General features: G+C 47.4%; 4 protein-coding genes and 1 long non-coding RNA gene across 12 annotated transcripts; 4 read left to right on the top strand and 1 right to left on the bottom strand.

Moving 5' to 3' along the window:
* Positions 1-6,131: 6,131 nt before the first annotated feature.
* On the bottom strand, positions 6,132-15,313 carry LOC131274196 (uncharacterized). The gene is made up of 2 exons (XR_009181389.1): positions 15,077-15,313; positions 6,132-6,687 (listed from the first exon to the last, which is right to left on the bottom strand). It is a non-coding gene; the product is annotated as an uncharacterized lncRNA (long non-coding RNA).
* Positions 15,314-16,901: 1,588 nt separating this feature from the next.
* Positions 16,902-27,634, top strand: HAUS5 (HAUS augmin like complex subunit 5). Of its 7 annotated transcripts, none has more exons than XR_009181390.2 (20): positions 16,902-17,061; positions 17,697-17,759; positions 17,844-17,876; positions 18,009-18,033; positions 18,519-18,624; positions 18,705-18,864; positions 20,378-20,447; positions 20,542-20,624; positions 21,084-21,141; positions 21,274-21,398; positions 21,613-21,670; positions 21,754-21,884; positions 22,053-22,215; positions 22,411-22,491; positions 22,653-22,798; positions 23,026-23,167; positions 23,239-23,371; positions 25,303-25,435; positions 25,592-25,775; positions 26,869-27,549. XR_009181390.2 is itself a non-coding variant. In XM_071209226.1 (20 exons), the coding sequence occupies exons 1-20, from the start codon at positions 16,964-16,966 to the stop codon at positions 27,506-27,508; spliced, it is 2,031 nt and encodes a 676-aa protein (XP_071065327.1). In that variant the 5' UTR covers positions 16,902-16,963; the 3' UTR covers positions 27,509-27,634. The 7 variants fall into 7 exon arrangements, 4 of the variants coding, with proteins under 4 accessions (XP_071065327.1, XP_071065328.1, XP_004483352.1 ...); XR_009181391.2 differs by having other exon boundaries at positions 23,056-23,167; XR_002795110.3 differs by having other exon boundaries at positions 27,400-27,534.
* A 5,167-nt stretch (positions 27,635-32,801) lies between these two features.
* RBM42 (RNA binding motif protein 42) lies at positions 32,802-41,276 on the top strand. 2 transcript variants are annotated; one of them, XM_004483300.5, is made up of 10 exons: positions 32,802-33,162; positions 33,391-33,535; positions 34,706-34,787; positions 34,884-34,958; positions 36,947-37,012; positions 37,090-37,265; positions 37,805-38,146; positions 38,480-38,597; positions 40,743-40,937; positions 41,033-41,276. In XM_004483300.5, exons 1-10 carry the CDS (start codon positions 33,035-33,037, stop codon positions 41,143-41,145), a joined length of 1,440 nt encoding a protein of 479 aa, XP_004483357.1. In that variant the 5' UTR covers positions 32,802-33,034; the 3' UTR covers positions 41,146-41,276. The 2 variants fall into 2 exon arrangements, with proteins under 2 accessions (XP_004483357.1, XP_004483358.1); XM_004483301.5 differs by lacking the exon at positions 36,947-37,012 and having other exon boundaries at positions 37,111-37,265.
* Positions 41,277-44,273: 2,997 nt separating this feature from the next.
* Positions 44,274-47,238, top strand: ETV2 (ETS variant transcription factor 2). The gene is made up of 7 exons (XM_058279254.2): positions 44,274-44,591; positions 44,843-44,932; positions 45,036-45,113; positions 45,379-45,438; positions 45,704-46,171; positions 46,627-46,739; positions 47,017-47,238. Exons 2-7 carry the CDS (start codon positions 44,869-44,871, stop codon positions 47,173-47,175), a joined length of 942 nt encoding a protein of 313 aa, XP_058135237.1. The 5' UTR covers positions 44,274-44,591; positions 44,843-44,868; the 3' UTR covers positions 47,176-47,238.
* A 2,568-nt stretch (positions 47,239-49,806) lies between these two features.
* Positions 49,807-60,101, top strand: COX6B1 (cytochrome c oxidase subunit 6B1). The gene is made up of 4 exons (XM_058279255.2): positions 49,807-49,942; positions 51,540-51,656; positions 52,952-53,052; positions 59,912-60,101. The coding sequence occupies exons 2-4, from the start codon at positions 51,551-51,553 to the stop codon at positions 59,963-59,965; spliced, it is 261 nt and encodes an 86-aa protein (XP_058135238.1). The 5' UTR covers positions 49,807-49,942; positions 51,540-51,550; the 3' UTR covers positions 59,966-60,101.
* Positions 60,102-60,948: the final 847 nt, after the last annotated feature.

Raw genomic sequence — 60,948 nt, forward strand, 5'->3', positions numbered from 1 at the left:
GTGAGTCATTGTTTCCTATTTCTTTGTATGCCTTGTAAGCTGTTGTTGCACACTATACATTTTAATATTTTATATGTTAACTCTGGAATACCAGTCCTTAACTTGTATCCAGATAATATGATAGAGATTTCCTTGAATGCCAGGAGCCAACACAAAAATGCCTTTCTTAGTCTTTAGACTTTCCTTTTTTTTTTTTAAGATTTATTTTATTTATTTCTCTCCCCTTCCTGGGGAACACACTGGCTCAGTGTTGGTTGGTACTCTCCTTAAGAGCTTAGCTCTTTTAACAATGAATCTAAAGAAAAGCCTGAGGAAAAGCACTGGGTCCTCATTGGACTTTTCTGAGCATGTACCTTAGCTTGAGCATGCACTTATGGCCTTGGGAATTCCCCCATTTACACAATATAAATGCCTGCTTTCTCCCAGTACTGGGTGCTCCATTGTATGTCTAAAGCCAGTAATCCTTTGCCCCAGGCTGCTACAATTTGATTATTTCTTATACTTATTTAGCTGCCTATTAACTGCTTCAGTATACAATGAAAGTTCTGGGATGGCAAGCCAGAGCCAAAGGATCTGGTTCATTCCTTCAAGCTGCCAACAGATAGACTGGTATAGACATACATGCACCTCAGTATGCACATAGGGGTTACTCTGCTCCCTCTGGAACCAGGACCAGGGACCTGCAATGAGAACACAAACTGTCTCCACGATGAGCTAAAGAGGGAATGGGGGAATGTCCAGCAACAGCACCATAAAGTTTTTTTTTCTTTCTTTTTATTTTTTTTGTTTTGTTTTGTTTTTCTTCTCTCTTTACCACAAAGTTTTCCTACCATCTTTATTTTTTTTTATTGACTTTGTAATAATATTACATTAAAAATATATATGTGAGGTCCCATTCAACCCCACCCCCCCACCCCCCCTCTCCCCCCCCAACTACACTCGTTCCCATCATCATGACACATCCCTTGGATTTGGTAAGTACATCTTTGGGCACCTCTGCACCTCATAGACAATGGTCCACATCATGGCCCATACTCTCCTCCATTCCATCCAGTGGGCCCTGTGAGGATCCACGATGTCCGGTGATCACCCCCGAGGCGCCATCCAGGGCAGCTCCACGTCCCAAATACGCCCCCACCTCTCATCTCTTCCTGCCCTTCCCCATACCCATCGTCCACCATGTCCACTTTTCCCAATCCAATGCCACCTCTTCTATGTGGACATTGGATTGGTTGTGTCCATTGCACCTCTATGTCAAGAGGAGGCTCAGATTCCACATGGATGCTGGCTGCCATCCTCCCATTTTCAGTTGTAATCACTCTAGGCTCCATGGTGTGCTGGTTGTCCTTCTTCAACTCCATCTTAGCTGAGTGTGGTAAGTCCAATAAATCAGATTGTAGGTGCTGGAGTCTGTTGAGGCTCAGGACCTGGCTATCACATTATCAGTCCAGAGATTCAAATCCCCTAACTATATCTTAAACCCCAACGTTAACTGCACCTCCAGCAGATTAGTATGATAGTCTTATGAAGGGAGATCCCATCTGAGTCCAGATTCATCACACATAAACACCATTTCCAGAGAGGGGCCATCTGCCCTGGTAGTAAACCCCATCGGCCATGACCATAACTCTCATGGGTCTCTTTAGCCTTCATAGGAACCAATATCTGGGGGTTGTATCTGCTTTATCTGTCTCTCTGACTCTGCTCAGTTGTGCATGAGGGCAATCCTTCTGCCAGCCTCCAGACTCTTTTTTAGAAACTCGTAGCCATATAAACTCATTTCTCCTTTCCATTTCCCCCTTACTTTAGGTCAAACAGCATTTTAAAGTCATGTTATTTTATGTAGACATGGATATTCTGCTGATCCGCATTGAACCTTCCATATAAGGTCCTTTTCCAGTTGCATCATCAGTTGGTATTTGATAGTGGTCCCTCGTTGCCAGGGAGACTCATCCCCGGGTGTCATGTCCCACGCTGGAGGGAAGGCATTGCATTTACATGCTGAGTTTGGCTTCGAGACTGGCCACATTTGAGTAACATGAAGGCTGACAGGAGGAAATTCCCAGGCACAATGTTGCTCTAGGCCTTGTTCTTATTTTAGGTTTATCAGCTCACAAGCATAGTCATTAGCATCAGGGGCTCACTGTTGAACCCTCACTCCCTCCCGGTCCCCGCCGCTGTACCTGGGAGACTATCGCTGCTCCCCTAGGGACCAGGACAGAGCACCACTGGCCAGGAACCCAGTACCCCCCCCCTGCTGGGTTTTTAATTGTTGCCACTATGAGTATATCCAATCATTACCATGCACATGTACATGCATACATGTGTTCTGTACAGCTCCCTGTCAGCCATATATCACCTGTCATGGTATCCCATACCAGTATCCCTCCATTGCCATTGTTGAAACACTCTGTGATCCAGAACTCCCCGAAATTTGAAGCCCAATATAATGTCATGGTCCCTTACTAGGGAATGGCATATATCGATGGGTTTAAAGGATAGATAAAGAACTTGGATAAAGTTAGATAAAGAACTTAGATAAAGAATGTTGACTTGAAAAAATTCCACATCCTATCCTTTTTTTTTTCTTTCCCCCCCCCCCCCCCCCATTATTCAGCGTTTCTTCGTAGGAGTCCTAGACCACAGCAATGCATATATATAATATACAGCACACCCATACATCCACCACAACACCTTTTTCCTTCCACAGCGATACTCTTACACCCTATTCACATCATATTTACTTAAGGTGATGTACAGAGTCTGAGATATTAGCTTTCTAACATGGTAATATCTGTGCTTACATTATGGTGCATACTTTAGGATACACAGTTCTTTACATTTTTAGTTCTCCTATGTTTTACATTATGGTTTACATTATCAGTCTGTCGTCTCCTATATGTTATGGTGTAATATTACATGTTTTATATCCATCCTTGTGTACTCTCAAGAAACTCCTCCCTTGCCCCCCATTTACTTTGGTTCCACATATTTAACGTCCATTTTCCCTTCCACCTTGGTGCCCACAGTGACAGTCAACCTCCGTTTCCTGAGGAGCCACTTCCAGAGATAGATGGAATAGTGTTTAGGGCCTAACTTGCTCATCTGCCCCAATGCCCTGGGAGCCACCCTTTCTCTCGAGGGATAGAGTTCCCTCTATTTTCCTACCATCTTTAAGTTGTCTTTTTCTTCATCATCATTTTCTCAGTCATTGTTACCCTTTGTTTTCTGGAGCTGTGATAGAGATGGTACTGCCAGTTTTTGCTAGTTATTTAAAGATTCTGTGGGGGGACAGGACCCTGGAGTTCTCACTCCACCATCTTGGTGATGTCACTCCCCTTTGAACCCTTTTAAAAACTCAGTTGTTCATATATGTTTAGGTCACGTATTTCTGGGCTTTCTATTCTTTTCCTCTGATCTATTTGTCTATCTTGATACTAATATCTTACTGTCTTAATCATTGTACCTTTATAACAAGTCTTGATGTCAGACTGTGTTCTCCAACTTCATTCTTCATTTTCAAAGTTTTTTTCTGGCTATTCTAAGGCCTTTTGATTTCCACATAAACTTAAGAATAAACTTATCAGGTTACACACACACACACACATACACACATGAATAAATAACCTGAAGGGATTTGATTTGAAGTACATTGATACTATAGATCAATTTAGGGAGAACTGGGAAGCAGACTTGGCCCAGTGGATAGGGAGTCCGTCTACCACATGGGAGGTCCGCGGTTCAAACCCCGGGCCTCCTTGACCCGTGTGCAGCTGGTCCAGGCACAGTGCTGATGCGCGCAAGGAGTGCTGTGCCACGCAAGGGTGCCCCCCTCTGTAGGAGAGCCCCACGCACAAGGAGAACGCCCCGTAAGGAGAGCCACCCAGCGCGAAAAGTTCAGCCTGCCCAAGAATGGTGCCACATACATGGAGAGCTGACGCAGCAAGATGATGCAACAAAAAGAGACACAGATTCCCAAGCCACTGACAACAACAGAAGTGGACAGAAGAACACACAGCAAATGGACACAGAGAACAGACAACGGGGGTGGGGGGGAGGAAGGGGAGAGAAATAAATAATAAATAACTTTAAAAATCTAAAAAATATTTAGGGAGAACTGACACTTCTACAACATTTTGTCTTTCAATCTATGCACATATCTATCTTCATTTATTTAGGTCTTCTTTAATTTCTCTCAGCAATTTTTTCCATGTATAGACCTTGCATATTGTTTGTCAGACTTATTCTCAAGTATTTAATATTTTGACACTATTGTAAATAGTATTTATTAATTTCAGTTTCAAAATTTTTCCACTAGTAGTAAGTAGAAATACAATGGACAGTTGAATGTTGATCTCATACCCTACAACTTACTTAATTCACATATTATTTCTAGTTGTTTTGCAGAGTCCGAGAGGTTTTCTACATATACAATCATTTCATCAGTTTTACCTCTTCTTTCCAACATAAGATGACTCATTTCTTTTTCCTGCCTTATTGCACTGACTAGGACCTACAATACAATGTTAAATAGAAGTGGTGAGAGGGGACATCCCTGTCTTGTTCCTGATCTTAGGGTAAAGCAGTCAATCCTTCACCACTAAATATGATGGTAGCTATAGAGTTTTCACATATGCCTTTTATGAAGCTGAGGGCATTCCCTCCCATTTCTAGTTTACTGAGTTTTTATAAAATGGATATTGGCATTGTCACATGCTTTTCTACATCTATAGAGATAATCATATTGGTTTTTCTTTTACAGTTTGTTAATATGGTGAGTTATGTTGCTTGATATTAAAATGTTAGACTATTCTGCGATAAATCCTACTTAGTTGTGAATGATGTATTCTCCTTTTTATATATTATTGGGTACCTTTTGCTAAAATTATTTTGAGGCATATTGCATCTATGCTTATAAGGTACATTGACCTGTAATTTTTTTTTCTTACATTGTCTTTCTTTGGTTTTGGTATCATCCTTTGGCCTCAAAGAATGAGTTGTGAAGAATCCAGTTTCCTGGAGTTTGTATAGAATTGGTGTTATTTCTTCTTTAAATGATTGCTCAAATTCCCCAGTGAAGCTAGGTGAGCATGGAGTTTTCTTTTTAAGGTTTTTAACTTCTTTCTTTTTAATATTTAATTTCTTTAGTAAATATAGGCTACAACAAAAATGAACCTTGAAAATGTTGTGCTAAGTGAAACAAACCAGTCACATTATCATATCTTGTCATATTACAAGACCACATGTAATATGATTCCAATTATGTGAAATATCCAGAACAGGAAAATTTAAATAGAGAGAAAGTGGTTGCCTTGGGGTGGAGATATTTGGGGAAAATGGGGAGTGACTGCTAATTGATACAGGATTTCTTTTTGGGTGATGAAAATGTTGTAAAATTGTGGTGATGATTGCACAACTCCATGAATATATCAAAAAGTCATTGAATTGTACACTTTAAATGAATTAATTGTATTATATGTGAATTATACATAAATAGGGCTGTTAAACATAGATATGGATTATCCGGGTTTTAGATTTCTTCCTTCAATAATGAAAGGTTATTGATTTATTATTTCAACACACCATTTTCAATCATGTATAGACCATCCAGACAGAAGATCAATTAAAAAGTAGAGGACATCTGGTAGCCATTAATAAGAACCTGGAGCTATAAAAGACACCAAACTGCTGCTGCCCTTCAGCGCTCTCTGGTCCAGAGGACTCTACCCCACCCCACCCCAACCTGCCACTGAGCAACAGCACCTAGACACATAAGCCCCTCTATGATTTCCCTCTCCCTTAGGAGTTTCCTTGCTCCGCTCCCCTTTTGCACATTGCCTCACGCCATTGCCTATGGAAAGTCCTCTGTTTAGAGGGACTTCCCTACTCATACAAACCAGACCAAGCACCTCCAAATAAAGTTCATGGTGTGCTATTGCTGTTTCTTGGCCAAATCTTTCTCTTCATCAATCCCCAAATCCTCTAAACTCACTTTGGGAAGTGCTTCTCTCTCTCTCTCTCTCATCTAGTCCCAGATCTAGTCCCAGACTTTTCCTTGTCGGGAGGGTTGTTTGTCTGTTTGTTTGTTTGTTTTTTAGAAGGTACAGGGATTGAAACCAGGTCCTCATACATACAAAGCAGTGAGTTTTTTATTATGTATTCCTCTTTACTTTCATAGATTTAGATTTTCTATTTCTTCTGAGTCAGCTTTGGTAGTTTGTGTGCTTCTAGGACTTTGTCCATTTCATCTAGGTTACCTATTTTGTTGGCATACAATTGTTCATAGTATTCTCTTATAATCTTTATTTCTGTAAGGTCCATTGTATTGTCCCCACTTTCATATCTGATCTCAGTAATGTGAATCTTCTTTTTTTTTTTTAGTCAGTCTATCTAAAGGTTTTTCAGTCTTTTCAAAGAACACCAATTTTTTACTTCATCAATTCTTTTTTCTATTCTCTATTTCATTTTTCTCTGCTTTAACCTTACTGTTTCCATTCTTCTTCTAGCTCTGTGTTTAGTTAGCTCTTCTTCTGCTAGTTCCTTAAGGTGGAAATTTAGATGATTGATTTGAGATATTTCTTCTTTAGAAATGTAGGTATAAAAAAAAAAGGAGGGGAGCTGATGTAGTTCAATGGTTGAGTTGCTGTTTCCCATGTACACGGTCCTGGGTTCAAGCCCCAGGACCACCTGAAAAAAAAAAAGGAAATGTAGATGTTTACAGCTATAAATTTCCTTCTAAGCACTGCTTTCATTGCATCCCATGAGTTTTGGTATTTTGTGTTTTGTTTTCACTAGTCTTAAAGTGTTTTCTAATTTCCTTTGTGATTTCCTTTTTGGTCCACTGGTTGGGTTTTTGGTTGTGTTTTTTTGGGGGGGGTTGTTTGTTCATTTGTTTGGATTGAACCTGGGACCTTGTACATGGGAAGCAGGTACTCAACCACTGAGCTACATCTACTCCCCATTGGTTGTTCAAGAATGTGTTGTTTTTCCATGTTTGTATATTTCCAAATTTCCCTCTGTTATTGATTTCTAATTTCATTCCACTGTATTTGAAGAAGATATTTTGTATGATTCCGGTCTTTTAAAATTTATTGAAATGTTTTGGGGATCTAACATTTAGTCTAATCCGGAACCATGTGCACTTGAGAAAAATGTGTATTGTGCTGTTGTTGGGTGGAGTGTTCTGTATGTGAGTAGTAAAGAATTTAACTTTGCTCAGAAAGATATCTGGTCTCCGGCCTCAGCTTCTGGGGGTTAATTTCTAAGCCTTTCGAAAGTACAGTATGATTTAGACTGGGTGTTAGCCATACCCAGACAGTCTTAGGGTGGGGACTGGCCAACCAGAAAGAATAAACTATGACTTAGGATCATGGGGCTAGGGTCATGCCTAGAGAGGCTAAAGACTGGAGACAGAGATCAGTCACTTACACAATCAATCATGCCTACATAATGAATCCCAATTAAAACTCTGAATACCAATGCTTGGGTGAGCTTCCCTGGTTGGCAGTACTCCATGGATATTGTCACACATTGATTCTTTGAAAGTAAGCACCCATATTCCACTGGGGGAGAACAATAGAAGCTCTACTTTTGGTACTTCCCTGGACTGAACTGTATGAACTTCTTCCCTTGGCTAATTTTTTTTTTTTTGAGATTTATTTATTTAATTTCTCTCCCCTTTTCCCCACCCCCCAGTTGTCTATGTCTATTTGCTGCATGTTCTTCTTTGTTTGCTTCTGTTGTTGTCAGCGGCACAGAAATCTGTGTTTCTTTTTGTTGTGTCATCTTGTGTCAGTTCTCCATGTATGCGGTGCCATTCCTGGGCAGGCTGCACTTTCTTTCACGCTGGCTGGCTCTCCTTATGGGATGCACTCCTTGCGTGTGGGGCTCCCCAGCGTGGCACAGCACTCCTTGCGTGCATAAGCACTGTGCCTGGGCCAGCTCCACACGGATCAAGGAGGCCCAGAGTTTGAACCGCAGACCTCCCATGTGGTAGACGGATGCCCTAACCACTGGGCCAAGTCCACTTCCCTCCCTTGGCTAATTTTAATCTGTATCTTCCCTGTCATTAACCATAACTGTAAGTATAATATTCTCTGAGTCTTTCTAACAAACTGTGGCATCTCAGGGTGGTTTGGGGGACCCCCTGAATTTTTGTAGTTGGTGACAAGTGAGGGAGGTCTCTTTTGGAACTGTTCCCTCTAACATCATAGTTGGCCTAAATTCTGTTAGGTCTACTTAATTCATACTGTTGTTGAAGTCCTCTGTTGCTCTTTTCTTAGTAGTTCTATCCATTATTGAAAACGGAGAAATGAAATCTCCAACCATTATTGTACAACTGTCTATTTCTCCCTTAAATTCTCCCTTTTTCCCTCAAATACTTTGGAATTCTGTTGTTAGGTATGTATATGTTTATTTATAATTATTATGTCTTCTTGATGGATTGACCCTTTATCAATATAGAATGTCCTTCTTTGTCTCTTATAAGAATTTTTGTCTAAAAGTCTACTTCATCTGAAGTTAATATAGCCACTCCAGCTCTCTATTGGTTACTATTTGCATGGATTATGTTATTCCATATTTTCACGTTTAACCTCTTTCTATCTTTGAATATAAAACAAGGGAAGCAGTTGTGGCTCAACTGACAGAGCCTCTGCCTACCATATAGGAGGGCCAGGGTTCAGTACCCAGGGCCTCCTGACCCATGTGGTAAGCTGGACTATGTGCAGCGCTGCTGCGCTCAAGGAGTGCCATGCCACGTAGGGGTGTCCCCCATGTAGGGGTGCCCCAAGCACAAGGTATGCCCTGCAAGGAAAGCCACCCTGTGCGGAAAAAGCACAGCCCACCCAGGAGTGGCGCTGCACACACACACAGAGCTGACACAGCCAGATGACACAACAAAAAAAGCAACAGTTTCCCAATGCCACATGGCAAGAATGCAAGTGGACTCAGAAGAACACACAGTGAATGGACACAGAGAACAGACAACGTGGGGGAAGGGGAGAGAAATAAATGACATAAATCTTAAAAAATAAAATAAAACAAGTCCCTTGTAGACAGTATTAGTTTGATCATATTTTTCAAATCCATTTTTTAGTTCACCTCTGCCTTTAACTGGAGAGTTTAAGCCATTTAAATGTAAGGTAATTACTGATAAGGATTTATTTCTGCCATTTTGCCATTTGCTTTCTGTATGTCCTCCATTCTTCCATTACTGCCTTGTTTTGTGTTTAACTGCTTTTTCCTAGTATACTGTTTTGATTCCCTCCTTATTTCTTTTACTGTATATTTTTTTAGTTGTTTTCTTAACAGTTACCCTGGGGATTAAAATTAACATCTTCATTTATAACATAGTAGTCTGAATTAATAACAACTTTGTTTCTAGTATACAAAAACCTTGCTCCAATATAGCTCTTTGTTCACCCTTTATGTTGTTATTGTCACAAATTATATTTTTATACATCCTGTGTCCCTTAACATTAAATAAAAAATATTTCACATTTTTGTCTTCTAAGTCATAAAGAAAAATAAAAAGATTACAAACCAAAAATATATTTTTTATATTTACTAATGTATTTATTCTAAGCAGTGTTCTTTTATTTCTCATATGGCTTTGAGTTACTGTCCAGTGAGCTTTCATTTCAGCCTGAGAGACTCCCTTTAGCATTTCTTTTAGGGCAGCTCCAGCAGTAACAAACTCCCTCAGTTTTTATCTGGGATTGGCTTAATTTCTCCTTTATTTTTGAAGGACAATTTTTCCAAGTGTAGGATTCTTTTATGTGTGTATGTATGTATGTATGTATGTATGTATGTATGCATTTCTCTCCCCTTCCCCGCGCCCCCCCCCCCACCCAGTTGTCTGATTTCTGTGTCCATTTGCTCTGTGTTCTTCTGTGTCCACTTGGATTCTCGTCAGCGGCACCCAGAATCTGTGTCTCATTTTGTTGTGTCATCTTGCTGCATCAGTTCTCCATGTGTGCAGCGCCATTCCTGGGCAGGCTTCACTTTTTTCGTGCTGGGCGGATCTCCTTACGGGGCGCACTCCTTGCACATGGGGCTTCCCTATGCAGGGGACACCCCTTCGTGGCACAGCACTCCTTGTGCGCATCAGCACTGCGTGTGAGCCAGCTCATCACACGGGTCAGGAGGCCCTGGGTTTGAACCTTGGACCTCCCACATGGTAGGCGGACGCCCTATCTGTTGGGCCAAATCTACTTCCCCAAGTATAGAATTCTTGACAATTTTTCTAGTTCCACACTTTTTTAAAATATATTATTTATTTATTTATTTATCCCCCCTCCCTCCATTGTCTGCTCTCTGTGTCCATTCGCTGTGTGTTCTTCTGTGTCTGCTTGTATTCTCACTAGGCAGCTCTGGGAACCAATCCTGGGACCTTCCGGAGTGGGAGAGAAGCAATCATTCTCTTGAACCACCACAGCTCCCTAGTCTGTTGCATCTCTTACTGTCTCTCCTGTGTCTCTTTTTGTTGCATCATCTTGCTGCGTCAGCTCTACGCATGGGCCAGCACTCCTGCACCAGGCAGCACTCCTTGCACGGGGCAGCACTCCTTGTGTGGTGGCAGCACTCCGCATGGACCAGCTTGCTGTGTGGGCCAGCTTGCCCTCACTAGGAGGCCCTGGGTTCCAAACCCTGGACCTCCTATATGGTAGACAGGAGCCCAGTTGCTTGAGCCACATCCGTTTCCCTCTAGTTCCACACTTTAAATATGTCCTTGCCACCCCCCTCCTTCAGCTGAGTGTCTTCAGTGGTGGTGGCAGTGGTAGTGATTATTGTCACACTTCCTGCTCCTGCCAGTGGGTCTCAGGCCCTAGGTCCTAGTCATGGTGGGCATGGCCAAGCCCCTACTGGTCTGATGAAGGCATCAGAGCCTCTCATCCCCTGATGAGCAATGCTGTGTCAGTATGGGCAGATCCAGACGGTGGGGCAGCGGGCATGAAGGAGGATGGAAGGGGAGGACCAGGTGTGCCTGTGGGAGCAGTATTTTCACAGCCAAGTACAGGAGTCCACATAGATATTGGGCATTGAATCCAGGACCTCTTACATGGGAAGCAGGAGCTCAACCACCAAACTATATCTGCTCCCTTCTTTCTGATACTATTTTAAATGGAATTGGTTTCTTAATTTTATTTTCAGATTGTTAATTGCTAATATATAGAAATTTAAGGAGTATCCTTTGATTTCTAAGTAGTAGTAGATTTTATAAAGCAAAAATAAGAATAAATTAGGATTTCTGTGGCTTTATTCCAAGTAGCTAGAGGTATATTAAAAACTTTTCTTCTAGTAAATAAATAAGTCAACCCACTGCCTTCTGATCTCCTTGCTTTCTGATGAGAAACTGGCTGTTAATTTTATTAAAGATCCCTTTACATGATGAGTCACTTCTGTCTGGCTGCTTTCAGGGCTCTCTTTTTGTCTTTGGCTTTCAACAATTTGATTATAATGTGTCTCAGTTTGGATCTCTTTGATTTTATCCTACTTAGAGGTTGCTGAGTTTCTTGAGTGTATAGATTCATGCCTTTCATCAAATTTGAGTCTTTGCCAGCCATTATTTCTTCAAATATTCTTTCTGCCCCTTTCTCTCTCCCCTCTTTCTGGGACTCTCTTTATGTGTCTGTTGGTATGCTTGACAGTGTCCCACAAGTCTCTTGGGCTCTGTTCATTTTTTTTCTGCTCCTTAGACTGGATAACTCAATGGAACTATGTATAAGTTTGCTGATTCTTTCTTCTGTCTGCTTAATTCTGCTGTTGAACTAATCTAGTCAATTTTCATTTCAGATATTTTACCAGAATTTCTATTTGGTTCCTTTTTGCAGTTTCTGCGTCTTTTTTATATTCTCCACTTGGTGAGACATTGTTTTCCTGGTTTCCTTTGGTTATGTGTCCATGGTTTCCTTTTGCTCTTCAAAAATATTTAAAAGTTTATCTTTCTCTTCATCCACCATTGTTGTGTGTGCATTTGACTTCCAGCTTCACCATGTCTTCTCATAAGACTTTTAGAATCAAGCAGTTCCTGGCCAAGAAACCAAAACAGAATCATCCCATTCCTCAGTGGATTCGGCAGTAAAACTGGGTACAAGTCCAGGAGAAGACACTGGAAAAGAACCGAGCTGGGACTGTACACAATCGCACAGGTGATGGCATACATGTTTATGCTGTACCAAGGTCACTTAGCATCTTGCCATATCAAGTCGAAAAATATACCCTTTCTGAACAGTTAGACTTATTTTATTGGGGGAAATCATTGTTTTTTTCTTTGTTTTTATGCTTCCGCATAAATAAGTTGGTTTGGTAATAAATATGTAAGTCCTTTTGTTTGAAAAATAAAACAAAATTTTATTTAAAGTCTTTGTTGGGAAGTGGACATGGCTCAAATGATAGAGGGTCCGTCTACCATGTGGAGAGTCCAGGGTTCGATCCCCAGGGCCTCCTGACCCATGAGGTAAGCTGGCCCACATACAGTGCTGCAGCACACAACGAGTGCCGTGCCATGCAGGGGCACCCCCACATAGGGGTGTGCCCTGCAAGGAGAGCCACCCGCATGAAAAAAGTGCAACCTGCCCGGGAATGGCGCCACATACACGGAGAGCTGACAGAGAGCAAGATGATGCAACAAAAAAGAGACACAGTTTCCCAGTGCCGCCTGATAATGCAAGTGGACACAGAAGAACACACAGCGAATGGACACAGAGAGCAGACAACAGGGGGGAAGGGCAGAGAAATAAATAAATCATTTTTAAAAATAAATAAATAAAATTAAGTCTTTGTCTAGGCTTCCTCAGGAACAGTTTCTAGTAATTTTTTTCCCTGTGAATGGGCCTTACCTTCTTCTTTCTTTACATTGCAAAAATTATTGTTGAAAACAAGATATTTTGAATATTATAATGTAGGAAATCTGGAAACTAGATACTTCTCCTCAGGATTTGCTGTTGCTGCTTGGTTGTACTTACTTGGTTAGGCACGTTTCTGCACTAATTTTGTAAAGTCTGTATTCTTTGTCATAAAGGGCCTCTGAAATCACTACTCCATTAGTATAATGATTTAACAGAAATTTCCTTAAATACCTGGATCCAAAAAAGAACTCTCTCAGTCTTCGCAGATTGGCTCTGTATTGGGGCACTCCTTCAACACTTAAGTAGGCAGTTTACAACTCTGCAACAGTGTTGGTAGTTAGGGTTTTTTCTGAGCATGCATCCAGCCCTGTGCATGCATGTGGCCTTCTAGATACTCTGAAATATGTAGGAGCTTTTTTACAGCCATTGTTCCCCCAATATCGTCTTCCCAGCCTCCTCCTTCCCAGGATTTTTGGTCTGTCTGTTGCTTGTCCCAACTGTTAACGCTTGCTACAGGCAGCAATGGCTAATACATTCGCTTTCAATTGCCTTCAACAAAGGTCACCTGGGAAGCCACCCATATTGCTCCGAGTACCAGCAACCTGCACTAGGAACGCAAGCTGATTTCTTTAGTGCTACCCTTGAGCTAGGGAGTGGAGGGTAATAATAGGGTAAGTTAAAACATCACAGAGCTCTCTTACCAAAATTCACCTGTTTTTTCTTCATTAAGTGGTTGTCGTAAGTTTTCTATTAGATTCCAGAGTTCTGATATAGTTGATTCTGTTTTTGCCAGCTTAGCCTGGTTTTAATTTAAACAAGTCATTGACCATGATTTTCTCAGGCTACAAGCAAAGATGAGTCTAGGGACCAAAATCATTTTGCCACTTATATTGAATAGGCAGAACACAGTGGGAATATAAAACTGATTTAATCTTCTTCTCCTGTGAATGCGATGTCATGTTCACCTTTTAGCAGGGTATTCAGCTTTATTTGAGGTGGAGGAGAAGGCCTCTTTTCACCCTCCTCCACAAACTGTAACTTTGACTTCACAGTAACTGCTGTAACTTTGACTTCACAGATATAGAAAGTCTCTGCCCAAAGAGTGTATCAGTCAGATTAAGTCACAGAAGTAGAACCAATAGGAGGCATTTAATAGAGAGAGGGAGAGAGAGAGATGATAAATATGTTACACATTTGTGGGAGATAGTTAAGTCTGTTTAAGATTGTTGTCTTAGAGAAATGGACTTGGCCCAGTGGTTAGGGCGTCCGTCTACCACATGGGAGGCCAGTGGTTCAAACCCCAGGCCGCCTTGACCCATGTGGAGCTGGCCCATACGCAGTGCTGATGCACGCAAGGACTGCCGTGCCACGCAGGGGTGTCCCCGCATAGGGGAGCCCCACGCGCAAGGAGTATGCCCCATAAGGAGAGCCGCCCAGCACCAAAGAAAGTGCAGCATGCCCAGGAATGGCACCACCCAAACAGAGAGCTGACACAAGATGACACGACAAAAAGAAACACAGATTCCCATGCCGCTGACAACAACAGAAGCGGACAAAGAAGACACAGCAAATAGACACAGAGAACAGACAACCAGGGTGGAGGGGAAAGGAGGGAGAAGTAAATAAATAAATCTTAAAAAAAAAAAGAAAGGGAAGATGGAGGTAAAGTGGGGAGAAGCAAGGACAAGCTGGAACAAACGTAAGTTGGCAGTTCTCACTGCCTTTGACCATGGTGGTTTGAATGTCTGCTAGAGAAGGTGACACCCTTTTGTCATGGATCTAGACACACATGGCTCTGGCCCAGAAATTGGACAAGCTGAAAGAGGATCTAGGGAAGATGGAATAATTGCAGACCAGGCTGATGCCCTACTCCAACATGATGAGCCAGCAGATAAGCAACAACCTATTGATCTAGAAAGCACTGCTGCTTTCTTTCTGACCCCCAAATCTTGCACAAGAATCTCTCCTTTGGCCCACTCTAAGGGGAAGCATATAAAGAAGAGAATTCTAGGAAATATAGTTCATTCAGCCTAGCCAAGATGACACATTACAAAGCCACCACCCAGAGGCTGGAGAAGAGTGCAGGGAAATGGTCACATGGCTGCTGGGGAGATGGTCCCATAACCAGCTCTGGGCCTCCCTTAGATATTCTGAGAGGATGTGTCTAGCAACCCCTGGGCAGTCTTTCTTTAGAGTTGAGGGTCTTGAGGGACACTGGTACTTACCACCTGTGGTTCTCCTGTCTGGCTTTAACCATCCAGCCAAGACAAAGGAAAAATCCCGCCTAGATTACTTTCATATTTACATATAATTATATCATTTAAGTCAAGGTGCATCTGACTAGTTGGCATCAGGTTATGATTTGTAGGCATTTCAATTAAAGAGCCAATGATGGGGAGTGGTTGTAGCTCAGTGGTTGAGTACCTGTTTCTCATATACCACGTGCCAAATTCAATCCCCAGTACCTCCTAAAAAAAAAAAAAAAGTCAATGTTTTAGCTTCCAGCCAATGCGTTTTAAAGGTCTCAAATATGCTCAATCCTGCCCTCCACGCCAGAAAGCTCTTAGACCCATGGCAGATATTATGTCTAATTGGTTAAAAAAACAGGCCAACACCCCCCCTCCCACACACATACACACACACACAGGGCAGAAGGGTGGAGATGTTTGGGGGAAATGGCAGCTGTCGAGAAACAGGACATCAAGGAGCCCCAACTGCTAGTCTTTCTGCTACAAAGCCCATGTGGATTACATCAGCTTTTGGGTACTGATTTGCTTCTGGGCCCTTGAGAAACACTTGAAGCTGACTTCAGCTTCTCCCCCAAATCTGCTATTTCAGTGTTGACCCCACTGCACCCTTGTCTCTGTGCCAGAGCCCTGACCCTTCCCTTCAGTGCCCCCCTGATCCCCCACACCCATAGTGTCCCACATTGTCCTCAGCATCTGCCCCAAAGCTGCCCTGTCTATAGGCTTCCCATTTCAAGGTGTGCCCCTCCCAATCCCCAGAGGCCTGGTCCTCACCCTAAATGCCCCCTTCACAGCCCGGCAACCCCATGACCCATCCACTCAGCCTCCTGAGCTTCTCTTCCACACCCCCTCCTTCCTGCCCCACAGCCCCAACCTGGTCCAGAACTGTTCTTTCTGCACCCCCATCTCTGCTCCAGCCTCCTCCCTACACTCCCAGCTCTAATCTCACCCCACCACCTCTCCTCAATTCATTCATTCAGCAACTATTCAGAGAGCCTACTCTGATTCAGGCTTTGTACTGGACACAGATAGAGTGGTGACTTAGGCAAACAGTTGAGTGAAATGTCCCTAAATGTTGGCATTTCTGAGACTGAGTTTTCCTCCCACCCCCGCCCACCCAGCTCTAGGCGTCACACCTACTCCCCACAGCACACCCAGTTCTCTGTCCTAGGCTAGTGGGCTCGCCAGAACTCCAGCCCTGCTATCCAGTGTTTTCTGGGGCGTCCCATAGACCTCTTATTCTCCCTGTGTCCCAAACTGAGCCACCCTATCTAGTGATGCATCCATCTTCCCACACACACACACACCCCAACTGGAGATCGGGGCTGTGTTGGTCACCACGGTGTCCCCAACATCATCCAGAACAGTGCCAGCCCCATGGATATTTATAGAATGGTAGGCAATAATTAATTCCTGAGAAAATGCATACCAGGGAGATATTAAGATCATGCTATCTGCCGTCTGGTTCCCACCCACACATGGGATATACTGTTTCTGAAATCAAAGCAGTAAGACCCGCATCCCCTCACCTCGTTCTCCTCCTACATGCAAGTCCCATTTTGTCAAGAAAATCAAGGGAAAATCTCGATTCCCTTTGCGTTGTACACAGAGCTAAGCTTTTGAGAACCTTTTGCCTCTCAGAGGCAACTGGGCCGGGTTAGTGAGCCGAAGGAAGGCGGAAAGAGAGCTGACCCCCACGGTTTCCACACATCTCTTTTTATCTTCCGATTTCGGAGACAGAGCAGCATCCGGGGCTGGTAGTCTGCCCGGCAACCGATGACGCCTCAACTGGCGCACTCGTGACGTCAGGGCGGGCGCCGCGCTTGAAGAGGGTGAGGCGGCGGCAACGGTGGCGGCGGCGCAGTTATGGAGATAATACGGGAAGCGCGGGAACTGGGTCGCTGGGCAGCTGAGGAGATGGGGGCGCCCGTGGCGGCCCGGGCCCCAGAGGCGACGCTGCGCAGGTGAGGGCCGCCCATGGAGTGAAGACTCCCCACCCTGGAAATAGGGTCTCCGAGAGTGAGGACCCCAGTCCTCACCGAGAACGCGCCTTCCTCCTCTCTGCCCCCGTGAGAACGACCCTGAGTTTTTAAGGGCGCCCCATCCTGGGGGTGGTATGTACAGAAAGAGAATCCTGGATTTGAGTGAGGACACCCTAGTGGTGAACCCCACATTCCCACCCAGTGATGCCCGCCCAGAGTCAGATCCTTGGCACCAGTGAGAATCTTCCACGAGTTAGTGAAGACCCTTCCCGTGTGGAAATAGGATCTCTAGAGAAATATGTCCCTGTAGCTCTCGCGTGCCGTGCTCAGACGCAGAGCCAATGAGTGAGGACACTTGGAGTTAGCAAAAACCACTGCCTTGGGGACTGTGCCTTTAGGAGTGGTGGCCCACACCTGGTAATGAGAGGGCAGCACACCCCGGACTCTGGAAGTGACTCTTCCTCCCCCACAAGAAAGGGAGGACCCCACTCATTGAGAAGCCTACCCTCTCAGTGACTGAAAACTCCCCTGGGGGGAGGATCTTGCCCCTCCTAACCCCCCAGGATCCTCCATCTTGTGTGATACCCCAGGCATACCTTCACACCCTATCCCTACAGGCTGTGTCTGGGCCAGGGGGCTGATATCTGGGCCTATGTCTTACAGCACGTGTACAGTCAGAGGTGAGTCTGGCTGGATGAGGTAGACTGGGGTAAGGGAGGCACCACAGATGAGTCCTTTAACTCCCTCCTACTTCTCTGCTACAGGAGTGTCAAGAAGATTCGGGGAAACCTGCTCTGGTAACTGGTCCTCAAAGCTAGTCCTTCCTATCTTCCCCAGTCCCATCTAGCCCTGTCCCTACCCAGACTCAAACCTGCCCTCACCCCACTGGAACCTCCTTTCATCCCCTGACTCTAGCCTCATTTTCTCAGGTATGGCCACCAGGACAGACCAGAGGTGAGAAGCAAGCGTTACAAGATTCTCTCTCATCTCAAAAGGACTTGTATGTCATTTGCTGTAGACCCAGCCCTGCGCTGGGTGATGTTGGGGATACTCGGTCACAAGACAGCCCTGATCCCTCAATTCCCTGCACAGTTCAGGCAGAGACAGATATGGTGGTGAGCAGGAGTGCAGATTGGGGTTTGGTAGGTAATGAGGCATCTAGACTGTTGAGGGGAAATGGCAGTTGCAAGTGTCATCAGTGCAGAGTCAGGAAACAGCCTGTGAGAGTGGATGAGCCTATCCCAGGAGGGAGGAGAGGACCAGGACAGTACTCTGGTGCTCTTCTGGGTGAAGTTCTGTGTTGGAGACAGAAACTGCTTCAGAAACCCATTGCCATCCTTCCCAGGCAGGGTGAGAAGCCTGAAACCCTCCAGGGGACAGTCAGACCAGGCTAAGCCCATGCCAGATCATATGTCTGACCCTGTATCTGACCCAATCAGGCCCATAGGAAGTTGGAGCTGGAAGCCACCGTGTCCCGTCTGCGTGCTGAGATCCAAGAGTTAGACCAGATCCTGGAGCTGATGGAGCAAGACACTGAGGCTCAGGGTGACCTGTGGGTCTGGGCAGATGGGCAGGAGACCCCTGGATGGGCGGGGGTGCTTACAGCCACCCTGTTCCTCCCACAGATGTGGCCATGGAACAGGCATTACAAAACATGCGAGATACCCAGCATCGTGCTCTCCTCCTCCGGGCCCAAGCTGGGGCCATGCGAAGACAGCAGCGTGGGCTCCGAGATCCCATACAGCGGCTGCAGAATCAGCTCAGCCGTCTGCAGGACCTAGAAGGGTGGGCCTTGGGAACCTGGGAACCAGCCCTCACTAGGCTGAGTGGCCAAACATTCTCCATTAGAGAACACTTTCTGGGATCTCAGAACTTTGAGCTTCCACCCCTTACAACTTAAGTTCCTTGAGGCCAGAGATTTTTTCATCGGTCACCACTGTATCCCCATCGCCTAGATGGTGCTAACTGTAGGTCTGCCGCACCAGTGCTGGGGATGCAGCAGTAAGCAAGGGGCAACTGTCTGCTCTCATGGAGCTCACACTTTGTTTTAGGGGGATAGATTGTAAACTAGGAAACCAAAAAATCCTATAATTTCACTTAGAGATAACTGCTATGAAGAAAAGGGAGTGTTGTAATAGGAAGGAGGGATGCTACTGTAGATAGGGTGGTCAGGGAAGACCTTGCCAAAATGGTGACCTTTGAGTTAGGGAAAGAGCTTCCATGGAGAGGAAACAGGAAAAGCAGAGGTCCTGAGCTTGGAATGTGGGAAGAATGCTCGGTGGCCAGTTCAACTCAAGTTTCCTAGACGAGAGGGTAAACATGAGGAGGCAGGGTCGGAGAAGTAGACAGAGCACCAGGGAGGCACTGGAATTTTACTCTGAGCCCGGGTCTGTTCCTGGCATCACAGCTGTGTGACCTTGGGCAAACTATTTAACTTCTTTGCTACTCGATTTTTCCGACCTATTTCAAGGGTTGCTATAACAAATTACCACAAAGTGTGTGGCTTAAAACAAGAGAAATTTGTTCTTTCACAGTTCTGGAAGCTAGGAGTCTGAAATCAAGGTGTGGCAGGGCCATGCACCCTCTGAAGGCTCTAGGAAAGAAACCTTCCTTGCCTCTTCCAAGCTTCTGGTGGTTACTGATAATCCTTAGCATTCCTTGGCTTGTAGACACATCACCCCAACCTCTGCCTCCACCTTCATACGGCTGTCTTCCCTCTGTGTGTGTCTGAATATCTAGCCATTAGATTCAAGGTTTATCTTAACTAATTACATCTGCCAAAACCTCATTTCCAAATAAGGCCACATTCTGAGGCTCTAGGTGGACATGAATTTTGGGTAGACACTATTCAACACAGTCTGTCTATAGAATGGGAATAATATGAATACCTATCCAACAGGGTGGATGAAATATAAAGTATTTAGAAAAGTTTCCCTTAACTATTGTTACCAATCTGAGTGTGATGGGTAACTTCACATTGTTTGGAGGGGTTTGAGCAGAACAGTGACATGATCTGCCTTAGATTTTTAACAGGATACCTTAGGTTTCAACAGCCTCATTGACTACTAGATAGAAAACAGACTGTATGGGACAGGAGCAGGGAGACCAGTGAGGAAACTAGTACAGTAGTCCAGGCAAGAGATGACAGTGGCCTGATCTTGGGTGGTAGCTGCTGGGATCTGGGCTTAGGGATCTGAGTAACCAGTCTTGCTGGTCAGTGGGGAGGGAAGTGGAGGACATAGACATCTATTCTCCCAGCTCCCCAGGACCCCAGCCCCAACTGCGCTCCTTTCTCCAGGAAGGCCAAAGTAGATGTGACCTTTGGACCCCTGACATCAGCTGCCCTGGGCTTGGAACCCATGGTCCTGGTAAGGGGCCTCTCTGGGCCATGAGAAAGGGTGAGGATTCTGGGGTCAGCCAGACCCCTGGGTCCCTCTCATGCCCCCATCCTCTTCTCCCTAGCGTGATGTCCGAACAGCCTGCACTCTCCGGACCCAGTTCCTGCAGAACCTCCTGATTCCACAGGCCAAGGAAGGCAGGGTCCTGTGAGTGTCTCCTGGCCCCCAGAGACCCTGCAAAGAGCCTGGGCTCTGGGAGTCACTTGTTGGCTAATTCCTCAGACACAGCTTCTGGTCTTTGTCAGCCGCAGGCCTTACTCTGACAAGGCTCCCAATTGGAAAGTGTGTGCATGATAACCCAATGATTATGACTTTGGGGAGATGCCTAGAAGGTTCTGGGTACCCAGAGGAGGCAGCTGATCTAGCTTAGGGGGCATGGAGGAGGGGTTCTTTGATGAAGGAGGCTTAACTATGGTAATGGATCAATCGAGTGTCCCAGGTAACAACATGTGCTAAAGCCCAAGGCAGATACGTTGTCATAATTAGGGAGTGTAAGTCTAGCAGGCATGGCCAGACTCATCTGAAAAGTGGGAACAGTGATGGCCTCCTCAGAGGGATAATCAGTATGTCCTTTAACATTCTCTGTCCCCCTTCTCAACCCCACAGGACCCCTTGTGATGACCACTATGGAGCCTCCTACCAGCAGTGGCTTAGCTCAGTGGAGGTGAGCCCCATGATCAGACCTCAGAGTGCCAGGCCCTGACTCTTAACCCCTACCCCCAGCCCCATGGGGCCCCAGCTCATAGCCCTGCCCCTGTCCTGCCCCTGACTTCATTCCCTCCCTGCCCCCAACCAGGCACTGCTGACAAACCACCCTCCAGGCCATGTCCTGGCTGCCTTAGAGCACCTGGCTGCAGAACGGGAGGCAGAGATTCAGTCCCTGTGCAGTGGGGATGGGCTTGGAGGTTTGGAGAAACCCAGGTGTGGAGTGCACCCAGAGACAGGGCCTGGAAGCTGGGGGGGAGGGGGAAGGGGGCTGGGACAATGTCAAGACCATGCATGGTGACCTGCTAGTAGGGACGGAACTGAAACCCAATGCCCGGTCTGGGTGGTAGCCTGTGATTGGCTGTCCCCAAGTGCCAAGGCAAGACGCAAGGCTCCTCAGCAGCTTTGCCCCTTCCTCCCCCTCCCCCAGGTCCCAGGACCAGTCGTACTCCAGCCAGTCCCTGCCATCCATGGCGCACCTCATCCAGGTGATCCCAGGCTCCCTCCCCAGGACTCTGTCCCTCCGTCCCCATAGACCATGCCCGCTCTGACCCTGTGCTCCCCTCCCTAGGAGGGTTGGCGGGCTGTGGGTGTGCTGGTCACCCAGCGGGGCCCTCTCCTGAAGGAGCATCGAGTCCTGACCTGGCACCTCCAGGGCCTGATGAAGGAGATGGAGAGGAGTGCTCTGGGATCCAGGGAGAGGTGAGGGGCTCCCCCAACAGACCTCTAGGCCATCTCTCCCCCAGTATCTTGGGATGTGGACTCCTACCCCTGTTGCTCCCTGTGTGTGGCTTCATGTGCATCCCAGCAGATCTCAATGTGGGTTTCAGTCACTTTCCTCTCATCCACTCCCCCCTGCTTGTCCCCCAGGCAGGTGCTGGCTCTAGGGCTGCGGGGCTGTGGACTGTGGGCAGAGCTCAAGGCTCTGCGTGCCCAGAGCCAGGAGCTAGAAGAGGCAGCTGGGCAGCGGCAACTTCTGTTACGAGACTTACAGACCAAGCAGCAGCGAATCCTACACTGGCGTCAGCTTGTGGTGAGGGGCGGGACCTCCCTGGGATGGTGGAGAGCTAGATTGAGGCTTTGTGACCAAGAAGCAGACCTGGTGGCAGATGTGGCTAGAGTGAGGGCCACCAGGTGAGACTGTGTAGAGGAAGCAGGATCTGTTCACAGGGCCTAGCTTGCAAGGTGGGAAGGAAAACCAGGTCTCTAAGGCCTCCCGGTTCCCCAGGAGGAGACTCAGGAACAAGTCCGTCTGCTCATCAAGGGAAACTCAGCCAGTAAGACCCGCCTGTGCCGGAGCCCTGGGGAGGTAAGGTGAGGGTCAGGGCAAGGCCTGGGGAGGGCACAGGTCTCAAGGTTGGAGTGGGGGCTGAGGTGGGGCTTGTGTGTGTCCTCTGGGCAGAGCCAGGTACCTGGGGATAGGGCTGAATGGACTCAGGCTGCCCCTCCAGTCCCTCTCCTTTCCTGTAGGTGCTGGCTCTGATTCAGCGAAGGGTGGTCCCCACGTCTGAGGCAGTGGCACCACAGAGCCAGGAGCTCCTTCGCTGTCTAGAGGAGGAGGCCCAGCATTTGCCCCACCTTCTGCTGGGCACCCTGCTGCGTCCCAGCCCTGGAGGGTGAGACTGGGACCACCCCCCATATCCCCTCCCATGAATTACTCATGCCCTGGGCCTCCTCCAGTAGTAATCCCAGGCTGCCAGACTTCACCCTCAGGTCACTGGTCCTGCTCTATCATCGTAGTCTCTAAACCCACCTCCAAGTTCCTGGCCTTCTGACCCTTCTTACCCTTCTGAGCCCCCAGAGCCTCTAGACACAAGCCCTTGGCACCTGCCCCTCTTTTCAGTCCGCGGCCCAACTGGGAGTCTCCCCCCAGGTTGAAGCACCTGCCCACGGTCTTACCATCCATCCACCAGCTGCATCCTGCATCCCCAAGGGGCTCCAGCCTCCTGGCACTGAGCCGCATGCTGGGACTGCCTGCAGGGAAGGTGAGTGCCTGTCCTTTACAACCCACCCCCTGACTCTGCACCAGGTGACTGTCTCCCCACCCCACCCCCAGGCCCCGGAGCTGCTTCTCCCGCAGGCTGCTTCTCTGCGACAGGACCTCCTGTTCCTCCAGGACCAGCGGAGTCTCAGGTCCTGGGATTTGCTCCGCATGAAGACGGGCCTGCCACCGGGACCATCCACCCAGGGTAGGTCTGCCCTGCTTCCTCGACCCAGCACTCCTGCCCGTTCCTGGCACCACCGGCCTCCAGAAGTAGTACTACATAATCCCCATGGCTCACACAGTGCTTACAGTGAGCTGAGTGCTGCAGACACACTCGTTTAATCTGCCCAGCAGCTCCATGAGGAAAGTGCTGAGGCCCTGAGAGCTTACCCAGGATGCCCAAATAGCATGGTGGGAATTGAATCTAGGCAGTCTGGCATGGGTGTGTGCTCTTAACTCCTAAGCTGCACTTCCTGTCAAATGGTCATGTACTCATTTGTCACATCCAATAGTAGACTTGAGTGGTTAAAAACTGGGCTTTGGAGTTAAGCTACCTAGATTCTCTTCTCAGCTCCACCTCTACCTAGCTGTGTGATTTCTGTGCCCCAGTAAAGCAGGGATGATGATGGTACCTTATGGAGTTGCTGGGAAGTTGCTGGGTAACGCAGACAGGGCAGACACCCAGACAGTACCAGCCGTGCAATAAAGCACTCTCAGTGTCTCCAAGTGGCCATGGTGATTAATATCTGCTCATAGTCTTTTTGAGTCCTTTCCTCAGAAGGATGGGATTATTCACATCTGCAGTTGACAGGTGAGGAATTGGAAATGTGGAACAGCCCGTTCATTCATGGCTTCTCTCAGCAAGTCCTCTGAGTGACTACCAGGTGCTAAGCTGGCCAGCTCAATGGGGAGTGAGATAAGAGCTTTCCAGCCCCAGGCCTTGCCCAGTGTTAGAAGCAAAGAGCAAAGAATCAAATGGCAAATAGATGCAAGAGGTGACTTGATGAGAAATGAATTGGTGGAAGGGGGCAGGTACCATCAGCAAAGCAGGAAGAAAGAGTTCTGGGGTCTCCCCCACTCCTTTTGTCCCTGTGGGGAGGGAGCATTGTGCAGGAACAGTCCAAGAATGTAGCATTTCATCTTTCACGTCTTTGGCAGCTTGAACTTGAACTTGTCTGCAGCATAACTTTTGATTCTCTTTATTCTGAAAGACCATTTTGTCCCTCCCTCCTGGTTTCCCCTCAGTAAAAAGCCCTCCCCTCCCGAGGTGCTGAAGTCAGAACCCCAAAGCCATCCTTGATTCCTCACACTCCCCCAGACCTACCTGCAGGCCCCAGAGCTCTCCAGTTACCCCCTGCCACACTAGCCTGAGGCTCAGATAATTCCACCTGACAGCAGATAGCTGAGGCTCAGAAAGGGCAAGTCACATGCCCAAGGTCTCAGGGCAAGGGTGGAAAAGGATTCAGACCCAGGAGTCTCTCCACACTGATAATTCGCGCTTGCTTTCCGGTTCTGGCAACATGAAGAGAGACCAGACACAGACACCAACCCCAAGAGGGGGGCAGGAACGAGACATCAATAGAATGAAGGGCTAGAACAATCTGAGGAGGAGGCCTTGGGATGATGAATGCTAGGAAAGAAAGGTGGTGCCTCTTAGGGGCCTTTGGGATAATTTAGGTTTTCCCAGGGGGGCCACATGATGCAGCCCCTGAACACGCAAGCCCAGGCTCTGTCCTGGGGACTCTGGGGAATCATGGAGGGTTTTGAGCAGGGGAAGGTCAGGATCAGGTTTAGGCTTCAGGAAAATCACTCTGGCTGCCATGTGGAGGGTAGACCAGAGTGGGATGCTAAGGACAGAAGCCCAGATAGGGGGCTGGGGGGGTGGGTAGAGAAACTCCCAGGACGCTGAATGGATGGACTGTGGAGATTGACAGGCTGTCAGGGGAAGGGAGGAAGGCATTAGAATGGAGCCCGGGGCTCTAGCCTGAGGAATGGTGAGGTTGCTCTTGAGACAAGGACCTGGGAGAAGGGGTGGGTTTGGGAGAAATGGGTGACTGGAGATTTAGTGACCCACTGGCTCTGAGGCACAAAGGAGCCAGAAGACTCAAGGCTGTTTCTGGTGTTTCTAACCTCCAGAGCTGCTACAAATCCAGGCATCCCAGGAAAAGGAGCAGAAAGAGAGTCTGGGGCGGGCTCTGAAGCGTTTGGAGAACCTGCTGACACGGGCGCTGGAACGAATCCCCCAGCTGCAGGTTGCTGTGGGGGACTGGTAAGAGGGGAACAAAATGGCAGTGGAAGCGGGGGCTGCTGAGCTGGGTGGAAGAGCCAGGACTTAGGCTGGTGAGGAGCAGGCCGTGGAGTTGAGAGAAGACCAGTGAGGGTCTGGAGACCCAGGCCTTCCCTCTGACACCGTCCCCTTCCCCAGGTGGGAGCAGCCAGGCCAGGCCGCCATTTCCGAGGAGCTCTGCCAGGGCCTGACCCTGTCCCAGTGGCGACTGCGCTGGGTCCAGGCCCAGGGAGCCCTGCAGCAGTTGTGCAGGTGAAGAGGGAGCTCAAACAGGAGTCGAGATCCACATTTGTTCACTTCCAGTTCACACCCAGTTCCTCCAGTAAGACACTGGGAAGAAGGCTTTGTCTGGATTTGTCAGCCTATCATTTGTACCCATGCCTGCAGTCCCTTCTTACACACCGTTCTTCTGCTCTCCTTAATTCCTCGCCTCCTGTCCTCTCACCCCTATATACCTCTGAAACGCTCGTCATCACCTTCACACTCAGGAGCAAAATGTAATTGAGAGCTTCCTCTAGGCATTGGTGATACAGCACTGAACAAAAATACCAAAACTTGGCATTCTAGGCTAGGGAAACAGAATTGACAAGGTAAATAAACAAAATGTGTATATATGTTGGCAAATAAGAACTGCTGTGGAGAAGAATGAAGCAGGGTGTTGGAGGTGTAATTTGAAGTAGAGGGCTGTTCTGCAGACGTCACAGCTCTATAAAGGTAGTGAGAGGGAGCTGTGTAGATGTCTGAGGAAGGGGTTGCAGGTAGAGGCAACAGCATGTGCAAAGGCCCTGAAGTGTGATGTGCCAATGTGAGCACCATCAAGGAGGTAGTGGGGCTAGGGGATGGGGCTTATGAAACATGAGCTTGTCCTCTAGTTCTTACAGTTTGTTTTTTTTTTACAGTTAAATCTCTGAGCCATTTGGAATTTATCCTGGCAAATGCATCCAATTTTGTCTCTTTATATCTATCCAATAGAACTTATTAAAACTCTCAGTCAAAAAAAAAGAGAAAAAAAAAAACTCCCAGTCAGAACATGAGTTCTCATTTATTTTCCCAAATGAAATGACCTTTATACTCAGCATGCCTTGTTCCAAAAGAAACGGGGTTGGGGGGGAATGAATGGTAGTTTTATTGGCATTGGAGTAAGAAATTAGGGGGACTTGAACCTTTATGTTCTTGAACCTTGCTGACCATCTCCCTCCTTACAACCCCTTTCTCAGCCTGTAGAGTAGTACCCTTACTCTCCCAATTTTTCTCTTAAATTCTGGCTCCTCTTTCCCAGTCTTTGCATATTTGCATTTTCCCCCTCCCCCTCCCCTGCTCCCACCCTGCTGTTTTTGTTGTCTGTATCCATTCTCTGTGTGATCTTCTGTATCTATTTCTCTTTTCTGTCTTCTCTTCTCTTCTTTCTCCTCTAGGATTCAGAGGGATTTGATCCTGGAGACCTCTGATGTGGAGAGAGGTTCCCTGTCAATTGCACCACCTCAGTTCCTGGTCTCTCCTGTGCTTCAGCTTGACACTCCCCTTCGGCTCTCTTTGGTTGTGTTATCTTCTTGCTGTGTGACTCACTTGCGCAGGCATTGGCTTACCTCATGGACACTCAGCTCACCACTTGGGCACTGGCTCACTGCGCAGACACGCTTTCTTTTCTTTTTCACCAGGAGGTCCCAGGGATCGAACCCGGGTCATCCTATATGGTAGGCTGAGGCCTTATCACCAGAGGCACATCCATTCCCCCACATTTGCTTTTCTGTACACTACTACTAATGCTCCTACAGCTGGTCCTGGCCCCTCCTCCCTCTTCTCACCTCAGTTCCCAGCCCCCTCCTCCCTTCTGAATTCCAGGTGTGGGGACCTTAACCCCCTTCCTTGCTCTTTTTCTCCATGGTACATTTTACCTTCTAGCATACTGTGTATTTTACTTAATTTATATGTATTGTCTCTTTCAGACAGAATATGAGTTCCATGAAGGTAAAATCAGTTATAACCAGAAGTTGGACAAACTTCCTAAACATGATTCAAAATTCAGATGCAATAAGAGGAAATATTGATAGATGACTGTAAAAATGAACTTTTGCGAAAAAAAAAAAGAATAAAAATTAAAATTTGGGGAAAATATTTGCAATTTACATCATAAAGATATATGCATATATATATATATATATGTCCCTGTGCATACACACATATGGTGTCAAAGTAGAAAAGAAAAATCCCAACAATTCCATAGAAAATATATAAATGGATAGGTCTCAGAAAGGGTGCTCAAAATCATAAGAGAAAAGTGAATTAAAACCATACCTTGGTACATATCCCACCTATCAGACTGGCAAAAAGGAAACCCCAAATTTTGAGAGCATACCATGTGACAAGGCTATGGGAAAATGAGCAGTCTGACACACTGGTAGAACTATAATAGGGAATACCACCTTTGGGGAACTCTTCAGCAAAACTACATGTGCATTTATCCTTTTCCCAAACAATCCCAATTTTAGGAATCTGTTCCAAAGGCCTATTTGGTGAAATAAAAATCACAGGCTCTTCATTACAGCATTACTGGCAGGTTATGGGACTTCATACGAAACAATTGGACTGTATTCTTCAGAAGGTCACCGGGCAGGGGGTGGGAGCTGTTTTAGATTAAAAGAGATTAAAGAAACATGGCACCCAAATGCAATCCAGAATCTTGATTGAATCCTGAATTTTTTTTTTTAATTGAAAAATACAATTTGGGGGCAACTAAAAAATTTGAATGTGGGGAAATTTGTATCTGTTAAGTTTCTTTAAGGGGGAATATGGTATTGTGGTTAGATGGGAGAACATTCTTAATGGATATGTGTTCAAGTATCCAATGTTGCCTGCAACTTACCTTCAAATAGTTTAGGGAGAAAAGTAAGTGTAGCAAAACAGTTAGCAATTGGACGGTTCTAATGAGTTTTCTTAGATAAGGGTGTTTATTGAGCTAGTTTTTCAACTTTTTGCTGAGGTTTGAAAGTTTTCAAATGAAAAATTTGGGGAATTTTTAAATAGATGCAAATGAGAATACTGCTACTAAGCTGGAAATCAGTATTATGTTTACATTAAACCTCTAAATACTGGAGTACATGAAAAGGAAGGGTTACAGAGACAGTGCTTTTATTCATCAAAAATAAATAGGGAAGCAGATGTAGCTCAGTGGTTTGAGTGCCATCTTCCCATATACGAGGTTCTGGGTTTAATCCCTATTACTGCCTTTAAAAAAAAAAAAAGTAAATGTGCATTAATAAAAAGAAGCATGGAAGGATAAACCAGAACGTAATAAAAACAGCAGTCAGCTAGCTGATGCACCAATGCTGATTCACAAACATATTGTAATTAAGCTGACCCTTGAGATGGTTTTATAAAATATTAGTGGTCAAAAAATGCATCTTTGTGTATGGAATTTTTTTTTAAATTTCTGAGGTTCAGTTTTTAAAAGGCAATTAAAAAAAAAAAGGCTTATTAATGGGCAGAAGAGAGGAAAAGGGAGGGAAAGGGATGGAAGCCAACATCTCTGAATGTACAGTTTTGTTGTTTTGACTGGAAAATTTTTTTTCATAATGAAAAAATAAAATTGAAAGGAAGAAAAATCAAAACCCTAAAAATTCAAAACAAACTGAAACATGTGACCCTAACTGTATATCAAGTTGATGGCACAACCACCCAGAGAAGAATTTATTTCAAGTGACAAGTGATAATAAAATAGTAATTTGATTCAACACCTCCAGTGGAATATATATATCCTAAGGCAAGGCAGGAACTGCAATGAACTCTTACATTGCATTCAGTAATCTTGTTAGTAATAATGATATTTTTATTTTGATTAAAAGTGTAAATGTGCATCCATTGTGTGTTTTGAAATATTTACTAAACTAAAGCAAATAGTTAATGTTAATATCATTGGGTGTCAAGATTTTGCTGTAAATGAAAAGAGGTTTTAGTTTCATAGTTGCTAAGTACCATGCAATGGATTGGCTTGAACAACAGGAATTTATTTGCTCATGGTTTTGAGGCTAGAAGTCCAAAATCAAGGTGTCATCAAGACAATGCTTTCTCTGGTGCTGACTGCCAGAAATCCTTGATCTTCGGCTTTTCTGTTACATGGCAATGCACATGGCAGTCTCTCCTGAATTCTCGGAATTCTGTTGACTTACAGTTTCTGGATGCTTTTCCTGTGTCTTCCTCTCTGTGGCCTTCCCTGTCAGGCCTTTAGTAATAGAATTAAGATCTATCATGATTCAGTTGTGCAGTTACTGAAGGAACTTAATCAAATGATCCTATTTACAGCTGGTTCACACCCGCAGGAATGGATTAAGTTTAAGTACATGTTTTTCTGGGGTATATAGCTCCAAACAATCACAGAGGTAAAATATAAAATCAAAGAAGTACCCTGTAATCTTCCACTTTAATTAGAAATTATTAAAATGAACTCATGGCTTTTCTTTCTAAAAAATATTTCCTAGCTAAATCCACTGAAAAAGCCTACATATAATGACAACCCATTAACAATGAGCAACTTTAGTGCCCAGATTTTGGTCCCTAAATACTATTTCCTAATAAAAGGAATCAGGGATCATTGGGGAAACATGTTCCAGGTCAAAGGGCAGGAAATGTACAAAATGAACATGAGGCATCTTGTGTCAGCAAGTCCTCCAGGACAACAGTGGTCAAGTCAAAAGGACTTAGGAGGGAAGAAGATGTGGCTCAAGCAGTTGGGCGCCTGTCCATCATATGGGAGGTCCTGGTTTGGGTCCCGGTGCCTCCTAAATAAGAAAAGCAAAACAGCAAGCTGACATGACAGGCTGGTGCAGTGAGTTGACAAGATGGAGCAAGACGATGCAACAAAGACACAACAAGGGTGCCTCCCTCCCACATTGGAGGTCCCAGGTTTGGTTCCCAAGTGCCTCCTAAAAAAACAACACACAATAAACCGACACAAAGAGCAGGCAGTGAGCACAAACAACAAGGGAGGAGATATGAATCTTTATTAAAAAAAAAAGGACTTGGGAGCCAACTAATGAAGTAATGGTTACAGGTAATGATGACCAAGAGTTGCTAAAACTATTAGGGGATGCAGCACCAGGCTTTCCAGGTAACTGCAGGTACATTTGGCAGGCACAGACTAAATAGTTGGAAGTCTACCACGGCAACTGCAGTCAATCGAGACCCACCCAGCATAGATTGCTGCCCATACCTGCAGTACCATCCCTGCATATTAATAGGGCATATTAAAATGGATGGGGGAAGTGGATTTGGCCCAACGGATGCGGCACCCGCCTACCACATGGGAGGTCCAGGGTTCAAACCCAGGGCCTCCTGACCTGTGTGGTGAGCTGGCCCATGCACAGTGCTGATATGCGCAGGGAGTGCCGTGCCACGCAGGGAGAGCCCCATGTGCAGGGAGTGTGCCCCATAAGGAAAGCCGCCCAGTGCAAAAGGAATGCCCACCCTGCCAAGGCATGGCGCTGCATGCACGGAGAGCTGACACAGCAAAATGATGCAACAAAGGGAGACGCAGATTCCATTCCGGGTGCCGCTGACAAGAATGCAAGCGGACACAGAGCATGGAGCAAATGGACACAGAGAGCAGACAACTGGGGGGGGGGGGGGGAGGAACGGGGAAGGGGAGAGAATAGAAGAGATATTTAAAGAATTAAAATAAAATGGGGAAACGGACTTTGGCCCAGTGGTTAGGGCGTCCGTCTACCATATGGGAGGTCCGCGGTTCAAACCCCGGGCCTCCTTGACCCGTGTGGAGCTGGCCATGCGCAGTGCTGATGCGCGCAAGGAGTGCCGTGCCGCGCAAGGAGTGCGCCCGTGAGGAAAGCCGCCCAGCATGAAAAAGAAAGTGCAGCCTGCCCAGGAATGGCGCCGCCCACACTTCCTGTGCCGCTGACGACAACAGAAGCGGACAAAAGAAACAAGACGCAGCAAATAGACACCAAGAACAGACAACCAGGGGAGGGGGGGAAATTAAATAAATAAATAAATCTTTTTTAAAAAATAAAATAAAATAAAATAAAATGGATGGAACAGGTTGACACCCCTCTTGACTCACTGATCAATCTCTGTATCTGCATCATCAAAGGAGGGGCAATGAGATACTGTGATCCTGATGGGATACAATGGAACAGAGCACTACCTATGAAAAGTATGATCTTTAGTTAATAAAAAGAAAAAAAAGTTTCCTAACTCACTCCTTTCTGTATCTCTAGCACAGAAGCAAATAAAAGCCAGTATTTTAAACAAAGTATCTCATTCATTTGTGCTGCTTCAGACTGGGACTTCAAACCCAAGGCAATCAATAACATTGTTTTTTTAGCGGGGAAAAAAAAAAAGACTTAAAAGGCCAACCAGAAAATAATTTTTTAAAAAAATGAGAAAAAGATAAAGAAGAAAGAGAATAAGAAGGGAAAAAAAGAAAGAAAGAAACCAACCAAATACAACTTGTGAACCTGTTTGGATCATGATTTGTGCAATACTATTGTATAAAGACTTTTGAGACAGAGAATATTGAACACAGTCTGGGCGTTAGATGAGACTAAGAAATAATTCTTAGGTGTGAAAATGGTATGATTTTTAAAAAATAGTCCTTATCTCTTGGAAATACATGCTGAAATGTTCATGCATGAATTTATAAGATGCCTGGAATTTGCTTTTACATACTTCAGCAGAAAATAAACAACAAAAAACGGAAGAAGAGCTGAACCCAGAAGGGTAGAATATTGACAGCCGTTGCAATTGTGGGGTACATGTTACTATTCTCTCTAGTGTTGTGCATGGCTGAAAATATTCACAATAAATATTTTGAGAACTACAAAAAAGAAAGCTGTGTCCCGAGAAAGGACAAAGAGACCAAATCCACACACACGCCCTTCTAAGATGACACATTCGACTACTGTTTCCGCCTGTTCACGAGCTGGTCCCTCTCCACGGAACACGGCTCCAATTTTCCTCCAGGAAACCTTTTCTTAAGCTTCTAGATGCCACCTCCTCTAAGTCGCCTGGATGGGGCATTTCCTCTAGGTTCCCCCATCAAGTACTTGATGTTTCCGGAGTCACTGTCCGCCAGCCTCTTTGTGTACTCTGGAGTGGAACCCCACCCACACCAGTCTCTTCCAACCCTGGGCCTGACACGGAATTCAGGGTGCGTTTAAAAACTTCCGGCACCAGCCGTGCGCTGGCATGGGCGGGGCCTCCGAACTTTCCGGAGCTGGGGTTGGGGGTCAGCTGACTTTGCTGCATTCTCATTGGCTCGTGTTCCTCCGTGAAGGCTTGGCCGCTGGTCTTCACGGCGCTCCCATAGGCCCAGGTTCTACAATCAGTTCATCTCTTCGACCCTCTCATTCTCCTGGTGCTGCGGAGCTCTTATATCCTTAGCTCCCGGTTGGCTCAGAGACAGAGGAAGGCCCCCGTAGGCGTCTTGACGTCATCTACCAGCGCCCGTCGCTTTCGCTGAATGTCATCCGCGGGCGCCCACCCTTACGAAACCGGAGGGTAGACAGCAGAACCGCCGGCGGTGGCGGCTGAGCGGAGGTGGCAGTAGTAGCGACAGCGACGACAGCAGCGATGGCCGGGGCGGGCCCAGCCCCGGGACTCCCGGGTGCAGGGGGACCCATGGTCCCTGTTCCTGGCGCCGGCATCCCGGGCAAGAGCGGCGAGGAACGCTTAAAGGAGATGGAGGCGGAAATGGCCCTGTAAGGCCCTCGACTGGGCGCGATAAAAAGCCGTCCCCTAGCCAGAGCCACTGACCCCTGGAGCCTCCAGGCCGCGTTAGGCCCTGGATATGGTTCTGTGGTCGGGAAGAGGGGTTTGGAGATTATGGAGGCGGGGAGGAGCAAGTAGTCACAGGTGAAGGCACTGTCGTGACATAGACCCACCGTTCCAGAATTGGTGTGAGAGTAGTGTCTTTCCTGCTCCCCCAGGTTTGAGCAGGAAGTTCTGGGTGCTCCAGTAACCGGGATCCCAACTGGTGTGCCTGCGATGCCTACGGTCCCCACAGTAGAAGCAATGCAAGTTCCAGCAGCTCCTGTCATTCGCCCGATTATCGCAACCAACACATACCAGCAGGTATGGCTGAGTTAAGGCATGTAAGTCAGGCAGCACAATGCCTAGCACACATTAGTTGGCTGACTATTATCCTGACAGATACTTTTTTTATGTGCCAGACAACGTTCTAGGTACTGAGGGCACAGACAATAGTTCTGTCCTTTGGGAGCTTATGTTCTAGAGCATGTTGTTCAATAGACTTTTCTGCAAAGATGGAAATGTTCATTATCTGTTTAAGATTTATATTAAGTTAAATTGGTCCTCAGTTGGTTTAGTTACATTTCGAGTGCTCAAGAGCTGGCTGCATGTGACTAGTGGAGTGACAGAGAAACTATTTAAAAGAGAACAAATACATGACTTGTTCATTTTGCCAGCACCTAATTACTGGGTGCCTCTTATGCATCAGGCACTATTTCTAGGCATAGACATGTAACAGAATGAAACAGGAAAAAAACAATCCTTGTCTTTTTGGAGTTTACATTTTACTAAGGAGAAATTTGTCAGCATAGTCAGGGAAGGCCTTTCTGAGAAGATGGCATTTAAGCAATGATATAAAGAAAGTGAGGGAGAGATCCATGCAGATACCTGGGGAAAGAGCATTCCCAGCAGAGAACAGCCAATGCAAGGGCCCTGAGGCAGGTACATACATGACATGCTGAAGGAAGACCAGAGAGACATGACCTGAGTGGAGAAAGAAGGAGGAGATAAGGACAGACCAGATCTAATAGGGCTTTGTGTGGCACTTTAAGGACCTTGGCTTTTGCTCTGAGTTGGGGAGCCATTGGAGGATTTTGAGCAGAGGAATGATATGGTCTGACTTAGATGTTTACAAGGTCACTCTGACTGTGTTTGGATAATAGACTGTAGAGGAAAATAGATAATGATGGCTTGGACCAGGAAGGTGGCATGGGAGATGGAGAGAAAAGGGTGAACAAAATTTCAGATAGTGCTAAGGGAAAGATGAAACAGAGTAGTGAGAAGTTGCTACTGGGAGGAGGTAAGAACAGCTTTAACTAGAAAGATACCAAAGGCCTGCCAGAGAAGTGACATTTTAACTGAGATCTGTAGGATGTCATAAAACTAGCCCCATACTGAGGGCCAAGAATGAAACCCTTAGTCTCCCAGGTTGAGCCAGCTAGGGCATATTTGGGAACCAGAGCCAGCCCTTCATCCTGTCCTCCTCCCCACCAGGTCCAGCAGACTCTGGAGGCCCGGGCAGCTGCTGCAGCCACAGTGGTTTCTCCCATGGTGGGACCTCCCTTTGTGGGTCCAGGTAAGTAAGGAGTTTGGGGGGATTGGGGGCCATGATGTCAGGCACGTTGGTAAAAGTGGATGTCTTCCACCATCCTCCTCTCTCTCTTCCCAACAGTTGGCTTTGGCCCTGGTGATCGGAGTCACTTGGATAGTCCAGAGGCTCGAGAAGCCATGTTCCTGCGGCGAGCAGGTAAGTCTGGGGCTGGAGACCCCACGTTTCCCGAGAAACCACAGAAATATCTCTGTGGTTTAACAAGCACTCTTGTTTAACCTACTTCAGCCTTTTGCTTAAGTCATTGGTGTAAAATCACACTCTCCATTTCATCCCCCACCCTGATATTGTCACCTTCCTAAAACACAAACCTGATGGTGTCATGTCTCTGATTATGTCAAGTTAGTTTGGCCTGTGTGAGGCTTAACCTGATCATTACAAACTGCCCCCACCCTCCACCATCACTCCTAATCCCTACCCTTTGCTGTGTTTCTCCACAGAACTTACCATATTCTAATAAGCCATATAATTTACTTATTTATTTTTATTTTCATTTTTTGCCTTCTCTAAAATATAAGGTCTATGAGGGACAGTGGTCTCAGCACCTGCCACATAGTCAGTGTTACATACTGTCTGTTGATGGGATGAACAATCCATTGAATGAGTGCCAGACTCATCTTGCATTCTGAGCCCTACATGACCCTGGCAGAGAGAGACCCCCACATTCTCCCTTGGAGTCCCAACATTGCTGGGGTATGCCAGCAGTGTTCTCATAGAGGTCTTCACTCACTGTCACCCAGCTCTTATCTTCCAGCCTGTTCTCTCCTCAGGCCATTCTTACCTTTTGTTATTGAGGTGACTGTTATACACCCAGCCAGTTTTGTTTTTGTTTTTGTTTTTAAGGTTAACCCCCACTTTCTTTTTCTTTAAAGATTTATTTCTCCCCCCTGCCTGCCCCCATCTACTCTCTGTGTCCATTCTCTGTGTGTTCTTCTGTATCCACTTGCATTCTTGTCAGCAGCACCGGGAATCTGTGTCTCTGTTTGTTGCATCATCTTGCTGCATCAGCTATCCATATGTGCGGCACCACTCCTGGGCAGGCTGTGCTTTTTTCACACAGGGCGGCTCTCTGTGCAGGGCGCACTCCTTATGCATGGGATTCCCCTATGCGGGGGACACCCTGCATGGCACAGCACTCCTTGCACACATCAGCACTGCACGTGGGCCAGCTCACCACATGGGTAAAGAGGCCTTGGGTTTGAACCCTGACCCTCCCATATGGTAGGCGGATGCTCTATCACTTGAGCCAAATCCACTTCCCCCGAGTCAGTTTTTGTGACATTACTTCTCTGTGTATATGAAGAAAATGTGTGTACTCAGTTTGATGTAAATTTCTGGTATAATCTCTGTTGGATCAAACTTGATAATTGTGTTACCTAAATCCTGTTCCACTTTTGTCTTTTTTTTTTCATCTGATGATATCTGAGAAATTTTAACATCTCTCATTCTGCACTATGATTTTGATCAAAATGCACATCTTTTGCCCAACTTCCAGTTCTGGGGCTCCCCAGTGCCTTCATGAGGATATTCACAGCTCAGCAAACAAGGCCTGCTTGGACACCTGCTATCCTTATAAGGCTTTTTAAAAAATGTTTTTAAATCTCTATTCTGTAGAAATGTATATAAAACTCATATAAAAAGATCCTTCTTCTCTTATAGTCATACTAAACCAAAGAGGAAAAGATTTTACTCACTAATGCTTTCCCTCCCTATAATATTTGCACTCACCCTTTGCCTGATAAGCTCCTCATTATCCTTTCAGTCTTGCTCATAGGTCCCTCTGTCCATAAAGCCTTCTCTAGTCCTCCGGCCAACACCCAGCCCACCTCCGACCACTCTCTTCTGTCACTCTCTGATGAGTGTATTCCCCCCTACCCTGGCCTGGGAACTCCCTGAAGCCCCTGGTCTGGTAGCATGTCTCTAGCACTGTCCAGCATAGAACCCAGCCCAGAAAAAACCTTCAGTGGTAAACTTTTGCTGAGTGAACAAATGAGAAGATCCCCACATCTCACAGAAGATTCCCCATATTCTTCTCCAGGATTTCTTGGATGCTGAAAGAACCACTCCCACCTCGCCCCAAGCTCCCAGTCCCCCATGACATGCACCCCCATCTCTCTTTCCCACAGCCGTGGCCCCCCAGAGGGCCCCTATCCTGCGGCCAGCCTTCGTCCCCCACGTGCTGCAGAGAGCAGGTGAGGGGGCCAGGGTCGTCATCCCTGCCACATACCCACCCCCTTGCCCTCCGACTCCCCCACTAACACCCTGACAGATTCTGCTCTCTCTTCTGCAGCTGGTGGTCCCCGCCCTATGGCCCTTCGGCCCCCTCATCAGGCCCTCGTGGGGCCCCCTCTGCCTGGGCCCCCTGGACCGCCTATGATGCTGCCACCAATGGCTCGGGCCCCGGGCCCCCCCCTGGGCGCTATGGCAGCTCTGAGGCCTCCTCTGGTGAGTGTGGCAGGGATCTGCTGGCTGGAGGTGTGATGGGCATGGAGACCCTCAATCCTGGCCCACTGGCTTCTAGGTCTCTCCTGGCTGTTCGTGACCCTGCTTCTCATTCTTGTACTTTGTTTCTACAGTGTTGTTTCTTTCTGCATCTGTCTTTCTCAGTTTCTCTTCGTGGCTGAATCTTTCTACTTTTGTTTTAGTTTGTCCTTTTTGTGAAGAGAGGATGCAGAGAAATACATGCCATAGGTGTATTTCTATTTCTATATCTCTATTTTTTTCCTTCATCTCTCTCTCACTGTTTTTCTATCTTGAGCCCTCTCTCTCTCTCTTCTGTATCTGTCTCTCTGTCCCCTCTCTGTGTCTATTTCTCTCTGTTGCGGTTTTTGTCTCTGTATCTGTCTCTGAGTATCTGCCCCTCCCTGTTTCTATCTAGATCCATCTTGCTTGCTCTCTAGCCCTTGCTATGTTATATGGGATGGTGGTGGGAGCAAGGCCTGAGCCTGTGATCTGGCCCCCTCATGCCCTACCCTTGCCCACAGGAAGAACCAGCAGCCCCCCGAGAGTTGGGCCTGGGCCTGGGCCTGGGTCTGAAAGAGAAGGAAGAGGCAGTCGTGGCAGCGGCAGCAGCAGCAGCCGGGCTGGAGGAGGCCAGCGCAGCAGTGGCCGTGGGGGCAGGGGGCGCACCAGCTGGCCCTGCAGTCATTGGGCCCAGCCTTCCACTGGCCCTGGCCATGCCACTGCCTGAACCTGAGCCCCTACCCCTCCCACTGGAGGTAGTACGTGGCCTACTGCCTCCGCTGCGCATTCCTGAGCTCCTATCCCTGCGTCCACGGCCCCGGCCCCCACGGCCTGAGCCACCCCCTGGCCTCATGGCTCTTGAGGTAATTAAACAGCAGGAATATGGCAGTGGGGGAATAGGAGAGGCTGGGAGGACAAGCAGGAGTTCATAAGCTTCCACACAGAAAAACACATGTAGACCTCTGTCCATGGAGGTAGGAGGGTCCCAGGGGATTAGAGTGGCTGGAAGGCCAGGGTGGGGGGGTGGAGAGGGGGAGAACACACACTCCACATCCAGGTGCACATCCACTCCTGTAACTATGGAGGCAGGAGGGCTAGGGAGCAAAGGAGAGTGGCAGAACCTAAAGAGGGCAGATGAGTCCAGGAGACTCCCAGCACCTCTGCTCCTAAACACACCCATCCTTTTCCCACTGCAGGTCCCAGAGCCCCTGGGTGAGGATAAGAAGAAAGGGAAGCCAGAGAAACTAAAACGCTGCATTCGCACAGCAGCTGGGAGCAGCTGGGAGGACCCCAGCCTGCTGGAGTGGGATGCAGGTAAGGGGACTGAAGAGTGGGGTGAGGCATTGCTCAATCAGGGACAGGCAGAGCTCCCCCCTTGGCTGCAGACAGCGGAGGTGAACCAGATAACTCTGCCCCTCCCTAGGTGGCAGGCTCTGTTAGCCCAGTTCCTGGCTGCTCTTGGGTAGGACCCTCACCAGCCACTTTGCAGAACTCAGGGGAGGGGATTGGCACCTAGAGGGCTTTCTGACCCCCATTTAACTCACAAGCGGGTTGGCTTGCTAAGGTCAAAGAGCATTTTTTTTCCTCCCAACTTCTGAAAAATTCCAAACACAAAAAAGTTACATACCCACCACCTAGATTCATCAATTAATTTTTTTTCTCTCCCCTTCTCCCCGCAACCCCCCCTGTTGTGTGCTCTCTGTGTCCATTCGTTGTATGTTATTCTGTGACCGCTTCTATCCTTATGACTGGCACCAGGAATCTGTTTATTTTTTGTTGCGTCATCTTGCTGCGTCAGCTCTCCATGTGTGTGCGGCGCCATTCCTGGGCAGACTGCACTTTCACGCTGGGCAGCTCTCCCTACAGGGCGCACCCCTTGCACATGGGGCTCCCCTACGTGGGGGACACCCCTGCATGGCACGGCACTCCTTGCGCACATCAGTACTGCGCATGGGCCAGCTCCATATGGGTCACAGAGGTCCTGGGTTTGAATGGTGGACCTCCCATGTGGTAGGCAGACACCCTATCCATTGGGCCAAGTCCGCTTCCCAGCATTTAATATTTTACCATATTTGTTTTACCCCTTTGTGTTTGTAAATTTTTTGTTCTGCTCATTCTTTTGAAGCAAGTGGTAAACATCATAACATTTCACCCATAAATGTCTCCGAATTCATCTCTTAAGAATAGAGACATTCTCTTTCATGTCATAATACCATTGCATCAAAGAAAATTAGCAGTAAGTCCATGGCATCTCGTATTTAGTTCATATTCAGATTTCACCAATTGTCCTAATACTGTCCATTCTGGCTGTTTTATTCCTAAATTGAGATCCAGTCAAGATTGATGTGTTGCATTTGGTTGTGTATATTTTTTTTAAGCGTCCAGGACAGTTGTCTTGTAGAAGGTCCTGTCCTCTAAGTTTATCAGATCGTTTCCTCCTGGGTTGTTTTAACTTGTTCTCTAAGAGCAACTTGAATCACCACAGAAGCCATGGGGCAGCCAGAGTGGTGTCCGAGGAAGGAAATGGACCCACCATTCACCTCCATCCTTGTCCTCTGCCTCCCTCCTGGCACCATCTCCCTGCCCCAGGCCTGGGCCTTGCCGTCCTTGGCCCACAGGTGACCAGTGTCAGCCCTAGATCCTAGTTCTGTGACCTCGGTCAAGTCACTTAGTTTTCAAGCCTCATTTTCCTTATTTCCAAAAAGGGATAATAATACTATGTGCCTTATCGGGGTAGGGATTCATTGGGATTGAGCATGTTCAGAATAGATCTGGGCCTGTCCGGAGGACATGCACAGGAATAGCAGCTGAGACCAGCCTTAGCAAAGGATCAAGCAGTGCCTTCAGGTGTCAGGGTCTCAAGGGGGGATCCAAGTGGGCTTTGCGGAGGAAGCAGAGCTGAGGGAAAATGAAGCCTGTAGTGCTGAGTTACCAGGATGGGACCAGGTGGGTGTCAGGGACCCAGTGGACCCCCAAGGGGAGGTGTCCAGGAGATGAAGTGACCCTGGGGACTCAGAGGCCAGGGTTGGTGACAGAGGTAGGGATCCGTCATGGGAATGGCTCAGAGGGCTCTGGGGGTGGGGAAGGGCAGTGCAGGCGGGGTTAAAGGTGAGCACTTGAGCCAGGTCCTGAGTTCTCCTCCTGACTCTCCCGTTTCCAGGTCTTATAACTTTGGGCAGGTGACTTGACCTCTCTGTATCTCACTGTAAAAGGGAAGACCAGATGTGTTCAAACCCCAGAGTGCTTAGTAGAGAGTCTGGCACAGGGTTATTGCTACACAGGTATTGGTTGTTATTACTCTGAGGGCCCTGGGCAAAGACTGCTGGGGACCCAGAGGGAAGAGGGTTTGGGGACTACCTCCAGAGAAGGTGGGATTATTCAAGGAAGGCAGCACTGGGCCGGGCCAGGAGTGGCAGGGCCAGGAATCTGCATCCCCTAACTTCTCTCTCCCAACCCCAGATGACTTCCGGATCTTCTGTGGGGATCTGGGCAATGAGGTGAACGATGACATCTTGGCACGCGCCTTCAGCCGCTTCCCATCCTTCCTTAAGGCTAAGGTGATCCGTGACAAGCGCACAGGCAAGACCAAGGGCTATGGCTTCGTCAGCTTCAAGGACCCCAGTGACTACGTGCGCGCCATGCGCGAGATGAACGGTGGGTGAGGTCTCCCCTGGGGGCAGCAAGGGCTGGCGGGTACCTGGCCTATGCCTGATGCCCCAAGCCTGACCTTGAGCCCACCATTCCCACAGGAAAATATGTGGGCTCGCGCCCCATCAAGCTGCGTAAGAGCATGTGGAAGGACCGGAACCTGGATGTGGTGCGTAAGAAGCAGAAGGAGAAGAAGAAGTTGGGCCTGAGATAGGGTCTGTGGCCAGGCACCCGCTCACTCGGCCGGGCGCTGGCTCCTCCCCACAGTTCTCTTTGGAAAACCCCCAAGTCTCCACTCACCCACTTGCCCCAAAACCAGTTTCAATAAATTGACATTCATTTCCATCCATGGCTGGGTCATTGCCTGGAAGCACTCTAGAGAGAGGGGCTTGTATCCCCCATCTGCAAATAGTAGGGAGCCTTGAAGGTTTACCCACACAAACATCCAGACAGACATTTTTGAACACCTACTATGTCCCTCTGACATCTTCATGAAGCCTCACAAGCACACACTGAGTGGTGCCTATTCCACAGAGGAGGGAGCAGAGGCTCATGGCAAGTTCACAGCTGAGCCAAGGCTCAGACCTTTGTCCTGACTCCAGCCTGTGCTGTGAGCACCAAGGTATGGGGTTTTCTGGGTCCTGCCCTTCTGGAGCTCACTGCCTCCTAGGCTTTCAGCCAGCGAGCAAGCTCACTGAGGCTCTGGACAGTGTGAGGGACGCAACAGTGAGTCACAGTCCTGGCCTCTGCCCCTGGGAGCACATGGTCAGTAGCAGGAGACAGGCCTGTTGCCAGGCGGTGAGCACCTAGAGTGATCAGAGCTGGTATAGGGGAGTTCAGGGCTCTGTCAGAACACTACCCACTTCCAAGACTTTGCCTCATTCCCTTCCTGTTATTCTTTATCCCCCATCTGTCTGTATGTCTCTTGTCTCTACAGTTCTCACTCTCTGGGTCTCTGAGGCGGTTTTCTACTTTCCTCTGCTTGACCCCAGCAAACTTCTTTTGCTGTATTTCTCTTTTTAGCTTTCTGTCACCGTCTCTGTGAGTGTCTCTGTTTCTTGTCTTTTTCTAAGACTGTTTCTTTAAATCTTGCTTCTCTCTTTGCACTTCTGTATCTCTCCCCTTCTCTCTTCCACTCAAAAGTTTGTCTCTGCCTGTCTGAAGAGGGAACCATACAGAGCCTTGATGCCAGGCTAAGAGCCTAGACTTTACCCTAGTGGCAGCAGCAAGCCTCGGGAAACTGTGACAAAGTTTAAGCAAGGAAGTGGCATACAGATTTGTACTTCAGAAAGAGCCCCAAGACAGCCACACTGGGCTGGAAGCCTGGGAGGAGGCTGGGCAAGGGCCCACCAGAGGGAGATTGCAGTTTCAGGAAGGTTAAGGGTCCAGGCGTAGCTACCAGAAGAAGGGCAAATTGGGAAGGATTTAGTGGGGCATGGAGGGGCAGGGAATATGACACCCCGGCAGGCCTCTCAGGAAGGTCACCAGGGAGAGCTCATATCCCTGGTTCCTGTCTTCCCCCTTTACTGCCCCACTCTCTGACGTCACATTTTCCAGTCTGGCCTGAGGGTCAGAGGGGTGAGGGCCTCCCTCTGCAGGAAGTGCCCTGCAGCCCTCTCCCACCTGGGCTGGACCACCGAGCCCCAGGACCCTTAGCACACACACCCGCTTCACTAGCTTCCCTGCCCTCCACCCCCTCCCATCCACATGGGAGCAAGGGAAGAGACCCAAAGACAGGATGATTCCAGAAAGGAGGGTTTTAAGTGTGTGTCTGGGAGTCAGTCCTCCTGAAGACTGGGAGGGGAGAAAGTGGGAGGTGGTGTGGGACAGAAAGACAGATGGACAGAGATGGAGGGATGTAGCAGGCAGGGATGGAGAGAGATGGGGAGGGAGACAAGGAGCCTGAGAGGCAGAGAAGCTGAAGAAAGAGTAATTAGAGACAGCACCATGGGATGAGGGAGAAAAGCAGGAGACGGAGATGAGGAAAGAGCAACCCGGACGCACACAGGGAGACTCAGATGGGCAGAAACAGACTTGTCAGAAAGACTGGGTGATGAGGCCTCACTGGAGTCAGGCTTGGTGCAACAGAGACGCATAGCTGGGGTACTGACCTGGGGAGAGACATGGAGAGACAGACAGAAACAGACAGGAGAGACCAGCTGTAGGGAGAGGAGGCCTGGGGCAAGGAGGCCTGAGGCAAGGCAGGCTCTCCCTTCAGGCCCCTGAGTTGGAGGGACAGAGGGACCAGTGACGTCGAGGGTTCTGTTCATCACCCACCTCTGGGTATCCACACCCCGGTGTGATGCTGGCAAGCGGCACTCCCTTCCAAGGCCCAGTTTCTCTTCTATAAAATGGATGGAAGAGCAGTGCTCAGCCCTCCCACTCCCCCTACCCTTCTCCCACCCTCCCTTTCAGCTCCCTCACCTCCCAGCCTGGAAGAGGCTGTGCCTGGGAAGGTGCTTAGCGTTGGGGCTGCCATACAGTAATAGTTAAGATGAAAGGAGAATGGCAACTGGTGAGCTATCACAGCTGTGTGAATATTGAAAACTATACATAATAAAGAGATAGACTTTTTAATGGTAAATATTATTTACTTATTAATATAGAACAATGGGTAAAAGCAGAGACTCTGGAGCCTGGTTGTAATATTTAGCATGTAAGATTACAGGATACTCAGTTAAATTTGAATTTCAGATAAACAGTGAATACTTTTAAATATAAGTATGTCCTAAATATTGTGGGTCTTTATGTATATGTTGCATATATGCATGAGTTTTGTTTTTTGCTAAATCATTAGAAGAAAGTTACAGACACCATTAACATTCACCCCTAAATACCTCAGTATTCATTCATCTAATAGAGATATCTTTCATACATCTAAGAAAACTAACAGTAGTTTTATATCTCATATTCAAATTTTCCCAATTGTCCCAAACTGTTAAGTGGGAGGAATCCTGCCTCAACATCCTTTCATAAAACGGGATAAGAATAGTGCCTATCTCAGAAGAGGATTAAATGAGGACGTTTAGCACAGTAGGTGGCTCCTAGCCCTCAATAAATGTTAGCTATTATTATTATTGTTGTTGTTTCTATTGTCGATGATATTGTTATTAGGACTGACACTCATCTGGAGCAGCCCCAGAACGTCCTTCTCAACGCCCTTGCAGGGGGAGAACTCGGCCTGGTGGGGGATCTCGGGGCGACCTCCCCTATCTCACCTCCCCCCACCCTGCGGATTGTGACGTAGGCGGGCTGGGGGTCTGGCCGGAAATCCCGCTTCCTGTTGTAGATAAGCTCGGCGCAGCCCAGCCGACCCCAGACCCTCCTCCCACCCCCCATGTCGCAGGATCAAGTCCCCAGGACGGAGAACCTGTCCACCAAACCCCCCGCCCCGCCCCCATCACCCGTACTCCAGCCCCCACCCGGTCTAGCCCGGCCGCCACTCCTCAAGCCTCCGGTCAAGCCCGAGGCGCCCCTGCTCCAGGACAGCCCCAGCAGCCCAGACGGGGCCCTGTACCCGCCCCTGAAACTCGACCCTGGCTGCGACCCCCATCTCTGACGTCTCGGAAAATTCCCCCCTGCCCCTGGTCCCGAGGGAGGGGGTGCATGGTATGAAATGGGGCTGAGACCCCCGGCAGGGGGCAGAGGAACACGCCAGAGGTGAGCGCAGAGTTGGGAACTAGATGCCTGAGTCCTGGGGGAGAAGAGACCTGGGATCTAGACTCCCAAGACCCAGAGGACCGGGACTTCTGGTCCTAGGGAAAAGGGGACTGGAGGCCAAGATTCCAGGGTCCGGGAGAAGGAGAGCGCAGGGACCTGGACTCCTGGGTCTGAGGGAAGCGAGAGCTAGGGCCCAGACTCTGGAGTCCCTAAGTGCCACCAGCTCACCTTTTGCCCTTTCCCCTCTCTAGGCCCAGAGCATTCAGAAGGCGCATCCATGGATTTGTGGAACTGGGATGAAGCATCACCACAGGAAGTGCCCGCAGGAAACAGGCTCCCAGGTCTGCGGAAGCTACTGGGGCTGAGACAGCCTGTGGGAAGGGTGCCCAGGAGGGGGGCTTCTGCTGACACCTGACCCGGCCCTAACTTCCTCATTGCCCGCAGCAGGAGCCGAGCTCGGCTTCTTTTTCCCTGAACTGGCACTACAAGGGGACACGCTGACCGCAGAAACATGCTGGAAAGGTGGCTGCAAGCTGGGCCCCCTGGGTGCTGGGGACAAAGGCGGGTAGCTGGGCTCAGGGGTGAGTAGAGAGAGGGGAGGCTGCAGCTTGGACTCCTGAGGCCCAGGGAGGAGAAGGTCCGGGGTCCTGAGCCTTAGGTCCGAGTGGGCGAGGTCTGCAGCACTAACTACTGGGTAAGTGGTTGTGTGTGTGTTGGGGGCGGGGAGTCTCTAGTCATTGCTCATTGCTCACACCTTCCCTAAACTCAGCTACCATCTGTATGGCAGGGCTCCCACAGCTGGACTGGAGCTCCGAGTTACTGCAACCAGACGCTCCATGGGGGACAGGTGAGTGTGCAGAGGGACGGGAGATGAAGGGACTGGGGGTCTTGAGGCACTAGGCCTGGAAGCTTAGCCTCCCCGATTTTTGAGGGGGAACTGGGCTGGGACGCCAGTGTCTTCAAGATGGCCTGGCCTGAAGCAGGATGACGGCCGCCCCTATCCCAAGGAACGGGGAACCCGTACCCGAGGCTTAGAGCTTAGGACCCTGGAAGGCCCGAGGGCTCCGGGAACACCTGGGGCCCCTTCACATGGGGTCCGTTCCTCCACACAGAGCCTGCCCTGCCGGCTCCGGCGTGGCCCGGGGACTGGGCAGACCTGGCGCGTCTCGGCGCGGACTCTCGGAGCCCCGCCTCCCAGGCCCTGGGCCCCGCCCCTCCCGGCCCGGGCGCCTCCCCCTTCGCCGTCTCGGAAGGGCCCGCGGGCCTGACCGGAGCCACCGCGGCGGGAGGGGCCGCGTCGTGGTGGTGTGCCCACGCCGCCGGGAGCGCCCCCGGCTGGGACTGTCTTGCCCGCCCCGACGGCGCCGCCTGCTGGGGCACGGAGCCGCGCGTGGACTATACCATTTCGTGGGGCGGGCCCGCGGGTTCGGACTGTACCACCAACTCCTGGGACCTGGGAGAGCAGACGACGTGCACCGCCTCTTCCAAAGGGCACCAGAGTTCAGACGGCACTTCATCCGCACCAAGCCCGCAATCAGACCGTGCCACATTAACTTGTTACACCAAAACTAACCACCGAGGTGAGAGGTGCGCGAAAACTTTGGCCTTCAAGGAGCAAAGCTAGAGTCTAGAGAGACCGGACCTAGGGGCTTAAGGGGACGCGACCCAGGAAACTGGTAGTGAGGGGGCAGGGCTGTGGTTCCTTAATGTAAGAGAACGGAGGGGACAGTGGTCCTCAGGCCTGGGTCCTGTGGGAGGAGAAGGCCAAGTGTCAGACACTGGTAGTCTGCTAGAGAACAAGGTGAGGGGGACCCAAGCTTCGGGGATATGTGAGAGAAAGAGAAGAGGACCCGATGCCGGGGTCCACGACGCATTCTTGGGGTCCCCTAGATGGACGGATCCGGACTCCTGGGTCCCCGAGTTGGGAGGATCTCGAGGTCCCCGAGGTAGCGAGGGAGTCCAGACTTCTAGATCATCCAAGCGGCGTGGACTAGAGCTGGAAAACCTGAGTGTTCACCCGCCTCCCACCCCGCAGGCCCCATTCAGCTGTGGCAGTTCCTCCTAGAGCTGCTCCACGATGGGTCGCGTAGCAGCTGCATCCGCTGGACGGGCAACAGCCGCGAGTTCCAGCTGTGCGACCCCAAGGAGGTGCGGCCGCTCCCCAGTCCCGCCCGGCCCAGTCCGGCCCTAGCCGCGTCTAGCTCATCCGCGCCGCTCCCTTCACCCTACCGAGGCTTGGCCCCGCCCCCAGCCTCGCCAGGGCAACCCCCTGTCAGCCGGGCCCTGACGACCCCACCCTCGGCCAACCTCAACTTCGCTCGGTCGCGCCCACCTCCAGCGAGGACCTTACCCTGCATCCTGACCCCGCCCCGCCCACGCGCCACCAGGCCCCGCCCCCTCTGACTCGGCTCCGCCTCTGTCCCAGGTGGCGCGGCTGTGGGGCGAGCGTAAGAGGAAGCCCGGAATGAATTACGAGAAGCTGAGCCGCGGCCTGCGCTACTACTACCGCCGCGACATCGTGCGCAAGAGCGGTGGGCGCAAGTACACGTACCGCTTTGGGGGCCGCGTGCCCGGCCTGGCCTAGCCGGACCGCGCGGGGGCGGACAGGGAGCAGTGATCCAATAAAAAAATATCCCGTCAAGCCTCATCGCGTGTGCTTGTCTGCATCCTTCCCACTGACACTGACCAGACCCACCGCTAGGGCACCCACGTGTGCACCACTGCACTCGCTGCTGGGTCATCGAGATACAAAGGTGACCAGAAGAGACCCAGCCCTTTAGGATGCCTGTTGTGTGCCCACACTGTGGTGAGAACGTGCAAGGGAATCAAACCCCGTCGCCGCAGGTACTTTGTGTGCCTGCCCTGTGTTGGGACATGTAAAGGAATCAGACACAGTCACTAATTTGTGAGTTTACCTACGGTGTTGCCCTTAAATCCAGACCCAAAACTCCAGAATGAGCTTATTGTGTGCCCTCCAGTGCATGGGACCATGAATTTAGACCTGGTGTTGGTCCCTAAACACCACCTACTCTGTTTTCCCATCCCAACCTGGAGAACATTGAATTTAGACCGAGGCCCCGATGCAAGCCTACTGGGTGCTACCCCATTCTGGGAACCACTGAGGGCTCAGATCCAGCTCTGAAAGAGAACCTACTATTGCCCTACTGTGGGCAATGCTGGGATACAGCAGTGACCAAGACAGCCCAGAGACGCCTTCAGGGGGCTCACATTTCAAGAGAGTGACAGACCCACCACCAATCAGGGACAGTCCAGAATGGTCAGGGTTGGGTTGGGGAAAACCCAAGGGGAAAAAGGGAACCCAAAAAAGAACAGCCTGACCTGGAGGTAGCAGGTAGGAGACAGGAATGACTTCCAGACAGGCATCGGCTGATTTGAGAAGTCAGCTAGGCAAAGAATATTCCAGGCAGGGGGAACACCATGAGCAAAGGCCTGGAGGTGAAGAGCTCACAGCACTGTTCACACTGTTTAAGGCATTAAATATGTGTGTGACTGGGGAGGGGAACATGGGCCAGTTCACACAGGATCTGTTGGCCATGATGAGGAAACTGGGCTTTGTCCCAAGAACACTGGGGAGCCCTGGAGGGGTTAAGCAGAGGGGTTTCAGCTTTAGATCTATGGGAGGGGTAAATGCTGGCATGTTACAGATAGATCCACAAATAAAAACAGCACTGATGAATACAGAATGTGTGAGAGGCCCCTGACCCAGTTAGGCCTGGACACTGCACCCAAGACAGTATGTGGGAAGCTTTGGAGGCCAGACAGAGAAAGGAGAAAAGCAACTCTTTTTCACAGGTTCCTCTCCCAGCCCTCAGGTTCCCCCTTCATTCACAAAAGGAACTCTTTCTTTAATTTATAGAGCACATCTATGTGCCAGGCTTTGTTGTAGGTGCTGGAAATAAGATGGTGAATAAGACAGACAAAAATTTCTCCTTTATGATTGCCTCTATTCTAGAGAGAGAGAAACAGGTGAATATTAAAAAAAAAAAAAGATATAAATGAGATAAGTGCTATGTAGAAATTAAGTAGGAAAAGAGGATGGGAACCAATGAGAGGGCAATTTTAAATATTTACTCTGAGAAGGATTCTGAGGTGACATTTGAACAAAGGAGATAAGGAAGGCAGCCAGGTCGAGGGAACAGCAAATGCAAAGGCCCTTAGGAGGAAGCCAGCCGGTATGTTTACAGAACTGCAAGGAGGCCAGTGCTACTGGAGCAGTGGGAATGAGGAGAAGGGTAGATGTGGGTATTGGGGGAAGGAATTGCGTAGGCCATTTATAAGGATTTTGACTTTTGCTCTGAGTCAGAACAGAAGCCAGGGAGGGTTCTGGGCTGAGAGGGATGTGATATTACTCCGGGGTTAACACGGTCCCTCTGGCTGGGTGTAGGCAAATTGTGGAGGCCAGCAGGGAAACCAGGCGGTGAGGCCAGAAGGCTACTGGAGTTGATGGTGGAGTAAACCAGAGGAGGATTCTTAATATATGGAGAGACACATGCATGTGTGAGCACACGCGCGCGTGCACACACACGCACCAGGGCCGGGGATTGAACGGAACTTCATGTGGGAAGCCGGTGCTCAACCACATCGACTCCCCGAGTAGGTTTTTTCGTTTGTTTGCTAGGAGGCATTGGGGACTGAACCCGGGACCTCCCATGTGGGAAGCAGGCACTCAACCGCTTGAGCCACATCTGCTCCCCATCTGAATATATTTTTAAGGTAGTGTGAACAAGATTAGAATGGAGAGGACATCCGGGGTGTGGAGTCTGGGTGTTCCTCAAAACGTGACCAGTGACTCCGGAGGAGAGACTAGTTCGTTTTCAATCCCCTAACATTCGACCCCGTAATAATCCTAACAAGGGAAAGGTTTCTGTGTTTTGTTCAATGATGTATGCCCCACATTTACAGAAGTGCCTGGCTCAGAGTAAACGCTCAATAAATATTTCTTGCATTAATAAAAGCACTTCCTCTGGGTTATTCCCCCTCAGGCCCGATCTCCAAACAGTCCCGGACCCAGAATTCCTTTCCCTGGGACGAGGAGGGGTTGAGCTTCTACATCCAGGCGTCCCCAGCCCCTGCTCAGAGCGAGTCTAACTGCCGCTGGAGCTCATGATTGGTCCGGGAGTGATGCGGACCGTGCATTCCCCCCAATAGGAGGTCGAAGCCAGAGTGGCTTCCGGGGACCGCTTCCCCGTAGGCTCACCAGTAGCACCGAAGCCCTCCCTGTGCTCCGCCTCGCCCTACTTCCGTCCGGTCTTAATTCTGCTTCCGGTCCGGGACCGACGTGTAGTCTGAGGGTCACATTGAGGTTCGAGGGACTTCAGGGTCGCCTTTAGGTGAGTATGATGGACTGGGAAATCTGGGGTCCCAGCATGGGGTCCTGAGGAACCAACCCCAGCTTCCCGGAGACCCGGGTGAGGCTTCCGGCCGCCTCCCGGTGCGCCCACCCCGGGCCCTGTTAATAATAATAGCTAGTGTTCGTAGAGTTCTTCCTTAGTACCAGGCAACGTTCCAAGCGAACTTACTTAAATTGATTCATATATTCTTCCCCCTAACCCCATGACGTAGGGCCTGCAATTATCTCCTTTTGTTATTGAAGACACTGAGACTCAGATGTTCAGCGACCTAGCCGAGTCTCCAGCGTTTGGATCCATTAATTTGGATTGCATTGCACTTAAAAAAATTTTTTTTTTCTTTTAAATTTATTCTTTGCATTGCTCTTAATCACCAGGCCGCGGGTGTGACCTCCCGGGCTTGCCTGGGCCGCAGTCTGGCTCCCTGGTGTCTGATCCCGTTTTTCCCCTTGCACGTTGGAGGGACTGCAGCGGCATCCCTGATCCACCCAGATATCGGCTCCAGATTTCACCCCAAGCTCGTCTTTCGACGCCGTCTATGTCCCAGGGACTGATATTTTACAGTCCCTCCTCTCCCCAAGGATTATTCTGGTGCTCCCAAACCCCCAACACTGCCGTGAGCCGCTTGAATTGAGCCCTGGTCTGGCGCGTCAGTGTAATACTATGGCTCCTCGGATTCTCTGGAATACAGAGGCACTTTCTCCTAGACTTTTTGGCAAGAACTGTACGTCACCTTTTCAGAGAGTTTTTTAAACCTGGGTCTACAGAACCCGTGGAATTCAAGGGGTGCTTGTAATTGGAAGAGGGGGAAATTACATCAGTATTTTTGCTGACCTCTAATTGAAATGTAGCATTTCCTTCAGTTAGGAGTGGAGGCTATATGCCTAATACTACTACTGTGTTGCTACTGGCACCATTTGATATCATGGATGTTCTTATATCCCATGGCAGTTATTGCAGGTATCACAAAATATTTTCACTTGTGACTACTTCAATATTGGGATAGTTAATAAATCTGCAGCTAGATATAACTGGTTTTCTTTTTGATCCTACACGTTTTTAATGTGTTTAAACGTATTCTGAGAAAGAGGTTTATAGGATTAATCAGACCCCAGACTAGTGCCTAGCACCAAAAAGATTAAGAACTTCTGCAGTATAGGGTACTCCAGAGATTGAACACAACCCATCAGTTGTATGTTGTGTGACCTTGGGAAGTCACTTAGATGCCCTGTCCCTTCCTTGTGTGTGAAAGGGGGATAATAGTTCGTTCCTTATAGAGAGGCTATTGGACAAGTGAAACATGTTGAACATGTAGTAAGCACTGTAGTAAGCACTCAGTAAATGTGGCTAGAATTATTTTGGGGACCAGGCTTGATTTCACTAAGGAGTTAACCCCAACCCGCTGTGACTTCCACTTCCAGATGTATGGATTGGCCCTGCCCTTCATTTTGTGTGTGTATGTAAGGGGTTAACACCCAGCATGTTCTGTGTCTGGCCCTCCTTTGGGTGTGGCTGCGTTGACATGCCCAAGTCTAGGCCCACAAGAACCCCTACCAACACCTGCCCCCTTTGCCTCCAGGAGTCACCACCATGGCCGAAGACATCAAGACCAAAATCAAGAACTACCGAACTGCCCCTTTTGACAGCCGCTTCCCCAACCAGAACCAAACCAGGAACTGCTGGCAGAACTACCTGGGTAAGCAGGGTATGGTTGTGGGGGAGTGCAGACCTTCCCTGGTCCCACACCTCAAGTCACTCACCTCTTGCCTGCTCCTAGAGAACCCATGCACCTTAACGCTGGTTCCAGCCTCCTTTGCTTTTTATTCTGGGCACCCTACCTCTGGATGCCCTCATCAGTGACTGCCTTAGGGTATGGGCCAAGGTCACAATCTTTGGTTCTTACAATGATTTTTCTTTTTTAAGAGTGCACATATAAGTAATGTAACATATGTAAAACATAATGTTACAGCAAAATTAATAATTCTAAAGTGAACCCCTGTGTAACCGTAACCTGGATAGAAAAATAGATTGCCAGCTCCCCAAACTCCCCCACCCCTGTGTGCCCTGTCTTGAACATAACTCTCTCCTCCCACTAGTGGTGTAACCACTATCCTGACTTACTGTCTCACGTTTTTGGTTTCACCTCTTTGTTTTAGATTTGCCCCTTTGTGAACTTTATAAATACTCTGTGTTTTCTTTTTGCATTTGGATTTCATCATTCAACAGTTTTCAAGAGTTGTCCATGCTGTGGTGTGTAGATTGCTCATTTCCATTACTGTGCAGTGTTCCACAATTGATCCGTGGCCACTTGTATGTTTTTTACTATGGGGCTTTGATTAACAGGGCTGCTATAAACATTCTTATCAATGTAATCAGATACCATCTGCATGCTTTCTTTAGGGAATGTGCCCAGGAGTGGATTGCCTGGAGTGTTTTTGTTTTATTTTTTATTAAAAAAAAATTTTTTTTTCTTTAATTTTTTTTAGGAGGTACTAGGGATTGAACCCATGACCTCATACATGGAAAGCAGGTACTTAACCGCTGAGCTATACCTGCTCCCCTAGTTGTTGGGTTTTTTTTGTTGTTGTCATTTTTTTTTTTTAAATGAATTGCTTATTTTTAAAAACCAGATTATTCTTTTCCTGTCTTCCTCTCTGGAACTCCCAACATCTTAACATCAAGATCATCTTCCCCTTCCCTTACCCTGGTTCTGGGCTTAAATAGTGCATGTTCTTATGCTTCCCCACCATCCCTGACCCCAGAATTTTCAAGTTGGACAACAGTTCTCTAGTGGATTACAAAATCAATTTAGTGAGTTGTGCCCAGCACATTTTCATGGATTTGTAAGGGTATGTATTGTTTGTGAAACTTCTGCATATGTGTATGTGTACAGAACTTGTCATGAGGTTAAAAAATATTTCCCACTGTGGGTTTTGGTCAGAAATGTCCCAGCCCTTGGTCTGGGTTGACTGTGAACCCCTTTCTTCACAGACTTCCACCGCTGCGAGAAGGCAATGACTGCTAAAGGAGGTGATGTCACTGTGTGTGAGTGGTACCGGCGTGTGTATAAGTCCCTCTGCCCCTTATCTTGGGTAAGTGTCTCCTGCTGGGGCCCTTGGGATGAAGAGGTAGGATCTGAGCAGAGGGGAATGTGGTGACTTGGTGGGAGCTCATCTCCAAGAGAAAATAAGATACCACATTGTCCGTGGGCTCATGTCTTTTCCCCTTCTTAGAATTACCTCCCTTCACCAACACCTCTGAGCCAGTCAGGGCTCTCAGCCAAGCCCACCGGGGCTATGTCCTTGCTGGATTTGTCTCTCTCACTCACTCTACAAATATAAACTCAGTGTCAGGCCCCTGTCCCTGTGAGCTCATCATCTTGTATAATCTGGTCCTTTTTAATGAATATTTTCAAATATCCATAAAAGTAAAATAGTCCAGTGACCCCAGATATACCCATCATCTAAATCGAATATTTACCAAGATTTTTCCACCTTTGCTTCATCTGTCCCTTTTCTTTTTTCCTTTGCTCAAATATTCTAAAGCAAATTTCAGACATGAGATTTCACCCTTTCCTCCTTCAGCATGCATCCCTTTAAAAATACCATAATCAGGCAGTCTTTTTAGCCTTGGTCTATCCATGCCTTTTGTCAGCAATTAATACTCTGCCATACTCTCTCTTTTTTTTTTTTTTTTTTTTCTTTTTTCAATTTTGTTTAACATTACCCTATTTTGTCAAATCAAAGCCCCCACTGATAAAAGACACATTTAGAGGTGTTAAAATAGCTGAAGGGGAATGTAATTTCAGAGATGTTAAAATGAAAAACCATGTGTCTTAGAATATGATACTATTGCAAAAATTATCATGCTCATGTAAAAAAATGAGCAGTATAATAAAATAAGAAAGTGGAAGGCCTGTGTGCCCTAGCTCCCCTCCCCCAATGTAACTACTGTCTACTGATTCTCTTTTTCTCAGTAAATTTACCATACACAAACTGATGGAACTTTCCGTTTATGAGTGTGCATATATTCTGTTCTACAGCTTGCTTCTATCACTTATCAGTGAGTCTTGGAGCCTTTTTTTAACGACAGTATTTGTAAATCTGCCTTATTCCTTTTTTTTTTTTTTAAGATGTATTTTTTAAATTTATTTCTCTCCCCTCCCTCCCCCCATGTTGTTTGCTTTCTGTGTGTGTTCTTCTGTGTCCACTTGTATTCTTGTCAGCAGCATTGGGAGTCTGTGTTTCTTTTTGTTGCATCATCTTGTTGCATCAGCGCTCCGTGTGTGGGGCACACTCCTTGCACGTGAGGCTCCCCTATGTGGGGGACACCCCTGCATGGCACAGTACTCCTTACATTCATCAGCACTGTGGGGGGGCCAGCTCACCACTTGGGTCAGGAAGCCCTGGGTTTGAACCCTGGACCTTCCATATTGTAGGCGGATGCTCTATCAGTTGTGCCAAATCCGCTTCCCCCTTATTCCTTTTAATAACTTACTTTCTTTTAATCAGTTTTATTGATACATATTAATAAAGTCTACAGTCCATTCAAAGTGTATAATCAGTAGTATATGGTATAATCATGTAGTTGTATATTCATCATTAGAGCATTTCATCATTCCAATCAAAGAAAAATAGTCTCATGTATGCAATATTTCTCATATTTTAGAGGTTTTTCTATACTATATAGTCCCATATTACTTTTTTTTTAGCTTTCCTTCTAGTAATATACATGACCTTAGATTTGCCCTTCCAAACATTCTCATATCCATTAGCACTGCTAGTTACAAACACTATGATGGATGTATTTTCATCATTTCTCTTCATTTCCAAAGATTTACAAACAGCCTTACCAATTCTGCACAGAATAACATGTTGTTTTTTTTTAAATTGATTTTGTAATAATATTACATTAAAAATATATATGTGAGGTCCCATTCAACCCCACCCCCCCACCCCCCCTCTCCCCCCCCCAACAACACTCGTTCCCATCATCATGACACATCCATTGGATTTGGTAAGTACATCTTTGGTCACCTCTGCACCTCATAGTCAATGGTCCACATCATGGCCCATACTCTCCTCCATTCCATCCAGTGGGCCCTGTGAGGATTTACAATGTCCGGTGATTGCCTCTGAAGCACCATCCAGGGCAGCTCCATGTCCCAAAGACTCCTCCACCTCTCATCTCTTCCTGCCTTTCCCCATACCCATCATCCACCATGTCCACTTTTCCCAATCCAATGCCACCTCTTCTATGTGGACATTGGATTGGTTGTGTCCATTGCACCTCTATGACAAGAGGAGGCCAGGTTCCACATGGATGTTGGATGCAATCCTCCCACTTTCAGTTGTAATCACTCTAGGCTCCATGGTGTGGTGGTTGTCCTTCTTCAACTCCATCTTAGCTGAGTGTGATAAGTCCAATAAATCATATTGTAGGTGCTGGAGTCTGTTGAGGCTCAGGACCTGGCTATCACATTGTCAGTCCAGAGATTCAAATCCGCTAAATATATCTTAAACCCCAACATTAACTGCACCTCCATCACCTTAGCATGAAAGTCTTATGAAGGAAGATCCCATCTGAGTCCAGATTCATCACACATAAACACCAGTTCCAAAAAGGGGCCATCTGACCTGGTAGTTAACCCCATCGGCCATGACCATAACTCCCATGGGTCTCTTTAGCCCTCGAAGGAACCAATATCTGGGGGTTGTATCTGCTTTATCTGTCTCTCTGACTCTGCTCAGTTGTGCATGAGGGCAATCCTTCTGCCAGCCTCCAGACTCTTTTTTAGAAACTCGTAGCCATATAAACTCATTTCTCTTTTCCATTTCCCCCTTACTTTAGGTCAAACAGCATTTTAAAGTCATGTTATTTTATGTAGACAGGGATATTCTGCTGATCCACATTGAACCTTCCGTATAAGGTCATTTTCCAGTTGCATCATCAGTTGGTAGTTGATAGTGGTCCCTCGGTGCCAGGGAGGCTCATCCCTGGGTGTCATGTCCCACGCTGGGGGGAAGGCATTGCATTTACATGCTGAGTTTGGCTTCGAGACTGGCCACATTTGAGTAACATGAAGGCTGACAGGAGGAAATTCCCAGGCACAATGTTGCTCTAGGCCTTGTTCTTATTTTAGGCTTATCAGCTCACAAGCATAGTCATTAGCATCAGGGGCTCACTGTTGAACCCTCACTCCCTCCCGGTCCCCGCCGCTGTACCTGGGAGACTATCGCTGCTCCCCTAGGGACCACGACAGAACACCATTGGCCAGGAACCCAGTACCCCCCCTGCTGTGGTTTTTAATTGTTGCCACTATGAGTATATCCAAACATTACCATGCACCCTGGACATATGTTCTGTACAGCTCCCTGTCAGCCATATATTACCTGTCATTGGTATCCCATACCAGTATCCCTCCATTGCCATTGTTGAAACACTCTGTGATCCAGAACTCCCCGAAATTTGAAGCCCAATATAATGTCATGGTCCCTTACTAGGGAATGGCATATAGCGATGGATTTAAAGGTTAGATAAAGAACTTGGATAAAGTTAGATAAAGAACTTAGATAAAGAATGTTGACTTGAAAAAATTCTACATCCTATCTTCCCCCCCCCCCCCCCCAATTATTCAGCTTCTCTTCACAGGAGTCCTAGACCACAGCAATGCATATATATAATATACAGCACTCCCATACATCCACCACAAAACCTTTTTCCTTCCACAGCGATACTCTTACACCCTATTCATATCATATTTACTTAACGTGATGTACAGAGTCTGAGACATTAGCTTTCTAACAAGGTGACATATGTGCTTACATTATGGTGCATACTTTAGGATATACAGTTCTTTACATTCTTAGTTATCCTATGTTTTACATTATGGTTTACATTATCAGTCTGTCATCTCCTATATGTTATGGTGTAATATTACATGTTTTATATCCATCCTTGTGTACTCTCAAGAAACTCCTCTCTTATCCCCCATTTACCTTGGTTCCACACATTTAACGTCCATTTTCCCTTCCACCTTGGTGCCCACAGTGACAGCCAACCTCCGTTTCCTGAGGAGCCACTTCCAGAGATAGATGGAATAGTGTTCAGGGCCTAACTTGCTCAACTGCCCCAATGCCCTGGGAGCCACCCTTTCTCTCGAGGGATACAGTTCCCTCTATTTGGTGGCATTAGTCCTCCCCAGGATGTGGGTCCACCCCCACTCTCACTACTTGGGTTTCTACCCCATGGTGACACCCACTCTGGCAGAATGAGCATTTAGACATTCCCCAGGAGCCCGTCCTGCATCAGACCCTCCCCTCCGAGCATTCTAAACAGGTAACCCTCTTTATTATATTTTGATATGATTTTCTCGGCATTTTACTCTCCACCAACACCTGACCCTCTCCTGTGTTCGTATGCTACCCCTCCCTCCCCCCACTTTTGGGCAATGTTACCCATCCGTCCCTCCCCAGCCACCCTCAAACCCCCAAAGCCCCAACCAAAGGCAACCCCTTGCCCCCCTTTTATCTCTTCTTTGTGTTCATACTTACCACCATCTCGTCTTAAATTCCACCCCTGCAGACATCAGCTCATAATCTTCCTCCACCCTCCGATTTCCTGTAAGCCTATCGTTCAGTCTCTTGCTGTCTAAGGCAGCTTGTTTATTTCATATCATTGAGGTCATGTAGTATTTGTCCTTCAATGTCTGGGTTGCTTCACTCAACATAAGGTTCTCAAGATTCATCCATGTTATCACATGTGTTTGTAGTGTGTTTGTTCTTACAGCCGAGTAGTATTCCATTGTGTGTATATACCACATTTTATTGATCCACTCATCTGTTGATGGGCATTTGGGTTGATTCCAACTTTTGGCAATAGTGAACAATGCTGCTGTGAACATTGGTGTACATATATCTGTTTGTGTCCTTGTTTTCAGTTCTGCTGGGTATATACCCAGCAGTGGTATTGCTGGGTCATATGGCAAATCTAGAATAACATGTTTTTATTTGGCTGGTCTCCCCTGTCCTGCTTTTTTTGTGTGTTTATACTTTTTTATACAGTTACGAATCATACTCTAGATACTGTTCTGCACTTCACTTTTTCTTAACATGCATGATATACCTATTTTCATGTCAATATAATCTACTTAATTAAAGGTTATTTGAGTAGTCATCATCTTTATTAATTACAAAATATTCCCTTCCCTTTTAGCAGGACTCATGGTTTTTTCCACAATTTTAAATGACTGCAGTAGACATCTCCATGGCAGGAAATGTTCTCCCTTTATTTGAATGGTTTCCTTGGTTTTCTTCCTGTAAAATGGGATTATTGGGGCAAAGAGTAACTTCTCAAAGGATTGAACCAGTTTGTCATTGGCCCTCACTCCCCAATATTGTATTTTTTAAATGCCAGTGTTTAAAAAAGGATAAAACCAGCCAGCAGAGAAATTCAGATAGACGACTGTGAATTGTAGAAAAAGTACAGACCCATTTTGAGAAACTTCATATGAATCCCAGACATGAAAAAGATGTTCATCCCTTCTCTAAACAGGGAAATGCAGCTGAAAACAACAGAAAGATGCTCATCTTTTGCAAACTAGTGCAAAAATTATAAAGGTTGATTTTTCCAAGAGTTGGCAAAATGTTTTTCTGAAAGGCTTTTGGGGGTAATAGATTGGACCAATCTTTTTTTTTTTTCCCTACTAATGGGCTCACAATTTCAATTTATTATCAAAATAACTTCATCAGATGACAAACCTGAAAAAGCCTCAAATCTTCACCTGTACATCACTTTACAGACCTTGATCCTAACTGTTTATCTTAGAGTAATTATAGTCCAATCATTTTTAGGGTTAAATTCAGCAGGTTCTGCCAAAATGGAAAAAAAAAACAAAACATATCCTTTGGCCTGCCAGTTCTATCTCTGGCCATCCACAAAAAATATTCATGTACAAGGATGTCCTTTGCATCCTTGTACATGAGGCAACCCAAGTTAGATAAATTATGTACATTTATCTTGACAGCCTTTATAGAAAATGTGTTGATCTATGTGACAGGACACAGAAAGAGCCCCCTAAAACTTAAAAAAAAAAAAAAAAACAAAACATTGCAGAGCAATCTGTCTAGTATGATCTGATAGGTATTTTTTAAAAACTGAGAAAGTGTATATGTACACAAAGTAGGCATATGAATGGCCTTTACTATGGGCCAGCCACATTGTAAGTGCTTTATGTAATATTAGGTCAGATGTGCCAAAGTGATCATATGAGGTAGGTACTATTCTCAATATTCTCATTTTACAGATTGGAAACTGAGGCCCAGAGAGGTTGAGTAACTTGCCCAAGGTCACACAGCTAGGAAGTGATGGAGTGGGAATTCAGATTTCATCTTCATTTATGTAACGTTGTTGCTGTGTTTGTTTATGTTTGTGTGTATTAGTGAATATGCTTGTAACTACATATAGGAAGGTGCATCCTATTTCTGGGAAGTGTTGACAGTTTGATATATGCCGTTTCATTATTTTTCTATATCTACACATACATCTGTGACCAAGAGTGGGCTTGCAGTGTATATTCTGTTTAGCGCCTTTACATACTTGACTATATATCTTGGTGATCCATTTGTGCTGGGCATAGAGCCGCCTCATTTTTTTCACAGCTGCCTAGTATCCCATCTTCCCTGTATTCTTTTAAATGGCATTGAGTACTGACCCTGGGATTTTTCTGCCTGTTACTTCCCGCCTCTCTGCCATGTGCCAGCTCATTCAGGGCAGTGGTTTTTGTCTTTATGGGTCACTGCTGATTCCCCAACTCCTGGACACTAGCAGGTGCCCGTGGTTACTTGTTGACTGGCTGAACAAATGAACAGGTGGGCAAAGTGAGGACAACAAAGAAATCCACCCATCTAGTTGCCTCACAGCAAAGAAGTGACACTGTCTATTTTTCCACAGGTGTCAGCCTGGGACGATCGCAGGGCAGAAGGCACATTTCCTGGGAAGATCTGAACTACCCACTGCACTTTTTCTCTGTCCTTCATCCTTCTCCCAGGGCGGTGAAGGGGTACCTGGGTACATGGTGAACCCCACCCTGGGATCCTGATCATGACTTAACTAATAATAAAAACTTACTGGAAAAGTATAAGAGTATGTGTATATAAAACAGCTGGATGATTGGGCAAGAAGAGCTGGAATGGAAGAGAAGTCTCCAGATTCCTAGCTATGGCATTGGGAGTAGGGGAGAGGGGCTGTCAGAGCAATTATCTTTTCTGTTGGTTGTTTTTTTATTTTATTTAATTGAACTTTGACCGCCTTCTATGTGCTAGGCAGGCAATGGTGTAGGTGATTATACAGATTAGTCTCAAGTCCCTGTCCATGCAAAAGTTTATCTGTATGTTCCCTTTTATTATCTGCACTAATTCTGTCTTTTTAAAAAGTATTTCTTATGTAATTTTTTCAGTTTTATTATTTTTTTCTTATGTAATCTTTTGAACCATATGCAAGATAGCATAATAAATTCCTGTGTACCTATACCCAGCTTCAACAGTTACCAACATACCACCAATCCTGTTTCTAACACTCCCCCCAGATAATTTTTTTTCCTTTAAGAAAAAAAAGTTTTATCATGATAAGATATGCAAATCATGGGGACAATTTTGTGACATTGAGCATGTTGACAAGATTGTATAACCTTCCCCTCACCCCAGATAATCTTTTTTTTTTTTTAATTTTTTTATTTTTTATTGACTTTGTAATAATATTACATTAAAAATATATATGTGAGGTCCCATTCAACCCCATCCCCCCACCCCCCCTCTCCCCCCCCCCCCAACAACACTCATTCCCATCATCATGACACATCCATTGGATTTTGTAAGTACATCTTTGGGCACCTCTGCACCTCATATACATTGGTTCACATCATAGCCCATACTCTCCTCCATTCCATCCAGTGGGCCCTGTGAGGATTTACAATGTCCGGTGATTGCCTC

The sequence above is a fragment of the Dasypus novemcinctus genome, chromosome 18, assembly GCF_030445035.2.
Source record: "Dasypus novemcinctus isolate mDasNov1 chromosome 18, mDasNov1.1.hap2, whole genome shotgun sequence".
NCBI classification, from domain to species: Eukaryota; Metazoa; Chordata; class Mammalia; order Cingulata; family Dasypodidae; genus Dasypus; species Dasypus novemcinctus.

Coding starts and splice junctions, on each gene's coding strand:
- HAUS5 (XM_071209226.1), top strand. CDS start 16,964: ATGGAGATAATACGGGAAGCGCGGGAACTGGGTCGCTGGGCAGCTGAG. Junction 23,372..25,302: donor ACCGGGACCATCCACCCAGG/GTAGGTCTGCCC, acceptor TCTAACCTCCAG/AGCTGCTACAAATCCAGGCA. Junction 25,706..27,399: donor GCCCTGCAGCAGTTGTGCAG/GTGAAGAGGGAG, acceptor TGTCTCTTTCAG/ACAGAATATGAGTTCCATGA.
- RBM42 (XM_004483300.5), top strand. CDS start 33,035: ATGGCCGGGGCGGGCCCAGCCCCGGGACTCCCGGGTGCAGGGGGACCC. Junction 33,536..34,705: donor CAACCAACACATACCAGCAG/GTATGGCTGAGT, acceptor CCTCCCCACCAG/GTCCAGCAGACTCTGGAGGC. Junction 38,598..40,742: donor CCTGCTGGAGTGGGATGCAG/GTAAGGGGACTG, acceptor TCCCAACCCCAG/ATGACTTCCGGATCTTCTGT.
- ETV2 (XM_058279254.2), top strand. CDS start 44,869: ATGGATTTGTGGAACTGGGATGAAGCATCACCACAGGAAGTGCCCGCA. Junction 44,933..45,035: donor CGCAGGAAACAGGCTCCCAG/GTCTGCGGAAGC, acceptor CATTGCCCGCAG/CAGGAGCCGAGCTCGGCTTC. Junction 45,439..45,703: donor AGACGCTCCATGGGGGACAG/GTGAGTGTGCAG, acceptor TCCTCCACACAG/AGCCTGCCCTGCCGGCTCCG.
- COX6B1 (XM_058279255.2), top strand. CDS start 51,551: ATGGCCGAAGACATCAAGACCAAAATCAAGAACTACCGAACTGCCCCT. Junction 51,657..52,951: donor CTGCTGGCAGAACTACCTGG/GTAAGCAGGGTA, acceptor CTTTCTTCACAG/ACTTCCACCGCTGCGAGAAG. Junction 53,053..59,911: donor CCCTCTGCCCCTTATCTTGG/GTAAGTGTCTCC, acceptor ATTTTTCCACAG/GTGTCAGCCTGGGACGATCG.